Source organism: Mytilus galloprovincialis, chromosome 6 (assembly GCF_965363235.1).
Source record: "Mytilus galloprovincialis chromosome 6, xbMytGall1.hap1.1, whole genome shotgun sequence".
Classification (NCBI taxonomy): Eukaryota; Metazoa; Mollusca; class Bivalvia; order Mytilida; family Mytilidae; genus Mytilus; species Mytilus galloprovincialis.
Window position 1 is genome coordinate 92,774,875 of NC_134843.1, and position 72,089 is coordinate 92,846,963.

At 33.0% G+C, this 72,089-nt stretch overlaps 1 protein-coding gene and 1 long non-coding RNA gene across 2 annotated transcripts; one reads left to right on the forward strand and one right to left on the reverse strand.

Moving 5' to 3' along the window:
• Positions 1-32,992: 32,992 nt before the first annotated feature.
• On the reverse strand, positions 32,993-35,209 carry LOC143078419 (uncharacterized). Its single transcript, XR_012979214.1, has 2 exons — positions 34,891-35,209; positions 32,993-33,235 (listed from the first exon to the last, which is right to left on the reverse strand). It is a non-coding gene; the product is annotated as an uncharacterized LOC143078419 (long non-coding RNA).
• Positions 35,210-44,158: 8,949 nt separating this feature from the next.
• On the forward strand, positions 44,159-56,050 carry LOC143078420 (GLIPR1-like protein 1). Its single transcript, XM_076253291.1, has 6 exons — positions 44,159-44,512; positions 49,008-49,137; positions 49,562-49,677; positions 50,559-50,680; positions 52,134-52,231; positions 55,947-56,050. Exons 1-5 carry the CDS (start codon positions 44,189-44,191, stop codon positions 52,216-52,218), a joined length of 777 nt encoding a protein of 258 aa, XP_076109406.1. The 5' UTR covers positions 44,159-44,188; the 3' UTR covers positions 52,219-52,231; positions 55,947-56,050.
• The last annotated feature ends 16,039 nt before the right edge of the window (positions 56,051-72,089 follow it).

The window sequence follows — 72,089 nt, forward strand, 5'->3', positions numbered from 1 at the left end:
GTGACTGTCAAGCTCAAGAACTACCAGAAACTAATATTGTTCATGTCATTGACGGAGGATCTCTATTATATAGAATACCATGGATTAAAGGTCAGACATTTTCCCAAATTTGTATGAAGTATATAGACCATATCAGAAAACGATTTTCCAACCCAACGGTAGTCATGGATGGGTATATTTGTTCATGAACAAAAGACATCACTCACTTGAGAAGAAGCAAAGGAATACAATCAAACACAATCACATTCACAAGAGACATGTCACTACGAATTAAGAAAGAAACGTCTCTCTTAAACCAATCTAACAAACAAAGATTTGTTGAAATGCTGATTGATACATTTCAAGAACATAGCATTGAGGCAATACAAGCACAGGAAGATGCAGATTTACTTATAGTTAGGACAGCTGTAGAAAAATCAAACAGACAAGAAGTTGTGATATACGGAGAAGACACTGACTTGTTGATACTACTTTGTCATCTTGCAGAAAAGAATTCTCATTGCATATTCTTTACCACGGACAAGCAAAGTTCGATGAAAAATTCAAAGGTTTGGAATATACAAAAAACACAACAAGTTCTTGGTGAAGAGGTATGCCATCAACTTCCGATTGTTCATGCAATTACTGGTTGTGACACGACAAGCCGATTGCATGGAATAAGTAAACCTGCCGTATTGAAGAAAATAAAATCCGACCGTCATCTTCAGACTCAAGGAGAACTTTTTCTAATCGAGTCAATGGGAAAAGATGACGTTTGCAAAGCTGGTGAAGAAGCACTAGTAAACTTGTATGACTTGACATACTGCGTTGGAGAAAATTCACCACCAAAACGAGATCTATAGTGCAAGTTCAGACTCTCCCACCTACTTCTGATGCTGCAAAATTTCATTCGATGCGAGTTTATCTTCAATGTCAGTACTGGAGAGGAAAAACCAGAGGAAATAGACCCCCTGCAATGGTGTTGGACTTTGAAAAAATGAAAAACTCTTTCCGATTGAAATGACAAAGCAGCCAGCACCTGAATTCCTTTTGAAGATAATTCACTGTAATTGCAAGTCAGACTGATTGTGACAACCGTAGGTGTAGCTGCCGCAAGAATGGCATTTCTTGCTCCAGTGGTTGTGGAGACTGCAGGGGAATAAACTGTTCAAAATTCCAAACTCTAACTAGAGGAACTTGATGTTGAAGAAAATGAGGACACTTGACTATATAATTGTCTGTTGTTGCTAAATTTGATAAATAGTTGACCAATAATAAGGCAATCAATAAACTATTCTCGGTAAAATTAAAAAAAAAAACCAAAAACCCAATTTTTCAACAATTTTATTTTCAATTACCAAATTCATCAAATGCATTATATTGCAGTACACAACAAGCATACTTTGATAGTAGATAAAGAGATCTTATATAATAAGCTAAATATATTTTTAAAAGTTTTATCATGGTTAAATATGAAAAATAGTAGGATTCGGCTTTCAACCAAAAAAAAAAAAAAAAACAATCAAAATCTTAAAACTTTGATTTTTTTCCCGGTTTGAGCTGTATTTTATGATGTTTTTCAGTATAATAATGATAATATATAAACAAATTGATTGCAGATAAATGTTTTACTATCTTCAAATGAATCATTCATTAAGGTTCTGCATTCTAGAGAAAAAAAAAACAGCATCAGTTAAAAAAACACTGAATTTTAGAGTTTTCCCAATTTTCCGCAGTTTTACTTTCAAAATCTCATTTTTTACCCCAAAATGACCCTTTTCCGCAAAATATATTTTTGTATATTTTTACTATGTGATGTATGTGTATATAAAGTTTGGTTTTTACCATTAACATCTTTTGTTGCAATTAGTTTGAGGATTACCCTTATTTAGAACAGATTGACTAGACTAATATACCCCCATTGTGTTACGGTGCTATGGACATTTTGTACTCTTGCCTTTAAATTTGGCTTATCTTTTGACTTTATCTATAAAGGGTTTAAATGCCATTTTATGTTTCTCTGTTGAAAAAGTTTCAAATTTTGGTTTATAGTGTAGTGATTAAGATTTAAAATAATGTTGACTGTGATACATTGTAACCCCAATTTGGTTATTTTTACCTATCATGGCTGATTTTGCTTTTCTTAAAAATTGTTGTTAATAAAATGGAATTCTATGTGACTCTCATACAAGTGAGAGGCTAAGCTAGCCATTCAACCAGGTTTAATTTACCGTTTTCTACACAAGCAAAAGTTTGTACCAAATCACGAATATGACAGCTGTTGTAAGTTCGTTTCGTGTGTTTGAGATTAAGATTTTTTTCATTTGCCAAAGGACTGTCCGTTCTCAATTTTACATATATTTCATCTGTAATAAGCTACCAAATCTCCGTCCTCTAGCTCAATATGCATGCTGCTGACTATATATATAAATACAGAATTGGTAGCCTGATCAATATTTTCACCCTAATATCAATATTCTTTTAAGACTTCGAAGAACAATTCTGATTCATATTCATTACATTTTTAATAACTGGAGACATTTATTTAATTTCAAACCTGATTTAATTAAAAATTAAAATTAGTTACGGATACCAATATTATCAGTTACGTATATCATTGACAATTTATTTATTTCAGTTACTCATATCATCATGATATTTTAGATGGCTGTTTTCTCCATTTAGCGGTTGGTTGTATTATGAAAAAAATCTCAGTAATTCTGTTTCCAATTTAGTAATACGTTAAAAAAGACACCAAATACCGAAGAAAAATACATTATTATTACAAAATTGACAAAAGAAACATTAACCAGAAACATCGTCCGCCATATTTTGATATACGTAACTGCAGTTACGGATATCAGATTTACCCCTGTGTGTATTGGTGTAGTTTACGGATCTTTCATTTGCGTATTTAAGGCAATTTGGGCTTCAAAGTCTACATAATTATTGACCTTATAAGGAAAATTCGCACTTTAAAAAAAAATTAGTTTCACAACCAAAACGTAGGGGGGGGGGGGGGGGGGGGGGGGGGGCTGCTCACAATTCGTGTAAATAGTATATTGTACTGTAATCATGATTAACAGCCTTACGACATGAAATTAAAGGAAAAAAAACGGTCTTATACATATGATTTTTTTCTTACTGCAGCGGTAAAACTTATTGATTACTTGACGTATGTCTTAGATTTTATTTGGCGGGAAAATTCCATGTGGCTTCCTTTTTACCTTTGTGATTTGACAAAATGTCATATTCAAATTTAAGAAAACAACTTCAACGTTTTAAACCGAATTTAATTTGACTAACAGGAATATTTCTCGCAGAAAGGCTAATATGATGACGGACAGCAAATGAAAATATAATAGAAATATTGTTTAAGAAGGGGACAAAAAGCAATAATAAATCACTGCTTAGAAGAGCAAAGGATTCTGTTCGAGGGTTGGACTCGACGCTATTAATGGTTTGGACAGGGACCTGTGATTTTACCAACTTCTCGCAGGCGGATTCAGTTCGAGGGTGTGACTCGCCGCTATTAATGGTTTGGTCAGGGACCTCCGATTTTACCAACTTCTCGCAGGCGGATAGACATATTTCGATAAATGAAATATCTGTGGCAAATGTATAGACCAATTTGGTTGGTGTCAAGAAATAGTCCAACTACTGAAATTTTTTTTTACACTGAACACATTTTGCAATCAAATTGTAGAATGACAAACAAGGTCAGACAGATTCTGGCTCAAATGGAGGTGATCATTTAAAAGATGAAAAAATTATCAGTTGATAAAACAGACAAGACTAACAAATGCCAGGGTATGAAAAGAGTTGTGAATTCATTCTTTTCCATGTCTTGATATCAATAAAATATACAGGATAAATATCTGATAAAATGATCTGATAATCACTCTCTTTGCACAACAAAGAGATTTGATTTTGTATTTCAGTCCGAAATTAAGTTCCTGAAATCATTTGAACCGATGTCTGATTCAATTAACTGAAGGGATAATGAATTTGAAAAAAAAAGATAAACATTCCATATTATAATAAATTGTCATTATGTTGGCTGTCATAAACTGATTTTCAAAGCAGTTGAACCAAACTACACTTAACTGCTATAAAAATGACAAAGGTCAAATATCTCCAAAAAATTAATAAATATCCAAACCCTGAACACATATACTTCTTCCTTATATGTACAAACAGTCAGCAAAGTGAACAATGCCTAGCATTGCAACTGTATGAAGAGTTATTTGGTAGCTATGCACCTCTTATGCATACTCCAAAAATATCTCCCAAAAGAGCAAATATTAATAAAAATAAAAACCCTGCCACATGCACACTGTCAATATATGTAGATGATGCAACAAAAAAAATGAGAAAATAAAACACTAAGAAGAAAATGTGGTTGTGCATAGCGGAAGAACTACAATCTCGTGGATACAAGTTTACTTTGGAACAGGTGAAGGGGAAACTAAAAACATTGATAACAGCCCAGAAAAGAACAAGAAATCGTAACAATAGATCAGGTTCTGATAAGAAGGCATGTGCTTTCCAGCAAGAACTGAAGGAAATGCTCGGTGGAAATCCTTCACTAGAACAAACCACTACATCAGGTACAAAAATCTTTAAAAAAAACGAATAGTCTAATTGGCACTCATACCACATCTTATATCTAATAAAGCAAAGATTGCAGTTGACATGAAAAGAAGCGAAGATGTGGTCCTTCTCCTGACGTTGTGGATTTTTGGAAACAGTACAGGGAGGAACAAACAAAAAAAATGAAAAGAAAAGAGGAAAAAAGCGGAGAAAGAAAGAGAGCATAATGAGAAAATGAATACGTGTAGGGAACTATTAATTGAAAAAGTAAATAGATATGACAATTGTCATGGAGATAAACAAAAAGTGTGCACATTTACAATAACTGTACTGTTATAAATTTGTCTATATATATGCAGTTAAATTTCCCAATTTTTTTCTTCATATTTTTAATGTTAGGGCATTTATAGCTTACTATACGGTATGAGATTTTCTCACAGTTGAAGACCATCAATGTATTCTTGATCTAATTCTTTTCTTTATTTTTTTAGATCAAACTCAGTTTCCTGATGGTAGGTTACACCCATGAGGATGTCGACCAGTTTTTCTCCAGGATTTCCGTTAAATGCGACCAGCAAGTAGCTGTCACACTTCCTGACCTACACCAGCTTATATCAACGTAAGTGAAGCCTATGCCATATATTCAACATATCACCAGCCTTTGGGACTTCAGAAAATTGCCAACATCTGATTACTAACTATGTGATTTAAAATATATTCACCATTTTGTATTTCGCAAGGCTGATGACAAAGTGACTTTGAAATTTAAGAACTGACCTCTGCACTGTGAGCCATACAGAGAACTGGATGTTACAGATGCCATACCTGATCTGGAAGTCCCATCAATAGTGAAAGGCATACCCCCAAAGTTTAGCTCAATCGTGACAAACATGAGTGGAGATCTTGAGAAGTGGATGTCGACCTGAAGGTATGTAACATCAAATTTCAGAACAATTCTTTGTTCTGTTGATATTTTATAAATTAAAGGAATATTGACTATAACATAACATAACATCAATGGAATAAGAAACAAGCCTTTGACAAATATGATTATCATTTTAATTAAACAAGAAGTGTTGATATACCATCCAATTTTCCACACTACAAAATAATGGGGGTATATAGTATTTATCCAATTTGTTTGTAAGTCACTTTCGAGTCTGGATGCTTGCTGTAAATATTCCATATCTGATAACAACCATACTTGGATATATGCTCACAACTGATACAATGGAGGAATTTTATGTATTTTGAGGTTAGCACATTCTGTGTAGTGAGATATGAGAAATAAATATCTATTCAAATGCTTCCTCAGGCAAACCATATGAGAATTAAGAATATCAATGTTTTATATACATAGTCTACTTTTATTGTCTTTAGGCATACTAAATCATTTATTATCACTTTTATTCCTGTGCTTTGTCAAAGAAGTATAATTATCACTTGTTGAATATTTATCTAATTAAAGAAAAGCTGTAATGATGTCATATATCGCCAGTGAAATTAAAATATTTATTTAGGTCTTATTAATTGTGTGTGATCTGTCATTGACAATATTATTCATTATTTTAGAAATTGTTTTTGTTTTCGATGATACACTCACTCGAAAATACTTGTTTACCAAATCCCAGTTCTTAATTTCCTATTTCTCATTTAAGGTTTATGCAGGAACATCTCGATTGGTAGATAGAATATCTGGAAACATTCAGCTGAAGAAAAGAACGACCTAATGTGCCTCTTCCAACCAATTTCCAAAAGTTTAAAAATCCAAAGAAGCAGACATCAACTTTTAAATCCAATGTCACAGATGTCATTGACAAACATTTTAACAAGTTGCTTGTTTTAAAAAAAAGCAATGCGTAGGCCTTAATAAAGCTGCTTTATGAAGAAAACCAGGAGAGAGCTTGTGATTGCTCTTCAGTATTACCTTGTTATCAGTAATTCTGGATTTTAGAACAAAACAGAAAGATGAATCGTTTATATTCTTATCAAAATGTATTGCATTGTTTTGAATGTTCCTTCGGTAACTTAGTTTTGGGATTTGTTCTGTACTTTATGCTGTTTTTTAACACTTGTAAGGATAGTTGATCTTGGAGTTACAGCCATCTTTGATACTAACTATTGAAAACACATTATAAGAATTTTGGACACAAGAATCCACAACCACTTTGAATTTCAAGATTAAAGCTTGTTCAATATTATTTGAAATATAATGAAGTTTCAACCATACAATAAATGTCAAAGGGGCAATCATGATTCACGTGTCATGATTTATCAACTTATCTCAAGATATATGAACATGGCTAATTGGCAGTGAATAGTTGATGTATATTTAAGTATAAAGTATGACTTTTTGTTTATATGCCAACGAAGCAGGCACTTATGGTAGAGCCATCAAATTAAAGAACGATAACTCTCTCTACATGACCCATCTGAAAAGTTTCATCACTTTGGTATAATCTCATTTTATCTGGCACCTCATGGCCTACGCAAAAAAATGACAGAAGAAATCAGTGATTCGCCTTGTAAGGAAAAGACTTTGAGTAATGTCGCCCATTACTGAATATAATGTAGGGGATGTAGGTGAAATTAAAAAAAAGCAGAGTTTTAAATTGATACTAAAAGTTGAAAGAGCATTGCTTAGCAAGATAAGCTAAAAATATTGAAAGATTATTATGGTTATTGAGATACTTTTTGAGATATCTCATTTTTAAGAAATGGAGGGAAAATGCTGATTCTGACTTTTATCTTGTATTTGCATATATACACATATTATTGGGGTTTCAAATTGAAAGAAAAAATATACAATCTTCTAAAATTTTTATACATGAACTTTTATGATGTTTTAATATGATTTTATAGAATAAATTATTTGTCTTTTATTCATTTTCTTCATAAATAATCTTATTTCTTCATTTCAGTTATTATGTATAATCCCTAACTTTTTTTCTAGTGATTATACATAATCCCTGAAAATGTTAGTGATTATATATAATCCCTGAACTAGCCAGTGATTCTACATAATCCCTGATTATACAAATTCACTATAACATATACATAGTATTTGCTGCATTGTACCTTTAAAGTTATTAACTAGGTCAACTTTTAACCCTATATAACTATGTTTCTTGCCACTTATTGCCCCTTTTGTTTCCTTAATAGTTTTATTGTAATAATGTCTTACATTTGCTCCTTATCACGATTTCTCTATTCAAAATGTCATTAGGCACTACAGCATTATCTACATACAATGTACCATTATCATAATTTACATCAATTTAATACTCGTTTCTTTCTATAACTGCTGTGTTTGTGATCCAGGTTAAAAAAAATCTTAATTTTAGGAATATTTTTTGAATTTTTTATGCAGAGTTAACAGTTACATTCGTTGGTGTTTTTTTTATATTTCAAAATGTCACCTAAAATGTAAACACACATGTATATTGAGTCATGTACCCTAATAAGTCAGAATTAATTGATGGATATGATCTGCCATATATGGGAGGCGGATCACATATTTCAGTCTGTCTGGAATATTTCTCCGGGATTTTAATGTTGGGAAGTTTTATGGTAGCTATTGGCACAAATGTTTTGTTATTTAAACTAAATAAGAAGAAGTTTTTAAAGTGGAGACGTATAGAGCGTTTTATAGTGTACGAGGCTATCAACGACGTCCTGTACTATTTAATACAAGTCTGTTACGTTATTCATGTAACAGTTATTCAGGAACATTTTCCAAATCCTAAACTATGTACGGTATACGCATTTTTTTCTAATGTTTTCGGTATGTCACAGACCTGTTTTACCGCCGCCACATCAATTCTTGCGTTTATGTTGATTTTCCGCAACAAGGAACTGTCTCTAGGACCCAAGGATAGTATTTTACTAATTGTTACATTTGGTATTCCCGTTACTATTTTCACCATCGTTGCAGCATTTGGACAGTTTGGACCGAATGGTTTGTAGTAAGTCAATTATATTAATTGTTGCGTTTATTTTAAATTTCACTGTTTATGTTATCTATAGCTGTATTTTGAAAAGTATAAACACTTTTAGAGTTAACATAGCCCAGATCTTGCACATATTATCATGATTATATTGATAACAGATTGCTGCTTACAAAGAAGCTATTTAACCAAGATTTTCAAGTGGTGAAACTAAAATCATACCATTGAAAGTGTTACGGACGCCAGTAGTCACTAGTCATTTGACCTTTAGACCGTTAAGATGTTTCAAAGATCATGACGGATATATTTAGATTGTCATTACCAGAATTCCCGTTCAATTTTCTTTGATTGTAAACATAAAACAGGGTTTCAACTTGCATGAGCAAACCAATGGGTGTCACTTCATAAGCATGATCTGCTTAACCTTTCGGAGCATCTGATATCTGCCTGTTACCTCTTATGTTAGTTTTAATTAGGCTGAAGTTTTCAATGTTAAGTTAAGTTAACTGATTTTTGCCTTTGATTGTTTTTCGATTGTTGCTATTACATATTAAGTATGGAGTAGATATATGATCACATGTCCTCTTCAATTCATTAGCAGTTACACTTTGCCACAGTTCGGCGTCCATTTGGTTTGTGCGGGATGTACAAGTACACAGCCACGTCTGGTCAGAAAAGAGACGATAAATTCGAAGCTACTGATAGTGCCACGCTATATCTACGTTTTGAACCATTGCAACAACTCTTTGATTTGTCTGTTGCAAAGCCAAATGTCTTTCCCTATCCTTAATTCCTGAATTTTCTATTTGCATTCTAAAATTTCACCCGACATAGAGCATACGTTATAGCCTACCTACCTTTGGTATTTATTTTTAATTTATTTTCGTCTTGACATGTTTGCCACTGGACGTTGCGCACCCAGTAATAAATCATCTTGTGAATAAGTTTCATTAGAGGGGTTGAATCAGCAAGATCAATAAACAGATCGACAAATTGTGTGAATTTTATAAATTTGATCATTATACTATTGTGCTATGTAATTATGATTTTAATTCATTGGACCACTCATTTTAACTGTTGATGACCTACATTGTATTTATAAATGCAATATCGGTAAATGCATCCAAAACAAGCCACACCAGTCGATATTTTCACATTCTAAATACATTTGTATTCCCTATATACAAGTCCATTAGCATATATAGTTAGCTTTGTATTATTTGCTTAGATTGTAATTATTTTCTCCATCATATTGTGTATCATATATAATATGACATCCGGTATTAAGATCGGTAATGATTTTAATTTATCCCATAACTCGCCATTCCTATGGTCCCATCCATTTACAAGTATTCAAACGGGAGGGGGTGGTGGTGGTCACAAGGGTCTTTGCCTACATTTCATTTGATTTGTTTTATTATCCCCTACAATAACATATATGATTAAGGGTTGGGGATCTGGACTGTTTACAAGATAATAGCATATTCTCAAATTGAACGGGGTGGGGGTGACCCCAATGGACTCTCCCTATATTTTATTTTATGTGTTTTATTCTCTTATACAAGAATATATATTATTAAGGGTTGGGGATCTTGACCGTAAACAATATTCATACAAGAGGGGATAAGGTGACCCCCTAGGGACTTCCCTTTTATTTCATTTGATTGTCCCCTACAAAAATATCTGTGGTTTAGGGGTGGGGATCTGGACTGTTTACAAGTTAATAGCATATTCTCAAATTGAAGGGGTGGGGTGACCCCTAGGGACTTCCTTTTATTTCATTTTATTTGTATTATTGTCTCCTACAAAAATATATATGGTTTAGGGGTGGGGATCTGGACCGTTTACAAGATAATAGCACATTCTCAAATTGAATGCGGTGGCGATGACCCCCAGGGACTTCCTTTTTATTTCATTTGTTTTGTATTATTGTCCCCTACAAGAATATATATAGTTTAGGGTGGGGATCTAGACCGTTTACAACTTAATAGCACATTCTCAAATTTAAGGGGGTGGGGGTTACCCTAGTGAATTCTCTTTTATTTCATTTGTTTTGTATAATTGTCCCCTACAAGAATATGTATGGTTTAGGGGTGGGAATCTGGATCATTTACAAGATAATAGCACATTCTCAAATTGAAGGGGGTGGGGATGACCCCAGGGACCCCTTTTATTTCATTTGATTTGTTTTATTGTCCCATTTAAGAATATATGTGGTTTCGGGGTGGGGATCTGGGCCGTTTACAAGATATTAGCATATTCTCAAATTGAAGCGGTGGGGATGAACCCCCAGGGACTCACCCTGTAGTTCATGTGCTTTGTTTTATTGTCCTTTGATAATTTCTGAAGACTGCGTGTGTCTATCACTTACAATTTTAAAGTAATATTCATTTGAAAATTTTAGAAAATAAAATCCCATAGGATTCTATAGTTAACCCCTCCCTTCTTTCTGTCCCCCCCAAAAAAATACCCCTTAATAGACCCCAATGCACAAACAAAAGATTGAAGGCTCACCTACCATTCTATGAAACCCTAAGTAAGTCTGACAAGTGGTTTTAGAGAAACGCTGCGGACAAGTTCATTGTTAAAGTGGCGGAAGAGGAGGAAGAAGAAGAAGAATAAAAGAAATAATAAGAACTGAGCAAAAACAATAAGTCTCCAAACTTTGTTTGGGAAACTTAACAAGAAAGCTAAACTCGGAGATAGTTTTTTTTTTATTTTTAAATATATCATATTGTCCCATACAACATCATCTGATAGCTACATTCCTATATGATTGCCAAACTGGTGTAACAAAATTGAAAAAAAAACCTGTTTCTAATTTCAGCTGCAATTATGATGGTATTACAGGAAGTCTTTCCCACCTTATTATCACATCAATCATCGGAACAATGACCATACTTGTTACATCATTACTTTATATTTTGATATGCATCAAGATATACCAACAGTCCAAAATTTTGGAAGTATCTTTGGGAAGAAAAGCATTAGCCGAAACAAGAGCACTTGCAATGACAAAGAACTTTTCACTGTTAATACTTGCATTTTTAGTGCAATTCGGGGTGTTTATTCTGGATGGACTATGGTTTGCCTATGAAGTACCACCACCAGAAGTTCATTATTTCGTTGTATTTGTAAGTAGTTGTGGCGGCATTGTGAATGGAATCGTATCTTATATTATTCGCAAAAGAGAAAGAGTGATTTCGCCGACAAAATCCAGCTTTGAGAAATCAAAGAAGCAAAACAAGACTGAAACCGTTTCTGTCAACCGCATATGAGTAAAAGTTATCCAACAATTGAATTGGAAAAGGGCACATTTAAATAAAACAATACATCGGATAAGCATTGTCATTCATGCGCCTGTCCCAAGTCAGGAGCCTCTGGCCTTTGTTAGTCTTGTATTATTTTAATTTTAGTTTCTTGTGTACAATTTGGAAATTAGTATGGCGTTCATTATCACTGAACTAGTATATGTTTGTTTAGGGGCCAGCTGAAGGACGCCTCCGGGTGCGGGAATTTCTCGCTACATTGAAGACCTGTTGGTGACTTTCTGCTGTTGTTTTTTTCTATGGTCGGGTTGTTGTCTCTGTGGCACATTCCCCATTTCCATTCTCAATTTTATTTTTTATAGACAATAGAATTTTGAAAAAAATCAAAGCCGTCCTTATCCTCTAAGTACAGACTGACTGTTGATATAACTCTATTATTAATTACTCATATCAATATACTGAATATTCTTCCTCTTCCTCTTTTTTTTTTTTTTATAGATTTAGATATTTTGTTTTTTTATCCATTCGAAATATCTATTGTGTATTTCTATATAATATTTACGTTGGTTTCTGATTTGTGGACCACAGAAGAATCACGAGGACATAGAACAAGTTCCGATGGCACACATATCTTCATATCTTGTTTTTGTTGCAGTTCAGTGTTTCTGTTGTTCCGTTGTTTTCCTTTTATAATTGATGTGTTTCCCTCGGTTTTAGTTTGTAACCCGGATTTGTTTTCGCTTAATGATTTATGACTATTAAGACTATTAAACAGCGGTAGCTGGTATACTACTTATGCCTTTTTTCATGTATAACGGCAATAAATCATGGTGCATATTGACCATGTTTTGTTTTGAAATTAAAGTATCGAATAGGACAGGCAACTAAAATGAATATAGACAATGTGCAACACAATATAAAACCAACATTATTAGAGTATTACATGGCAATACATACATAGTTCACTACCGGTTAAAAATTCATTGTACTGGAACAAAATGCTAACATAAGCGTTTGTAATATTTTCTATATTAAAGAAACTAAGTCCAAATATCTCCTGGTGCAAATATTGAATACTAAATCTGTTTATTTAAGGAATGACTGTAATATTTTTTCTGTCTATGAAGAAATATATAAAAAAAATTTGGTGCACACTGAATAACGCGCGTAGCGGGTTATTTAACAGTGAGCACCACATTTTTTATGTTATTTCGAATAGACAGAAAAATATTACAGTCATTTCTTATAATTTAATTCTAAATTCCAATTGAAACCGTAGAAAACCATGAAAAAACGTTGATGACGTCACGGTCACATGACTAAATTATGTATATGGGCTGATAACAAAATAACGTCAGCCAATCAGAAGACGCGTTACATCCAAAATTAAATTAAATTCAAATATATGAAAATTTCTTTTGTGAATAAACTTCACTAAAAGAAATGTATCAAGAAGATTAATAGACAGACAGTTTGGTTTCTATTGTATTACAAGGTTTAGTATGCAAACATTACAACAGATAATTTTCTCGAGGGTCCATAGGTTCTGGATATGGAGAGCAATAGCATGATAATCTAACTGGAACATCGTTCACATTGATGTATGCCATATCAAGAATTGATCCTAGTTGATAAACTCATCATAGATACCAGAACTAACTTGAGTATATACGCCAAACGCGCATTTCGTCTTCAAAAGACTCATCAGTGACGCTCGAATCGAAAAAAGTTAAAAAGGCCAAATAAAGAACGAAGTTGAAGGGCATTGAGAACCAAAATTCCTAAAAGTTTTGCCAAATACAGCTAAAGTAATCTATGCCTGAGGTAGAAAAGCCTTAGTTTTTCAAATAATTCAAAAATTGTTAAACAGCAAATTTATAAATATAACCATATCAATGACAATTCATGTCAGCACAGAAAGTGCTGACTACTGGGCTTGTGATACCCTCGGGGAAATAAATCTCCACCAGCAGTGGCATCGAACCAGTGGTACTAAATAAACCCATCATAGATACCAGGACTAACTTTAGTATATACGCCAGACGCGCGTTTCGTCTACAAAAGACTCATCAGTGACGCTCAAATCCAATGATGGGTTGGTACGGACACACCTTGAGAAAATCCATATCTATTTATTAAAATATTAAAACATCACGTTATCAATTGTATGCGTCCGAAGCATTTTTTCCCCCATTGATTTACCTTAATCAGGAACGCTCAAAGCCGAATATTTGATAGCCAAGGATTGTATAAAAATTGAAACAGTTGAAGAGCTATAAGACCAAAAACAAGCTTATAAAATAGGCAAATTCAATTACAGGGATTTGGAAGGATTTTTTGACAAAGGGACTATGGGACAATTTTAATCAGTTTATGGAAATAAACATGGGCCAATTTACAAGCTCTAATGGGCCATTTCAGAAATAAATTTAGAAGTATTGAGGCCAATTGTTTTTTTGTAATTCTCATCTCATTTTTAAAATTCTATGTACTTAAGTACAGGGGCGTAGCAGCCGGTACGGCAGGTACAGCACTCGCCGTACCAATAATGTTCGTTGGTACGGCATGCCGTACCTAAAATTTATATAAAAAATATAAAAAAATAAGGGTTTTCAACGGAAATAAAGAAAATAAAGATTTTACAGAAAAAAATCATGATAGAAAGGTCCATGTAGAAGTCATAGCAATATACGGTATACATTCGTAAGCAAAGTTCGAAAACTCGTATACGATACGATAACGAATAATTGCCTTGTATTAATCAAAGTATGGATTTTTTTTACTTACAAAAGATTTTAATTGACCATGCATATGGTCATGAACAGTCATAGTACTATCAATAGCATGTTACTGCCTTCTACAATTGTTCTGGTTTAAACACAAATGGCATGGAAGAATCAAAGTTAGAACTCTCAAATGGAGAAACAAACGTTGTGCGGCAAACATGGAATTTTGTGCGACTGGCATACAAGATTAAAGTTTAGCAAGCTATAAAACCAGTTTTAGTCCAGTATTTTCTACTTTAGAAAATACCTGTACCAAGTCAGGAATATGAAAGTTGTTAATCATTCGTTTGATGTGTTTGAGCTTTTGACTTTACCATTTGATAACGGTATTTTCGTTTTGAATGTTCCTGGGCGGGGTTTGGTATTTTTGCTATTTTATTTTTTGCAACAAAAATATTGTCAGTTACTCTGTATGCATACACCATAAAGTTTAAGTAATCATGACTAAAATATAAACGAGTTGTCCCAATTTTATTGCGTGCTGATCTATCCGCTACAGAGACAAATAAACGATCTGCACATTGTTAAAATGCACATTCTGCTTCTAGGCACCAAGACGATCGGAATATAATCCAACTTCAACAACACCATATACAGTAACACATTTTTACTGTTTTATCAATAGTCATGTTTTGGTGATATCTATTTGACGTGGCTCGGTACTTATACATCACGCCATTGTGAATGTGTGATATCATTTGTGCTATGGTAAATTTTTGTGATCGCGTCTTTCATTTTTGCTAATGTGCGTTGTATATATGGCGTTTTGTTTTCCTTCAAGATTTTAAGAAGTGTTTGCAAAGAATGTTGAATTTTGAACAAAACATACGAAAAAAACTGAATGCGATTTTTACTTGTAATTTAACACATTTTTATTGGAAAATAACAATTTTTTTTCTTCATTTAACAGTTATAGTGTGAATTTTATATATAATAAACTAAATGTTCAAAAGTTCCGTGCGACACTTGGTTGTATATTATTTCTCGTAATTTTGGAGTTATACACTCTACAAATCTGCAATCTACTGTGTGATATCGAAAAAAAACTAAAAGTATTTAGCGTTCCGTGACGCTAAAATCTGAAAGCAAGTGTTACGAATATTCGCCGTGGATATAAATCTAGCATTCACATAGTAGACGTGCCAACCTTTGCATGATCCTTAGAAATAAAGTACATAATGATAGACCAGTCCTAGTCACAGTGATTTTTTTTAATTTTAGTTACTGAAGCCCCAAATCTGATCTTCGACGGTTTACAAACACGTTTAATGCTATTAGAAAATGCTATTCCATTATATTCCTTGGACTTTCTGCATCTAACTGTTATGTATTTTTTTTCCCGGTTACCAACCTTTCCCTCTTAAATACCTGTTTTTTTTCTTTAAAACATATCATATAAAAAAAACATGTACATGTATACATTTCATATGCATATAATCACAGAAATACATTACTTAGGGATTCGAATCAGTATTTCTCTTCATATATCAATCAGTCTCCCTGTAAACAAAAAGGCAAATAACTGCAAATAAAAGTTGATTTTTTTGTCTGATCTTTCCTATATGATATGTACCGGGTTGGTGTGTGTCCAGGACTTTGTCTCACCCAATTACGATCCTAACCATGAAATACTATATATTCCAAATGGCTTTGAATCTACTTAAAATTGTTAAACTTGTTTAAACACAAGTAGATTTTCCTCTTGACTGAGGTTATTTTGCCAAACAGGAGTGTTTTATATAGTTTAGCTAAGATGTTCAACGGCCTTCAACTTTTTTGATAAAGTTTAATTGCTGCCTTTTCGACACGATTCATGTTTCAAATTCTGTTTTCTATATTTTGAAATTGATTTTAACACAAAATAGTAATATAATTGCACATAAAACAATTTTTTTAGGAACTAAATTTATGTGTCAGGAGATTGTCAGAATGCAGGATTCAAGTTGCACTTTTTATCATAATTTTTTATATTTTGATTTTAAAAAAAAAGAGTCATATTTTAAATTGTTGCCCATAAAACTAGGGTTTTAGAGAACCAAATTTAAGTGTCTGGAGGTTGTCAGAATGCAGGATTTTGCTCTATTTATTAAAATTTTCTCGGGGGCCTTCAGCGGCCCCCGAACCCCTTGCCGCATAACCGCCTCTACGAGGCGGGATGCGTCGCTTCGCGACCCATCATGATTTTCTGCCGTACCAATATAAATTAGGATGCTACGCCTCTGAAGTACTAGTGATCATGTAAATTATGTTCATTATAATTTACTTATTTTCTATCCCTATCATGCAGTCTTCTACTGTTCAATTTCAGTATTGGAAGATGAGAATATATATATATATAAAAGAGAAAACAATACATTACATTGATGAAATTTCTAGTTTTATTAGACGGATTTTACAAAGGTTTTTCTTTTAATCAGTCTTTGCTCTGTCTGTTTCCACACTTTCAGGGTCTGTTGAAAATTATGTAGTGTGAGTTCCTTTCCCTCAATTCCGACTCTTAAAAGTCCGTCTGATATTAGTGGAGATAGTCTAGACCTGAACTTTGTGATAAATAAGTTTTGTTGACTGAAAACCCTTTCATAAATGCATGTATGCAGTGGTAATGTCATCAAATTCCGTTATATTTACAATGATGCGTGAACTAAACAGACATAATAAATAAAATAGTCAAAATATGGGTACAGCAGTCATCATCGTGTAACAATTTTAAAAGGAACAATTGAACAGAACACAAAAACATCTATCTACAAACACATTCATTGATTCGAGTGTCTGACGTCAGAAAATTTTATGCGTCACATATTTTTGTCGTTTAATGTTTATACAAACATTTTTAAAATTTCACATGGGCACTGTTATCATACAGGGTTAAAAAATCAAAGGTATGTAATGCTGAGTTCACCCGTAATTCGAATTCGATTCGCATTAACTAATTCGAATTAGTTTAATTCGCATTAGAAACGTTCTACGTCCTAACGTCAATTCTAATTCGAATTAGAATTCGCGTCAAAGTCGCTTTACTGTCCAAACGTCGTTATCTTTTAATTCTCATTATCAATTAAGTAATTGAATGATTTAAAAAGATTTAAAACAAACCAAAAAAATATATTTGGGTCAATTGTGTCTCCAACATTGCTCTTGTATGGGTTATTTCCCTTTTCAGTATTTAAACATTTCAAGATGTGTTTTATATGTTATCTAATATTTCGTACCTATTAGCTTTATTCTATTCAGTATTCATATATAGAGTAATATTGACATTTGAGTTCCTTTATTTGTTTTAATTTTACCACAATTTGCAATGTTATTCACTTTTGCTTACCATTTGAAGGAAGTTGTTTAAATAAAAGATAATAATAATGTTAAATGACGAACGGTCTATTCTTCACTCTGACAGAATGCATTTGCTGACTAGTGTGTAACCATAAGTTGAGACACGAAGCCAGTTTGAAATATAAAAAAAAGAGACACGAAGCTTTTCTGAGGCATATATGACCAGATATTGGATTTTAGTATAACACAATAGACACAGATCGACTAAATTATACCTCGCTACCATTGTTCAGAAATATAAAATAAAAAATAATGCATTCGAAGAAGTATGTATGTGTCTGTCCCAAGTTGGGAGCCTGTAATTAATTGTTAAATATTTGTTTTTTTGCTACTTTTTTAACATAATTTAGGCCGTTAGTTTTCTTTTCTAAATTGTTTTACATTTGTCAAGGCCTTTTATAACTGACTATGCGGTGTGGGCTTTGCTCACTGTTGAAGGCCAAATATTGACCTACAGTTAATTTCTATGTCATTTGGTCTCTTGTGGAGCTTTTTTTCATTGGCAATAATACCACATCTTCATTTTTATATGACGTTACTTATGACGTCACAAATGACGTACGTGTTCGGTATTCCTTGCAAGACACCAATATGGAGCACATAATTCGCAAAAAAATGTTTAGCTGTGTTCTTTTTATTATAATGAGACTAGTTTTTTCTGTAAGAATACAGAATAAAAGAATGAAGAGGAGAATGGTCCTGCAAAATCAAAGGCAGAGGAGAAAACGATTTTTTCCCTATCTTTGCAACGAAGGCGAAAAATGGCATGTATGTTGTTTATAGATCTTGCTAGCAACTAGCAAGCCATGCACAGAAAGAGCGCTCTGGGCAAAAGAGAGAACAAATGACATATACATTGATGCAATAAGTGTTTGGTCAACTTTGGATTGGAGGCACAATACTAGAATTTCAAAGGAAACTTTTAGTTTCTTGGAAGAAGAGCTTGGTCCACATATAAAAAAGAAAGATACAGTGACGCGGTCGGCTGTTCCTGTTGGCAAAATACTTCTAATGACTCTTTGGTATCTTGGTACACAGATGAACTTTCGATCTTTGTTCGCATTATAGCGTGTATTATTGTACACGAAGCTTGCATGAAAATATGACAAGTTCTAACTAAAACATTCATAAAATTCCCAAGAAACCAAGCGGCTGATGATGTAGTAAGCGGCTTCGCCAACTTAGGATTCCCACAAACCGTTTTTGCTATAGACGGCAAGCACATACCTATAATTGCACCTTCTGAGAACTCGAGTGACTTTTACAACCGGAAAGGTTATTACAGTATAACAATGCAGGCTGTGGTAGATCATTCTTATAAATTCATAGATATACATGTCGAGTGGCCTGGAAAAGTTCAGACATTCTTCCTTTTTTGAAATTGAAAACCAAGGATTTTTTCCAGAGGAAGTGTTAAATCTTAATAACAAACAGGTTCCTATTCACTTGATAGGGGATGCCGCCTACCCACTTCTACCATGGTTAATGACCCCGTTTAAAGGAAAACGAACGGAATTGCAAGAAAAATACAACTACAAAATATCTTTTTTTTGAAAATTTAAATCTAAGCATATGTACGATATTTTGCATTGAAATACATTAAATACTAGTATGTGTATATCTAATAACGCCAATTTTACACTTAAAAAAAGCCCTCAGTTTATCCATTTCGAAAAAGCATTTTTCATTTGTACTCATTTTTGTTGTCGGTCTGTACGAAGTCATGTTTATTATTTGTTGACAAATTATTTTCCATTTTTTATGTCGTAAATATTCATGTCCATAGTACACGGATGCCCCACTCGCACTGTCATATCCTATGTTTAGAGGACCGTGAAATTAGGGTAAAAACTCTAATTTGGCAGAAAAATTAGAAAGTTCATATCATATATGGAACATGTATACTAAGTTTTAAGTTGATTGGACTTCAACTTCTTTAAAAACTAACTCGACCAAAAACTTTTAACCTGAAGTGGGACAGACGGACAAACGGATGGAAGGGCAGACGAACGAACGGACCCACAGACCTGAAAACATAACCCTCTAATATCGTAGGTGGGGCATAAAAATATAACGGTATTTGAGATTTTAAAATTTCTATGGACAATGTATTTATGCTAAACAATTTTACCATTTGTGCAAACAAAAAGTATGTGTTCCGCTGCCTATTGGTATCTCCTACCCTGAAAGTTTTTTTTACAATTTTCCAATAATCCCTGGTAAAGCCACAATGCTTGAAAGAAAATATAGTGGGCATGCTTCGTGTACAATAATACACGCTATTATTTTTGTTTTGCCTTATTAAGAATTTGCTAAAAACATTATATTTTTGCAATCTGTCATTGAAAAAAACTGTTTGACCCTAAAGAAGCAGCTTTCATGTTTGCGAAAGACTGAAAATTATCTTGTCATGTTTTTTAGGATACCAGTAGAAACATTTATATGAAGTTTGGGTTCCAATATACTTTCTGATTTTTTGGAAGATTTTTTTCATGAAAACGTCAAAATACTCAAAAAGCTTCAATATATAGGTTATATTTGCATCTATTGATCCTCACGAAAAAAAGGCCAACGATCATATAATATACTAAACGTTAACCCTGTTAGAATTCTGCTCAATCTCAAGGCTTTTGATACATCTGCAAAATAAACATGTTGTCCTGTGAACCTTTTTAAGTTACACCAACAATGTTTGATGACGGATAAATGATTGACATGTATTGTTAAGTGAGTACATGATACCCTTAAAAAAATCACACAAATGTCTGTTCCATTCCGATTTTTCGTTTTAAAGGACATGATTATTGAGATGGTAACGACTACTAAAAAGAACGCCAAATCAATTAAGATTAGCTAAAAACAGTGTTTGGAAATGAACCGTTTTACAAGCTTAAAATCAAACTAGTACTACGCCTATAGCCTTAAACCACTTAATATGAAAAAGAAGAAGATATGGTATGGTTAACAATGAAACAATTCTTCAAAAGAGACCAAAATGACTATGCAATCAAAAACTATAGGTTAGTGTAAGGCCTTCAATAATGAGCAAAGCCCATACTGCATGCTCAGTTCAGTTCAATTCCATGAATAAAACATTAGACAGATCTAACAAACTTTATTATAACCTTTACTAGTTATCAACATGTATTTTTTTATACTAAATTCGAAACTGAAAATCGTTGTCATAATATTTACAAGTTTGTGTACGAGTATGTGTCAAGGCAATTGGGTTCTTGGCTTCTATATCCGGATGCGTCACCAGTACAGTCGGCAGCTGGTTTTTCAGATGTTGTTGGTTGTGACTCATAACTGGTAAACGCGGACGATATCTGTTGACCGAACATTGTGATCATCTGCATTTGCAGTTTCTGCTGCATGGCAAACATCTGCATTTGGAATTGCCGCTCTGATTGCACGCGTTTTTCTTCAATGATTTGTTCCTCTTTTCTAATTTTCTCTTCTTGCTCTAAAACAGTTTAGTGCTTGACAATTCCATTTGCTTTAACGTTTCAATAAACGGACCTGAAAAGAAATTTATAATTACTAGTCATTGTAATGTCCCTTTGGTACGCAATCACACTTTTATTAATCTTATACTTTGACAGCCAATAAAGTTAAAAAAAAAAAGTACCTCAACTCACTTTTAAAAACTTACAGGTGCATGCCCATCAAAAACAGATAAAGAGTGTCTGAAACCGTATAAGATTCTTCGAAATATAAATTTGAGCTCATTGTCCAGAAACAATAAGAATATTCAGCAGTACGTCAAACTCAAATGTCAGGCGTATTAACACCTTATATTTGTGGCATAACATCGTGGCCACAAGTTAATTGTTTTCTGTTTAGTATTAAATTTATATTAAGATCCATTTTGTTACATCTTGTGATCAATTTTATTTGGCAATCGCCAATGGCAGTCAGCCAGGTTAAAGAACATCAGTTGTTCGACCTGTTAGTCAAATGCGTTTTGTTTAATTATACTTCTTCACTTTTTTGGTCTTTTGGAAAATGTTGTTTGTGCTGTATTTAGACCCTTCTACAACAACATTTGTTTTACATACACACGTATAAAAATTGCGGTTTTTATCCAACGCAATCATAGGTTTGAACGTAGTTTTCAATTTAGACTCGTATATATATTTAACGCCTTGATGAATTCTTAAAGATGTACTAAATAGGAGAGGTTTGGGAATAATTGTCCGATTTCGGACTTTTTAGTTATTTTCCTTTAATAAAATAATTAGTTTGCCCCTTAACAAACATTTTTCTTATCATAAAATTGAGAAAGGATGTATTTTATTTTACATAAGCAAACAAATCAGTTCTCTATGCTTTAAATAAGACCAGTCTGAAAAACAAACAAACACTCGACCCTAATAAACAATTTTGAGATTAGGAAAATCTTTACTACAAGACTACCATACGTACTTCTTTTCATAGATTGCAAATATGAGTTGGTAAATCTAATATAATTTGCCGATTTTATATATAAAAAAATTGAGAATGGAAATGGGGAATGTGTCAAAGCGACAACAGCCGAAGGCCAACAATGGGTCTTCAATGTAGCGAGAAACTCCTGCAACCGTAGGCGTCCTTCAGCTGGCTGTTTAAAGACATGTATACCAGTACAGTGATAATGGACGTCATACTAAACTCTGAATTATACACAAGAAACTAAAATTAAAAATCATACAAAAGTAACAAAGGCCAGAGGCTCCTGGCTTGGGATATGCGCAAAATTGCGGCGGGGTTAAACATGAGTGAGACAAATAATATCAAAATTATAGAAATTTCTACCAGCTCTAACTCAAAATATTGACACTTCTGTGTTAAGGGGTGTAAAATTCAGTTTGACAGCTTCAGACGTGATAAAATTTGACCTTTTTGAACTGGACCAAATCACTACTCAACATTAAGATTCAGCACCCAAATTTTTTTAACATGTAATTACATCCCCTACTTAATATTTCATGCATTTAATATCAAGAATTAAATTGGGAAAGTGTATTTAATAAAACATGCAAGTTATACACTATTTACACTAGGGACTATATTCGTAGACAACGAAAACCAATGGACGATAACTGTGTATTTGGACCATGATTAAGACAAACAACACTTGTTTTCTCAAAGTGATTAACGGTATTAGTGTTGTAAATCGTTTAACGTAATAACTGTAATTATCGGTCAAAAGGACCGTATCGAATATCAAAAACACTTACCATCACCTTTTAAAGTTTTAAGATATTGTAATTCTAATATAAAAATAAAGGAGATGTGGTATGATTGCCAATGAGACCAATATCTACTAAAATTAACATAAAGATTAAAACAGATGTATAATTATAAGTAATTATGTACGGCCTTCACCAATGAAAAAAACAGACCGTATTGTAAATTACGAACTAAGAAAAATGGGGTTAAACATGTTTGCAGGCGCCAGGACTATGCAAAGCAAAACCTTATAATGCCTTAGCATAAACCTTCATCTTATCATAAAACACTGCAATTGTAGCAAAGAACTTTATATATAGAAATACCGAATAGTCGATTAATCGTGTGAAAGATGTACAAAACTGTTAATTTGACAAGAATAGTTTTCCAACATCACAAAACAATGTTTATTTCTTACCATTTGAGCTTTCTAAGTCGTCAATTGCAATATTCACATACTCAGCTCCAGCGTTCACCACCTACTCAGGCTCAACTATTGGTCTGGTGCCCATGAATTTGTCAATTTCATCAAAGTATGAAAATCTTGATCTGCCATACCCTGATGTGTTGTTATGTATTTTTGTCTTCATATATTGAACTCTGAGAGATTTGACTTTAGTTCTGCATGCCTCCAAGTTTCTTATATATCCGTGCTCCTTCATTTTGTATGAATTTTGTTCATACACATGCCGATTTCTATGCGTACCAGACAACTTGGCTTCAATTGCATCATTTGCCCAACATTGTATAAGGCAGAAAGTCTCCATTGAGGACCAAGTGTTCTCCCTTTGTAGCACATTTTCCGACATGTTGGACTTGTCCGCACATACACATATATTGACGTCAAGACCACCATGACGTCATTATTTCGCTAATTTTTTATTTCTAAGAATTTAAAAGAAGTAATGAAAATATATTTTTAATCTGGCCGTCCAAGCACTTGTTCGGGTGATTCGAATTACAATTTAGAATGCGTTCACACCACAATTTAATTCAAATTGATTCGAATTAACTAATTCGCATTAAAAAAAACGCATTCAATTCGAATTAAACGTACGTGTGAATGAGGCATAAGAATTATTTTCAGAAATAGACCGAGATTAAAAATAGTCCAAAAGTTATATAGAATTTATAAGAATCTACAAATATTTCATTCCACTACGCGATTGAATAATTTTGACGTTTTTGGTTCAACTTTTTTTTTAATTCATAATAGAAATATGTCATAATGACATATAATAGAACAATATCATACTGACGGGATATTTTAAAGTATAGAGTCACGTTATAAGAACCAAAGAAATACAAAAAGTCGCATATACAAAACACACCAGCAAAAAATGAAAGAAAATACAAAGACATTGACGGGATGTTTAAGTACCGAGCCACGTTAAATGGTTATCTCATAAAACAATCCAACAGTAAAAGTAATATTTATAATAGTAATGATAGAACAAAGACAATTGAAAGAATAATATAACACGTTGTTAAGCTGATAAACCACATCAGTACGCAGAATTTATACATCAAGACCATCATGTATCATTTGTGAAGTTGATACGGTATATTTATCAAGAAGGTCTTGGTACCTTCCGATGAACATGTTTTTTTTTTTAGAAAAAGGAGAACTTCGTTTTACGAATAATAGGGGAACGATGGCTCAAATCAAAGATAAATTATAATACGACTTAACTTAAGATGACCACACCTATTGAGTTTCTTTCTTTGGAAAACGAATAAACATATGTGATTGCACTCCCTTTTTTCTCTAAAATCACTGGAGTAACAAATAGCTTAAAAGGACAAAAAACACCCAACACTATGAAGTTATAAAATAAGAGCGACAGTTGTTTCCATATGATCAAATCAAATCGAATAACAAAACCTTCGGGAACCACACGAACTCCAAAATGAGCGAGATCGTGTTTGTCGACATGGTCAGTGTTTACTACTTTTCATAATAATAATATCTGTATTTTAAGAGCGTTACTCAATACATGACATATGTTCACGTGACATAAATTAAGTGTCTTGCGTGGAAATATGCACAAAATAATAATACTGATAAGATTTCTATTAATACAACAGTTTTCTATAGTTGTCAATGATATAGTAAATAGACTCTCCATCTGATTCATTTTAGGTGCCCACGTGGACCACAATGACATATACACAATCAGGTTTGCCTTCTGAGATGTCCTAAATGAGACAGTCTTCAACGTCCCTGATCCGTCCTTCGCGAATAGTCTTTACCTTAGTTTTGATTTGGACAGTTGACATATTACTTGAAGACATTTTTTGTGTGTTGAACTTTCTATAAGAAATAAGTTTTCTTGCTACTAGAACCGTGTAAACGCAGATCACTAGAGGTTACTTCACGCTACGTGTTTTCTGTGTTAAGTTGTGACCTTTGACTTTCCAAATAGATATGATTTTGAGTATTGTGGTGTTTTCCCTTTTTAGAGAATTTGGCTAATTTTATCTTTTTGATATTCCAATTTTAAAATGCGTAGCTGTATGTTCCAGGTGTACTTTTCTTGGTAGCAGAAATTCTTTTCACGTTTTTTTTTATTGGTGTTTCTATCACGGTTTTTGTTTTAACGTTGACTTGAAAGGATTGGAAACAGCATTTAATTTATCCCACAATATTTTGGATTGGTTTACAAATGCCTAGTTGTTTATTTCGATTTTCGATTTAATTTGCTGTGGTTGTATTTTGTGTTATAGTAATTCAAAGACGGAATACAAATACTTCAAGCTTTTTTAGCAAGGTCCGGACAGTACCAGACCTAAGATGAATTCAAAATGTCATGCAAAAGCATATATAAAAACAGTATATATAGAAAAAGATTAGTGTCCAACAAATTAACATGTCATCGTCACAGTGATATTAGTTACGACAAACATAATATTCAATTATTCAAATTAACACGAAGAAATATAAAAGGTTTTATAGACAGATTAACGAATTGTCACTTTAGCACTTAAAATATATTGTCTGAATTGGCTTTATTTTTACCTCGTATTTGTCCAAATCTTCCTAGTTATATTTGTGTAAATATTTCCTAAACTGAGGTAAAAGCTGAATCGGCTTGAGCTCTAACCGTGTTAACCTGCCATGCGAAATAACACTCAGTTAAGCGTCAACATCGGAATAAAATGCCACAGATGACAATAGCGCAATCGAGGTTTCCACAAATGCAATGCAGGCACAGTTTTTAGTTTAAGTAAATAATATACAATTAAGATGTTGTTTGGTAGCAAATGCCACAATTATCCCTCTGCAACACAAAGAAGTGGACGTAAAATATGTCTCCCTAAAGCTTTCATCAATGATCAAACCCCATACCGAATTTTGCATGCACAGACACAAGAACAGTCCAATATAACCCTTCTATGTCATTGTTAACTTGGGTTTTCATTAAACTTTGACAGCTATCTCAATTACATACAGATCTTACAAATATATATGTTAATTTTGTCAATTTAATGTTTTAATCAAAAGATAGAGATGCTTTTCCATATTGGATTAAATTCAGATGGTCGCCTTTAAAAATTTGTAAAATCAACTTTGATTTTCATTTAACTTTAAAGTTGTCTCAATTGTATACTATTCTTACAAATTACGAAGTTGTTGTAAATCTGTATTTAATAAATTATGTAAGGATGGAAAAGGACCATGGCAAAAAAGTACTTTATTCAATGTACTTATATGCCCAGTAGTTACCTGACCATGAAATAGCATATGCATTTGATTAACATTTTCTGTATTCTGTACATTTCAGTTTCAATTTTTAATATTTTTTCAGAGTATGATGTAAATCTTCAAGTAATTAAAAAGTTGCAGAAGTCTACATCTGCTAATTAAACTCATCATAGATACCAGGACCAAATTTAGTATATAAACCAGACGCGCGTTTCGTCTACAAAAGACTCATCAGTGACGCTCGAATCCAAACAAGTTAAAGAGGCCAAATTAAGTACGAAGTTGAAGATCATTGAGGACCAAAATTCCTAAAAGTTTTGCCAAATACAGCAAAGGCAATCTATGCCTAAGGCAGAAATGCCCCAGTCCGTCAAAAAATTCAAAACTTTGTTAACAGTAAATTAACAAATATAACCATATCAATGACAATTCATGCCAGCACAAAAAAGTGGTGACTACTGGGCTTGTGATATCCTCGGGGAAATAAATCTCCCCCAGCAGTGGCATCGACCCAGTGGTTGTAAATAAACTCATCATAGATACCAAGACTAAATTTAGTATATACGCCAGTAAGCTATACGTAAATGCAGCTAAAATTTAATGGGAGGAAAAAAATAAACATCAATATTTAAAGACCAAGTGTTTAAAAAAAATATACAAAGACAACAAACGAACAAAGAAAGCTTAGGATGTCCAGCATGAAACACACCTAAAACGAATCCCTGAAAAAAAACCAAAAGGTGCTATGGCAGAGTTAGCATTTCCATTTGTATACACCCCCTTTTTACAACAACAAAATAATTATCCTGCCAAAAAAAAAATATGTAAACTTTTTTTAAATAGTATAATCTATTATATATACAAAACTGTTTATTTTAGAAAGTAAAATTAAGCCTTGTATTACAAACTTTCCGTTTGTCATCAGACAATGATATTTTACCCAATTTTAAGGTATCAAAAAATATCTAAATGCCAGATGAAATAGTCCATTTTATGCCCATTTATGGGCATTATGTTTTTTGAGCTGTGTTTTTGATGAAGTTGAAGTCCAATCAACTTGAAACTTAGTTCCCAATGATCAATGCCAAATTAGAGATTTTCAACCCATTTTCACGGTCCACTGAACATAAAAAATGATAGTTCGGATTGGGCATCCGTGTCCTGGGGACACATTCTTGTTTATGAGTAATATAAAATTATATTCTTATATGTGCACTCTTATTTTTATTGTTCGAGATTGAGTTGATAAAAAAAAAGTTGGCATTATCCACATCAACACCCTGCATGGATATCACACTGTCACCCGATACATTCACACCTTCAACTTCAGCACCATTGCCTGTCATACAGGCTGATAGTGTCATATCTATTCAAAGGTTCCAACAATGGACAGAAAAAGAAGAACAGCTGTTAGTAGAAACAAGAGCAAGTATGGAAAAGAGTTTTCAGGGAAAAAAAAACCCACTCAACGTTGTAGGGTAAGGTGTTAGAGGAAATGGGGAGAAATATTCTAGAACTTACAGTAAAACAGGCAATGGGTAAATGGAAAAATATGAAAAAAAGTATAACGAAGTTGTAGATTAAAATAGAAAGACTGGAAATAGTAAAAACACATGTAGACACTTGGATACATTTAGTCGTCTATATGGTAATAAAGCTAGCACCAAACAAACCCCTCTTCACTATTGATTCTGATAACAAAGATACAACTGAACAGTTAGTAATTCTAGTTGTGCTGAAAATGAAAATGCAGAACTCCGAGGAAAATTCAATCGGAAAGTCCCTAATCATATTTACAACGATGCGTGCACAAAACAGATTAAAACAATTAAAAGGAAATAGATAAGAAAAACGAGGAGTTCAAGGAAATGTCTTCGAACAGGGAGAAAGAAAATTGCAAAAATTTGACAAATTTTTAGATATCTATGAAAAGAAAATGTTGCATACAATTTATTACACACTAAGAGCTTATTTCGTTATGCTTGTAGAGTAAAACTTTGGTTGGCTAAATGTTTACCTAAGCTTTGTTGTAAATACAAATTGTACAATATAAAAAGCAAGCAAGCTAACCAAAACCTTGCTCTACATGCATTAGGGAAGTAGCTCTAATTATTTGGATGTGACAGACCTCATGAATGTAAAACAATTCAGTTGGTTTCTCTACAAAATATTAAACAAAAAATCTATGGATGAGATTTCATAATATTAAAGTAAAAGGAGTGTTTATTTAGTCATAATCTGGAGAAAGAAATACCTTTGTTGGCAACCAATTTAACTAAATTATATGCAAGTGCAATAGCATGTTCAGATTTAGATTTCGTGAATAATCTTTGCAAACTTGAAATTTTGGTAATAAGAGATTAATACACGCATTATAATGCCACTTACCTATCAAAAAGTATTCATAAATTGCAGGTATTTGAAAGGGTTGAATATAAGTGGCTTCAGTAGACTGAATTGTATTTTTTTTAAGTTTAAGTAGATCACTTCCTTATCTAAGGAGTTTTAGAGCCATTGATACAATTGCTATTAGTTCGCATTAATGCAAGTTATGTTTATTATTGGATAAAGCTAACCAGTATTGAAGTTGATCCACACAGTTGCACTGAGTGGTCCAGCATCGTTTATAATCATTTCAGGGTTCACATTTTGTCATTCTTTTATTGACAGCGTAGCAAGTTATCAGTTGCAATATGACATTTTATTCATGGGCGTTATCTAGAGGGTTTGATTGTGAAACACTTGATTTGATGTTGTTATCAGTTGTGGCTTTATAGTATACCAGGACTATATTGTAGATAACCTTGTCATAGTTTCTCATATTTAAAAACTGCAAGAAGATTTATTTTAATGTCATGTATAGATGAATGCATGTCATCTAGAAAAAAATGTTTGTTTTTTAAAATTGTTTTTTTATTACATTTGGAGTGTTTTGATAGTATTATGAGTTAGTATACAATATGACAGGATGTCATTCTTTACAAGATTTATATTACTGTTATGTTCAGATACATATCTTATAGATAAGTATTATCTAGGAAAGATGTTCCTTTATTTTCAAGATTGTATTTTTTAATATTGCTGGTATTACGAGTAAGCAAACAATATGACAGAATGGCATACTACCAGATTTATGTCATAATCATTTTTCAAGATTTTTTTTTGAAAATTGTGGGCGTGTTTAAAAGTAAAGTTAGCATACAATATAAAATGAATATCAAAGTACTTAGCACAAGACAAAACAGAATGTCAGTGCATTTTGCACACAACATGACATTATATTTGTATACTTAGCACATAACATGACACTATAGTTAGCATACTAAGAAAACATGACAAAATGTCAGTATAGTTAGCACATCATAACATGACATAATATCAATATACTTAGCACAGATTAACATTACAGCATGTCACTATAGTTAGCACATGACATGACAGACATGACAGAAGATCAGCATACTAAGAAAGTAACAACATGACGAAATGTCAGTATAGTTAGCACATCATATGACATGACAGAAGATCGATATACTTCCCACATAACATGATAAGACTGTCAGTACAGTTACCACATGACATTACAGAAGATTAGTATTCTAAGCACACACCTTGTCAAATTTCAGTATAGTTCGCACACAACATGATTGGATATCAGAATAGTAAGCACAGTAACACGACAGCAGGTTCTATTGTTCTACAAAATGATAAGTAAACCAAAGAAGAAAACATCTCGTCTTGATTTTTGTCGGATTAAAGGACTGATAGGGCAAATATTTTTGCAAAAGTTGTTTGTAATATTTTTATTTGATGTCATTAGGTCTGAAAATAAGTATAGAATATTTACTGTTTTATTCTTGTTTTAAGCAATAATTGAGTTTCAATAACCAAGTAATCTGCATCCAAATGATTAACCGCTAAAAATTACGGCTCAGATTAAATTCTTTTTGACAGCAATGCTACTGCACATGTATTAAAGAATACTGGTGCTATTGAGTTAGGGTAGCATGTTCATAATTTGATCTCTTTTGACAACTCCAGCTAGAGCTTTCCCAAATATGTTTGGATAATGATTTTGGATTTATTTGCACATCAATATTTCCAATAAACTCATCAATGCTATCTAAATGCACAATGCATCAATTGTGCAATAAGCACCCTGACATTATTAAATAACAAATTTCTCTCGGTTCATGCAGCGGAAATTCCCTTAGTTTTCTGAAACGACTCTTCAGGTGGCCAAGTGATCTCTCAACAGTTTGACAACATGAAGAAACAACCCTATTATACATTTATCTTCTTTGTCTATCGTTTAAATGTCCATTGTCACGAAATGGGGTTAATAGCCAATTCTTTAAAAAATAAGCCGAATCCTAGAGTAAATCATTGTTCACGGTAGTCAGATTCCCAGATTCAGCTTTACTGAAGAGTTGTGTGTTCCTTAAAACCCGTGCGTCAGTAGCACATCCTGGCCATCCTGTTTGTGCACATTTAATAATGAGATTGTCATCAACTACAACCAGTATAAATAAAATTAGAATTACAAATAAATTTAAAAATTTCCACTTAAGGTCTATAATACAGACTTTTAAGGTAAATACAGTGTCTTTAGAAGTTGGTCTAGATGTTTCTACTGAGCGGCAAATTTTGAGAAAAGAAAGTTTGTTTTATTGGCAGAAATTTTGTCTGAATGAAGATATTATCTACACGTTTTATCTTATTTGAAGGATACTTTAACAAATACAGATTTTATAAACCAAGCAAACTAAGGTTGGATAACTTAAATAAATCTAATTTTTAGAAAGGAATCTGCAGCTTAATATGTTCATTTTATCTTATTTTGTCTGTTTTTCAGACATTGTAAGATATAGGTGAAATATATATGACTTATGAAATGATTGTAAGGTGAATATGTTTTGCGGATGCCACGACTTAATTTTTATGGTTTATTGGTTATTGTTGATTTTCTATGATTTGGTGTTTTTCAGATACTATATCGATAGGTGAACTGTATTTGGTATATATGGAATAATTGTTAGGTGTGCCTGGCATGTGTCATTTGACCATGGTCCTACTTATCATGGTTCAATGGCCTTTTAATTTTTCTTTAAAGTTTTATCAGTTTCTCTGACAAGTTAAGTGATAAGCCAAATATATCGTGTGTATTGAATACTTAGAAGGTCTAGCAAGTTTCATCTTACCATGACTTTATAAAAAATTTAGTTAAGACGAGGTTTGTTTCTGGATACTTTAACTTTATGGTTTTTAGTGTATGGAATGATGTAAATATTGCATGTACTTAGTATTTTTCCAACGTTTAATCCCACCTTTATCTCAAGTTCATTGTTCATAATGAAAATTTAATGAAATGTTAATCTACACTTTTTTTATTTCAACAATCAACAGTGAGCATTAGGACATGCGAGACATTTCAGTGTGTTCACTATTGTGATGATTTTAAATCTAATTTCATATTATTTTGTTTAAGGTCTGAAACGACCGAATTAACTGTTACTCCGATGTAGGTATGAAGGCAAATTGTTGACAAGGGTGTTATGTATATCAAATCAAATATATATGAAGCACTACTGAGGGATAACCTTTTCTCTTGATGTAATCTTGGTCCCATGCAATTGGTGCAGTAATTTGGATCTGAGTTCCATCTATTAGTCCTATCAAATTTGGAAATGCACAAAACAGCTGGAAAGAAGATGCTATTTCATTCTGCCTCCAGAAATCCGACCAATGAATTATCTGTAAATATTAATGTGTAACACTATCTGTCAAATTTTCAGAAACATAACAATTTGTGACAAAATGTAGTCAACCTTGATGATGATTTGCACCTCAACCTCTTGTACAGTAAATTTTCAAGTGTTCAAATTGTACTACCAAGGTTTATTATTAATCACACATTTGATAATATTTTAGCAAACATTGATGGGGATTTGCACCTCAATACAATCCCTTGTCAATTACTTATTAAATATTCGAAAGAAACCAACAGATATAAATTTAAGAATTCGATATACCAGATAAAAGATAACCCAAATTCATTGAAATCACTCGTAATATTTCCAATGACTCCAGATTACCTTCTTTATACAAATGAAGATAAATTATAAGACAAACTAAATAATAATCATAATAAAAAACAACAAATAGTAAGTTTGAATTTTGGCAATTTTTTGTCATGGATTTATTAGGACAGTTCAGCTATATATCAACCGGCCTATGAATTTGCATTCATCGACAATGTCTCATTAATGTCCAAGATAAAAACATTGAAGGGCAATCATCATATTTTTTCTGGGCTACCAGACGCCAACTGTAATAAATTCAGCCATTCAGTAAAACAATATATTCAGTTCATATTCTGTCCAATCCATGACGCTTCTTTAACGATATCTGAAAATATACAACAGAGAGCAGAAAATATTCTCAATGGTGGGTTTTGTGTTCCTTCAGTTCAAATCACGCAATGAACAATTCACGAAAAGCATGCAATTTTATACCAAATAAAAGCTGGAAAACCGCTTATGAAATTATGTGGGTAAATGAAAGACGCTCTAGTCCTTTAAAATTAAAGAAAAGATAACTCTAGTTTAGCAGACGATAATCTGAATTTATTAAATTGCTTTAATGCTTAATGATTTTAAAAATCTTATTAATATCCAAGACCACTTGCATTGTGTTACCAAGGTTTATTATGTTATAGTCATACGTTTAAACGAACATGTTTGATATTCAGATGATGTGCGGCAGGATTATTTATTTCCAGATTGACAACTTTCATCTAATGCTTCGCTTGCTTATTTTTATCCAGAACATTAATACTTTGCCAAAAAATACTTTCATTATTTGTTTCCTGCAATTTTTTTTTAAATGAAAGAAAAAAAGAATGCCAAGACCTTTATATAGTCCCAAAATTATGACGTCTTATAAGGTTATTTTATTTGTTTGCAATGACAGGACGACTTCATAACAAACAAATGTGATAGCCTTTCAAAGGACAAAGCTTCATGATTATTTAAACAACACAGACCTGTGCTCTTGAGCATTGATGTACAAAGATTAAGATAATAATGAGCTGACACCTGATAGGAGGGCCTTGTAATGGAGGAACAAGCACTTACATTTTATAAAAAATCATAGGATATTGTATTCACTCGAAGTATTGTTGAGTGAACTGTCGCCAGCGATATTCCAAAAATGTATGAATTTCTCTCATGCTTTCTTCGTTGGCCATGTACCATATGAATTGCATCAGTTGTTTCTCAACAGTCACTTGTTCTTTACTGTCAGTATGCGCAGAATTAAATCAGCGAAGGGCTAAACTCTGTAAAGTGATGTCAAATGTAGACCTATCAATACGGAAATGTTGGAGAAATCCCTTGGTGCAAATCCAGAAACCGTAATTTCTGCAAAGTTCTTAATCCTTGGTACCTCTTCTCTTGGTAATATTTAAGATATAAAGAATATCAAATCTTTAATCATATCACAAATTTGAACACAAACTTATTCATAATCATTGTCGTGAAAAAAAGCCAGCTGCTACATCAATATCGTCCATTTTGATAGTCAACTAAATTGAAGAGTTTTAACTTTAGATTCGAAAAGGTTGCGCACATGCGCAGTAGAACTGATCTTTTAACTCGAGTCAACCCAAGTTGGACGACCCGAAGTAGGCCATTATGACGGGATCTTTAAAAGTACAGAGTCACGTTATAAGAACCAAAGAAACACAAAAAGTCGCATATAAAAAATCACACCAGCAAAAATGAATGATAATACAAACATATTGACGGGATGTATAAGTACCGAGCCAAGTCAAATGGATATCACATAAAACAAACCAAACAATAAAAGTAATATTAATAATTGAACACAGACAAATAAAAGAAAAATATAACACCTAGATAAGATGATAAACAACGTCAGTACGCAGAATCTATACACCAAACCATCATGTTTTATTAGTGAAGTTGATACGGAACAGGTATCAACAAGGTCTTGGTACCTTTTTTTTTTTTAGAAAAAGGAAGAGACTTTCTATGACATACCCCTGGTTTATCAACTTTCTGCTCCAGTACGTTTTACAAAGTCTGAGTAGGAGCTGCATGCTCTCGAATTTCGTTCGAATAAGTTGGTAAATGTAAACCCAATCTGCAGGTGAAGTTGGTATATTGACTTGTCAAAATTTTCTAAAAAAATATTACAAAATTATCTAGAATACAGACAACAATGTATCAAAAAGAGGTGGTTTAAAATAATGATTGTGGGCAGTTGTTTAAAGGGGTACTACAACAGTCAAATTTAAATTAAATGTATTTTAATGGTTCGATGATTATTTGCAGTTATGTTTCAGATACTTATAAAGTAGATAGATAACATAAAACTTCGAATTTAATTGAAACAAAAAGCCTTATATTAGCGCTAACGCCAAGTCATGGTCTGGTCAGGTGCTTCTTGCTCAAAATACATTTTATAAATGGTGGGAAAATATATTAAACTTATATAAAAAAAACTATCTTTCGGTAAAATGTTAAAAAGATTTGCTAGAATAACAGACTGATATAACACTACAACTTGCTAGTTATAACAAATCACACTACGAATTTTTAATTTATATTTATTTCTGAAATTTTTTTTACCAATCAATAATTTTTGGTCGCGATATCTTTTATTTAAGACTAAAGATTTAAATCCAGAATAACATACTAACAAGTAAAAGATGTCAATGAACTAAAAAATTCCTGAGTTGTTATCAATCATGCTTATTTGCAAGTGAGGATATATAAAAAAAAACATATATACCCCTATGGAACTTCAAAGCTCGGCCGAAGTTAGTATGTGACCATACTATATTTACCAAGGGTTCAATTCTTTATTTATCTTATATGATGTTTATTTAGGCCTAATTTATCAACGAGATAACAAAAAAAAAAAAACAAAAAAAAAATTTACACCAGTTATTTTTTTAAGTTTTTTTTTTTTTTTGGGTGGTGGTGGTGGTGGTGGTGGTGGTGGTGGGGGGGGGGGGTACTTTGGGACAGGAATATTTTTTAACCCTCCTTTTTTCCCCAATTTTTTATTATTTTGTTTTCTATTAATTTCAAATATTTTCCAATTTGTCTGTATACTATAAATAAAGTGCATTTGATATCTTACTATCACGGCGTCACTGATTATATAGTATACAGAAAAATGCGAAAATCATTAAAATTAATAGAAAACAATGAAATAACGGATTTTGGAAAAAAGGGGAAGGTTAAAAAAATGTTCTGTCCCCCAAGTACCTATGTTATTTTCGTGTTTTTATGCCCCACCCACGATAGTAGAGGGGCATTATATTTTCTGGTCTGTGCCTCCGTTCGTCCGTCCGTCCGTCTGTACCTCCGTTCGTCCGTCCGCTTTAGGTTAAAGTTTTTGGTCAAGGTAGTTTTTGAAGAAGTTGAAGTCCAATCAACTTGAAACTTAGTACACTTGTTCCCCATGATATGATCTTTCTAATTTTAATGCCAAATTATAGTTTTGACCCCAATTTCATGGTCCACTGAACATAGAAAATGATAGTGCGAAGTTCAGGTTAAAGTTTTTGGTCAAGGTAGTTTTTGATGAAGTTAAAGTTACATCAACTTGAAACTTAGTACTGTAACAAAAATTGGTCATAGTTTATTTATTTCGATGTGAAATTCCAGTTGTCTTTCCTTATTAATTGTGTTTCTATATGTATACAAGTTTCACCATCTATTACTAAAAACACCCCTAAAATTGGTATAGTCTTGATTTTCACCCCTTCACGTATAATGGACCGTTCCATATGGTAGTATATAAACCAGCTCAAGACAGAGAAACTTTGTCAGTTATATGTGGACCGTTGAAGTGATAACATCAGGGATTATTTTCCAACTGGTAAGTAGAGTGAATTAAGTGATTCCAAAGGATATATAAATAGTGTTCGGATTTATATGTGGATATTGCAATAGTGATTGTGATACAATGTATAAAGTGAATCTGATATATATAAGTGGTTATTGTATTAATGAGAATACAAGGTGTATACTTGCTGGTGTTGCAAGTTGTACTATGTGGAAGTGTGAATACTTCATAGATTTGTATTAGTGAGAATACAAGGAGTTTACTTGCTGGTGTTGCAAGTTGTTATATTGTGGAAGTGTATTAGTGAAAGTGCACTGTGTTAAACTTTACCAGTTGGATAATATTCATTGTGTGGGAACTCAAAGGGATAGTTAGTGCGTGAGTTTAGCTGTGTTTTATATACATTCCTTGTGCATTGAAGCATTGTGCAAGTGTAATTGTGTCACTGTGTTATTGTGGTTTATTGAACATTCAAAAGGTGATATTACAAATTGGTGGATATTGTTAATAGATGTTGTATATATGTGGTAATGTGTTCATACGTTTTGTGTGATATGCATTGATGCATGTTGCATAGTAATCCATTAGTGACATTGTGTAATAAAGTGTCTGATGCATGTTGCATAGTGATATATTAGTGACATTGTGAATAATCAGGCTTAATATATGGAACGCCACGACTGCCTTATGTTAATAATCAGCATTATACGCAGTGTTCACAGCATTATATGAAGTGATCACAGCATTATATGCAGTGCTCACAGCATTATATGCAGTGTTCACAGCATTATATGCAGTGTTCACAACATTATATGAAGTGCTCACAACATTATATGAAGTGCTCACAACATTATATGAAGTGCTCACAACATTATATTAAGTGCTCACAACATTATATTAAGTGTTCACAACATTATACGTTTTTTGTTGTATGATGAGATTGATGTATGATGAGATTTATGAATGATGAGATCATTCGGTAAACTTCGTTTTTTAGCGGAAATTACCGAAAACATGATTGGTAAATTACGGTAAATTAATGCCCAGCAAACAAATTTAAACAGTTATTATTATATATGTGATCATTAAGGCAGTATACAATATTTAAAACGGATTGAAATAAGTAAATTAAGAAGTATGATCAATTTAACCCAAGTTTATTCCACACCATGCAGGGCATTTTAAACTTATTTTGAGGATTAGTTTCACCATATTCACAACTTAATATGTATATATATTTACTAGAACACATCCGTGATATCGCGGGTCTGTGACTGAATTAAAGAATATAACTATGCGTAAGCCTTATTTTAGTATTGGTATTGTCATCTGATAAAGTCATGCCGATTATAAGATGAAGTTTTCTCTGCTTTTAACATCTTTCTGTTTGAACCCGTCGACCTGGAACTTGTCAATTTAATATTGGTATTATTGATTTTGTTTGGAAAACAAAAGTCTCTGGAAAGGAGTATTTTTTAATCAACAGTTTTGTCCTTTATGAGTTATGAATAAAATTGAATCTTTGATTCGCTGTTTTACGTCTAACAAATTGAAAACTGTACATGCTGTACCTATACGCCTTATTTTAAGTCCAGATTTTTATTATTCGTATTGCCATCTTAGAAAGTCATACTGATTAAAGTACTACAATCGGGAACAATGTGACAATGATTGAATTAAGTAGTTTCAACCCTGTGATTACGACCCGTGTATATAGCAAAATCTTAAATACAGCGTTTCGTGGTACTCCTGTCAGATGCGGAACGTACAGATAATGTAATAGTTAACAGGTGAATATATTATTGGTATCGATTTGACCCGGAACTTCTTAATTATTGGCAATATTAATTATGTGGAAAACAAAAGGGTCTGGAGTGATGTTATTTTTAATCAACAGCATGGTACTATATTAGTTATATATACTCTCAGATCAGTACTTATAGTGTCTTTTTATTGTTGGGATATACAAGTACCCGCCCACATGCACGTTCACTCTATTTTCTTGTTAGATCATATGTATTTATATTTGTACCCATCTAATGAGTTAATATAAAAAAGAAGATGTGGTATGATTGCCAATGAGACAACTATCCACAAAATACCAAAATGACACAAACATTAACAACTATAGGTCACCGTACGGCCTTCAACAATGAGCAAAGCCCATACCGCATAGTCAGCTATAAAAGGCCCCGATACGACCATGTAAAACAATTCAAACGAAAAAACTAACAAGCCTTTTACAACTGATTTTCATAGTTCGTTCTTATGTTGTTCTGTTACGCCACTGTCCCAGGTTAGAGGGAGGATACCAACATCCCGCTAACATATTAAAAACCCGCCACATTTTGCATATATGTGGCCGTCCCAAGTCAGGAGGAGCCTTTATTTCAGTGGTTGTCGTTTGTTAATTAATGTGTTATATACATGTTAGTGTTTCGATCGTTTGTTTGTACATAAATTAGGAATATTTTTCGTTTATCATTTCGGGGCCCTCTATAGCTGACTATCCGGTATGGGCTTTCCTCATTGTTGAAGGTCATACTGTGGCCGTTTAGCTGTTTAAAATTTCTGTGATGTCATTTTGTCTCTTGTGGAAAGTTGTTTCATTGGCAAGCATACCACTTTTATATATATATATGTACCGTGCAAACTGACGAACAAACGTAGTAAACGTTTTATTCATCCCCACAAACTCAATTTTCATAAGAGATGATAACTTTAAATGAAAATGTTAAACAGGGTCTTGAAAGGGTAAATTTTTCTATGAAAGTTTAAATTTCTATATAAGACTGCTGATCATATTTAGAAGACAATCTTAGTACTTGCCGTGCTAAAAAGCTTGTATAAAAATGGAATAATTGATGTAAAGTTATGTTTAACACCTACAGTGAAATGCTTTAAACTGCATTTTCCATATCTGTTAGATACTTATTCATGTAAAAATGCCAAATCTGGAAATCGATGCCAAAAATGACTCTATCATGACATATATAAGCTAGCGTAATATGGCACCTATGTGTTATAGAAAGCTGACTGTTTTATTTAAAAGGTAATTAAGCTTTTTAAAACTGAGTACGGACTATAAAGTGGCACCTTGCTAAATTTCTTCAGTAGGAAATGAACTAGAGAATAAATCATACAAATTATCCTACGATATTTCATTAAATAAACTTTTTATTATTTAACTTACATTTTGCAATTCGTATTTCTTACGACGAACAGAACTACTTCAATCATTCACCTCTCAGTTTCATCTTTCCTTACTTATTTCAATCAGTTTTAAATATTGTATGCTACCTTATGATAACATGATTTTAATAACTTTTTAAATTTGTTTGCTGGGCATTACCGTAATTTACCAATTAAGGATTCGGTAATTTCCGCTAAAAAACGAAGTTTACCGAATGATCTCATCATTAATAAATCTCATCATACATCAATCTCATCATACAACAAAAAACGTATAATGTTGTGAACACTTAATATAATGTTGTGATCACTTAATATAATGTTGTGAGCACTTAATATAATGTTGTGAGCACTTAATATAATGTTGTGAGCACTTCATATAATGTTGTGAACACTGCATATAATGCTGTGAACACTGCATATAATGCTGTGAGCACTGCATATAATGCTGTGAGCACTGCATATAATGCTGTGATCACTTCATATAATGTTGTGAGCACTACATATAATGCTGTGATCACTTCATATAATGCTGTGAACACTGCGTATAATGCTGATTATTAACATAAGGCAGTCGTGGCGTTCCATATTAATACATGTTGCAAAGTGATTGCATAGTGACATTGTGTGTATATATTTTGTTATGATACAGTGTGTTTATATATTGTGAATGATAAACTTCGCCTTGAATTCTAATTTATGTGCATTGTGTAGCTTATATATTTGACATTGTGAATTCATATAAGGGTGTGTTAATTGTTTTAAATAGGACAACTTGTTTTGGTGCAAATTTAAGTTGAACACTTGAAATCCTGATTTATTCAGATACGGATCCATTGATCGCCCGGTTACACGTTACAGTACACATGTTCCCTATGATATGATCTTTCTAATTTTAATTCCAAATTAAAGTTTTGACCTCAATTTCACGGTCCACTGAACATAGAAAATGATAGTGCGAGTGGGGCATTCGTGTACTATGGGCACATTCTTGTTCTGTCTAATATACATATATACTATAATCTCTACATACTATATGACCGCCGTTGATAGTAAACTTGTTATTGATAGTAGATAGCAAATACAATGTATTACTTCATTTATTTCATTTGACTGGGCATGAACAAAATGTTCGTTTTATTCTCAAATATTCCTAACGAACTAATCATAATCGAGGATGACAAATGCGACTTTGCATGACAACTATAGGACACAAAGGCATGATGATTAATTTGTTTTGGAAGGAAGAGAAGCGGCACACAAAATTGGGTCTTCTCGTATAATAGTATAGATATTCATCCTTTTTTTAAATTTGAGGTTTCATATGACTTTAATAATTTAAACTATTCAGGTGGTAAATATCACATGACATTTCTTATTTACTTTTGATATGTTTCCACTACAAGCGTCTGGTGTATTAATTTGTAATACTGGTACCTTTGATAACTATTCACAGGCATTCATATTTTTTTATGTGAAACATGTACAAACAGGCAATAATATGTGTTTTCAACCGTTTACAAAGTACCTCAATACTGATCATATTCATTTTAATAGTTATCAAAGGTACCAGGATTATAATTTAGTACTGCAGACGCGCGTTTCGTCTACATAAGACTCTTCAGTGACGCTCATATCAAAATATTTATAAAGCCAAACAAGTATAAAGTTGAAGAGCATTGAAATGATAACTTAATATAAAATGCAACGGTGAATTTCAATATAACTAACGGCAGATGATGCATCACCCCACCCTTTCAAAAAAAAAAAAACAAATGAACGAATAAAAATTGATAATACCAAAGCCTACCTACCAGTTCAATTAGTCTTTTGTCAAACAGGTAAAGGAGTATATCATAATCAAATGAAAGATAAATACACCATTAACAAAATAAAAATTAAGCTGACGTTATTTAAAAATAATAATCTCGACCTATAGTTAAACACATGATTATACTATAATTGAAAAGAGTTGTATAGCAGTATTAGATTAAATTAAAATTTTGTTAAATAAATATTTAAAAGCATTACTATAGTTGACTAAAAACTAAATATTTGCAGCTCCTTCTAATAAAGAACAAATTCGGTTGACATTATTTGGATTTAATTTTAATGTTAGTATGCTGCTTTATACGAACAGTCGATCAGTACTGTTATAAGTGTGGGTCGCAATACGTTTACTGTCTACATTTTATAAAAAAATATCGAATGCTTTCAAAAACAAAACGTAAATGTAGAGACAAAAATCAATGTTAATCTTGTGGTTAAGGTCAGTCAACTCACAAATCAGACCTCAGATATTGCACAATGTGCACTTGTACTATCAAACGTCTGCTCTAAGTTGCTTTTTGTTTTGAATTTGTTCCGTTATAGGTTATTTCTAAGACACTAAGGTGGGAGCTTTAGCTTTAAATCACTTTTAGAATATAAAAATAAAAAAAAGATGCGATATCATTGCCAATGAGACTTAATCTTCACCAGAGATGAAATGACGTAGAAACTATGGGCCAAGCCCATACATAATAGTAAGTTCACAAAACCACAGAGATGGCAGGTATTAATTTGAACTTAAAAAATAAAGCTTAATTTAAAATAAATAAACCTGTTAGCAATTATGGTTACACGGATTTTGTAATAAATCCCGTCTGCTGTACATCTAAACGTAGTCTTCTTTAATCATTTATTTTAAATCATGACATAGTTTATCAAAGTACTGAAGTACTGAACATCGGATGACCGCAAGTTCTTGGGGATGGTCAAAAACCACTTGTCTCAGAAAAAAAATCACATCTCTTAACCTGATTGCAGGAACATTCATAATTATTAATACTGTTCCGAGCTGAAATTGAAATAAATGTACAGATTTTTGTTTCGTACAATTTCGTCCGTGGATGATGAATATATGACAGGGAATTCAACCTCATCGTAATAAGTATTACATTGTGGCAATACAAATCAGTATAAAATTGAGACTGGAAATGACGGATGTGTCAAAGAAACAACAATACGACCAAAGAGCATGCAACAACCGAAGGACACCAATGGGTCTTCAATGCAGCGAGAAACTCCCGCATCCGGATACGTGCTTCAGCTGGCCCTTAACAAAAATGTATACTCGTTCAGTGATAATGGACGTCACAACAAACTCCGAAATGAACACAAGAAACTAAAAAGTGTGTTATACATTATGTTATATTTATATTATTTGTATATAACAGTCACATGTATATATAATTTTTATCCATTTGTATATTATTCTATTCTTAAAATAATGTAGTGCACGTGCCTGGTAGTCACTTTTCTGTAATAGTTCGATTTTTTTAATAGATTGGATTGAGTATGCATTCATATTTTCCTGCAAAACGTTCGTGTGATATTCTTCCGCATGCGTTAACCCGATAAATGTGCATAGATATTTATGATTTTTACTTACATTTATATATATTTAGAACGACAAAATTTTTAATTAATGTATTAAATTTAAAATGAGTTCTTTGCAGTCTAAAATGTCGTACACCATTCATTCAGACCACTCCCGATCGCATGTTACACCATTAACCTTGCACCATAGAACTATACACCTTCTACCATTGCACCACCATATGCCATACAACATTACACCATACACTTTCTTTTGGAAGTTTACACCATCCAAGGGCAGTACCAGTCCAAAACGAGAGTTACATAAATAAAATAATCTCTGTGGCAATCATTGCGAGGTAGAACTAGAAAGCACCAATTAATTCGACACAATAAACTGGTGATCAACTCATTGCATGTTATAATTTCTTAAACATGGACTTCATGTTTATTTTTAAGAAAGACATTATGTAGACGTGGCCGGCTTCATTGTCTGCAAAATATTTAATTGTCAATTAAAATTGAAGAAAACCGTGAGAACTATCACGTTCTTTTAAAAATACCTGAAAGGTAAAAAAGTTTAGGGTGACGTTTGTAGCTGATGAGCGTCAATTTATATAGAATTTTATTCTTCTTTCTTCTAATGTATTAGTCAGTGCAACATCAGACAATCGTGACATCGTGTAAAAGAAAAATAAGATGTAATTTAACTTTTTTTAATTAATATTTGATTAAACGAAATCAAATATAAACTAACTATGTAATATTTAATGAGAGATAGTACTAGGCAAATACATGAAAACGTAAAAAACCGCAAATTGCGTAAAATGCCCACACAACCTATGGTATAAATATCACAGTATTGTTTAACTCATCTGTCAATAGATCATACACATAGCTAAGACAGTTGTTTTCCATATTCGTAAGATGAAGTTTTGTGCGTCTGCAGTTATCTTTTCCATGTGTCTAATGTCAGCGTTTGGTGCATCTGATAATCTGTTTCTTAGAAAATTAGAGAATCTTATTTCGCGATTAGAAAAAGAGGACAAACCCATGACAAATGGTGGAAGTTTCAAAAATGGAGAAGGAATGAAGCACACAGGCCCAGCTGTCAACGCACCACGTTCACTAAAGGTGCATCGTAGAGGTACCGGGAGTGATTTGTCTGTATCACAAAGCGACCATATCTTGACTCTTCACAATGTTGCTCGACAACAGGTCCAACCTCCAGCTTCAAATATGGGAAACATGGTAAGTAACTATATCATTTAGAAGGGAGTGACCCAATCCGTTCGATGACACCTGTAAGTACTTGAAACAAATTTAAATGAATACATACAATATCCAAAACTCAATATAGAAACTTAAGACTCAAAACAGTCTCCCTCCCCTTTTATATAAAATAATAAAACAACAACAAACAACGTTTTCTTTGTTTTTTTGCTGAAAATTCATGCCTCTGTACTATAATAGGTAATCTGCAACTAGTTATTTGCACTTCATATAGTAAGCTTACAAGAATCATAATAGATTGAAGAAAATACATTAACAAGCATATAGTGCCTCGGCTATTCATATCAGTATTATATATCCAGCTACATTATGAATATTAAAAGAGATGATAAGTCTCATACACGTGCGACAATGACATAGTTTTTTAAACATTTTTTTTTTGTTTTTTTTTTTTTATAAAAAATCGTTTTTTCATACTTTTAAACCAAATAAAAATTGTTAAAATCAAAAAGAATGAAAAGTTAAGCTATCCTTTGTCAAGGACTTTTTAATTTGGATTTCACAAATTATATGTTGTACTTAATCAAGGTTTGATTGCCATTAAACTTACAAAAATGGTAAACATTGGACGATTTCATTTAACAATGAGAACCTATATGTCATAAATTTTGATATCACATATGATATTTTGATTTTTACTAATTTAATTTTGTTGGGTTTTAGGGATAATAGATCTAAACATCTTACGAAATCAAAATATATATTTTTTTAATTTGAGAAAATTTGAAATCGGCCTGTTCATGTACATGTGTACAAAAGTATCCTTCGTTTTAAACTAACAGAAAATCAAATCAAATCCATTCAATTGATCAACACAAAACGGTGCCATTGTTTAAAGTATCGAGTAATATTGCGTGTTACATTTTCCCTAACTAGTCCGACATCTGCGCGAAGCAACTCCCGCGTTTTCACGGTGTAGAATGGTAACGGACATATCGGTTTTTTTCGGCGTTTCCGCACTAATCGGGTTCGCCAATGGACTTATCGCGTGGTACCAAACTCAGATCGTCGGTGCCTTTCCTGATCATATAAACAAAAACACTTACGACTTCTTTTCGTAAAAAGTCGTAGAATTCTACAAATAACGATTTCTGAATGAAACAATTATCGACTATTTCAATATAATTATGACTCCATGACCAGAAATTATTCCTTATAAGCAACCTACGGACCCTAAAAGAGTTGATGCACTACAACCGTTCTGATAGGACTTGGCTGTGTATCTATCCATCCCGCACATCAGTTAGTAGTTAACTTGTTTTTTAGAATTATACACACTGAAAAAAGTAACATACGATTACTTTGCTTTACTCTTGACATAAATGATGTATACAAGAATGTTCTCTGACACTGACAGGGAAAATGCAATATGTGATGTTAAATAGTTTGGCTGATTTTATCGAAAATCCCATTTATTCTCCAGCCAGGTAAACTGCCTATCTCCATAGCTCGTTGAATATTAATACTGGTCAAAATAGAAATTGAAATTGGGCTGATAATTTTGGCAAAAGTAATACTAATAACGTCTCCATACTTTAAAGGAAAATTGAGTAGACAAATTAGAGAAAGTAATACAACATATTTGTTATCAAGATTTTAATTGACAAGTGTATTAATAGCAAACAAAGTATACTATTGCAGGCTTTGTACATCTTAGAAAAGCAGTCTACTCTGTTATTCATAAAGGAATACAATTAAAAACTACTTCAACACAACATAGCAGGACAGTTTTATGCTATAGTTAAAATATATGTTTAGTAAAAGTAAGCTATGTGTCAAAATTGGCAACCAATCAACTCCATTATTTAGATAAGGTGATGTTTAAAACTCGAATTTCTTTAAAATTTTATTAATGATCTCCCTGATGTTTTCTCTTCTTGTGCTTCCTACTTTAATGTTAATAACAAAAGGATTGATTGTTTAGTGTGTGCTGATGACATTGTAATTCTCTCAGATTCATCAGAGGGATTGTAAGAGAGGTTAACGATGCTTTATAATTACTGTTCTAAAAGGTTGTTGCAATGAAAAGAGAAGACAATAGTTATGAGTTGTAATTAGTTATGGATTTTTAATAAAATATTGTATTAACCCCTTTTATTTAGATGAGAAAACTATTGGTTGAACATATAATTATAAATATTTGAGGATCACTTTTATAATCAGTGGATTTACTTTCAATGTGAATATGAACTGTACTAAAAGTATATGAAAGCATGTTTTGAATTACATCAATGTATGTCATCGTCAAACTCTCCTAGTACTCCAACTTTACCTAATTTATTTGACCATTCTGTAAAGCCAATTTTAATTTATCGATGTGAAGTCTGGGGTATGATTTTGGTTAACACAGCAGCGAGCTGCATGTAAGGAAAATGATCACTATATTTTAAAAACGGTGTTTCCAAATGATGCTGAAAAACTGCATCAAATTTATGAAAGAGAGGCGAATGTTACCAGAGCAAATGATGCTGAAAAACTACATCAAATTTATGAAAGAGAGGCGAATGTTACCAGAGGGACAGTCAAACTTATGGATTGATAGTAAACTGACAACGCCATGGCTAAAATGAAAAAGACAAACAGTACTCAAGACACAACATACAATACAGACATCTAAAGACTTTAGCAAAACAAACCTCACCAAATACTTGGGGTGATCTCAGATGCTCTGGAAGGGTAAGCAGATCTACTAGGTGTAACATAAATAAGAAATCTAGTAATCTTGCTGTGACTTCTGAACTAGGGAGATACTAAATGTATTTTAATATTATATTATAGCAATACTTAAATATTATCATCATTATTATAATTCTAAGAACATATTATGCATATTTATTCAGTAAAGAATTTCAAAATAATAAAGTGAATACTTGGTTCTTACGTATAGACTGTCTTTCAAAAAACCTGGGCATACAAACACATGAAATTTGAAAAATAAACAGTATCTACTCTTTCACTAAGTTTGTCAAAGATAAGCTATATAAAAAAAGTAATATGTAAGTACAGATCCACGTCATCTGTAACAAACACAAACATGCATATAAAAAGTAACTTAGCAAAAATGGAAAAGACACACAACAATACAAAAACTTACAACAGCACAACACAATGACGGTAATATTCGGGAAACATGAAATCGGGTAACTAGGGTTGTCATCTGCCATTGAATTTAACTGTATATATATATATATATATATATATATATATATATATATATATATATATGTGTGTTCTTCTCATATATTTTATGATTGTATAATACTCAACCCCTAACGGGTGGAATCGTGCTTGATATTCATATGATGAAGCCATAATCTTTCAATAATTTTAATTGGGAGAGATCTGTTTGCGCCACAACCCTTTTTCTCCAATGCTACATTTGTGCAACCTGTTTTAAGATTACAAATTTGGCGCGGAAATGATACCCTTGAAAAACAGTAATTGGTGCAAAAGCACTGCTGCCGTTTAATTGAGGTCTGGAGCTGGTATGTCAGTAATTGCTAGTAGTCCTTTGTCATTTTGTTTACTTTTTTTTCTTACCTACTCTGACATTGGACTCGGACTTCTCTTAAACTGAGTTTTACTATGCGTATGGTAGTGTGTTTGTTTTTTCTACATTGGCTAGAGGTATAAGGGGGGGGGGGGGGGGTTGAGATCTAAAAAAAAACATGTTTAACACCACCGCATTTTCGGAGTTTAATATGACGTCCATTAGTACTGAACTAGTAACATTTGTTAAGGGGCCAGCTGAAGGACTCCTCAAGGTGCGGGAGTTTCTCTGCATTGAAGACCCATTGGTGGTCTTCGGCTATTGTCAAACAAATGGAAGTTTTTAACGACCTTGACTGGCTATTGTCTGCTCTACAGTCGGGTTTTTGTCTCTGTGACACATTTCCCATTTCTATTCTCAATTTTATGTATTTCTTAATACGTATTTAACTTCAGTTATATTCGATATTCTCGGGCCTTTATTTCCTATCATGATTCCCTTGATAGCGGGTTGCTGGTCTGCAGAAGCTATTAAACAGAGAGTTCCAAGTGGTGAATTTGAAATTGTCCCTTCGTAGTTTTTACGAACTCCATCACGTAACTACAATCCCGTACTCTTTCACGAATTTGACCTAGCAAATAAGACTTTTACCGGGTTTGTAATAATATGAGCAACAAGACGGGTGGCACACGTGGAGAAGGATCTGCTTATCCTTCCGGAGCACCTGAGATCACCCTCAAATTTTTGGCGGGGTTGGTGTTGCTTATTCTTAAGTTTTTTATGTTGTGTCTTGTGTACTATTATTTGTCTGTTTGTCTTTTTCATTTTTAGCCATGACGTTGTCAGTTTATTTTCGATCTATGAGTTTGACTGTCACTGTGGTATCTTTCGCCGCTCTTATATAGCTTTGATAATAATAAATAATAAAAATGTCTGCCTTAACATGCCATAATTCTATTTCAGCACTGGGACAATGAGTTAGCAGCAACAGCACAAGAATACGCCAACAAATGTATCTGGGGACACAATTCGGCAAGATCAAACCCACCGACATCGTTCTCTTACGTCGGGGAGAACATTTACGTTCAAACTAGTATGTATAGGAAAGGGTTCACAAAGCATCGATAATATCTACATTTATATGTTCGTGTACTTTCGTCTGCCAATTGTCAATTTCAAAACGAGTTTTCTTTAAAGGAAACCTGTCATACCTAATATGTGCTCACATAAAATCTTTTAACCCAACCTAAATAATAAAAATAAAATAATGAAACATTCAGTTCTTATATTACATTGTTAAAAAAAAATAGCGAGCTAAATTAAGCCTTTCGTTTATGTTTCTATGCATTTTTTAATGTCGCCAAGGAGAGCAGATACTGTTAGAGAGGATATTTACGTCCACACAAGTTTGTAGGAAAAAGGGACAATACGTTTTTGAAATGATTCGGCCGAATCGTAAGAAACTTCGATAATATGTAATAATACACATTTATAACATTTCCGATTGTATATTTCAGACACGATGAACACGGATGTCCTAGAAAGTGGATTCACAGTTTGGGACGACGAAAAAAATGGGTTTCATTACGATAAAAATACTTGTTCTAATGCACCTTGTGGACATTACACACAAGTAAGTACTTTCAATACATCATGTATACATTCCAACCAAACATGTCCTGCAAATACACTGTGGACATCCCACATAGTTTACGTATGTTCTTTCAATACACCATGTGGACATTCTATACACTATGTAGACATTCCACTTACGCATGCCTATTAAATACACCATGGTAAATGGACAATATACACAAAAAGGTCCTTTTCAGAAATAATTCCAAATTGCCATTAGTAAACGAGTGATAAATGCATGTACTGTTCTGGACATTATGATACATTTCTTTAAGCGTGTAGTGAACTTAATGGTATTAGATATTCTCAATGATGAAGGCCATACGGTTACTGATAATTATACCCTCGCTTTAAAAAAAAGGGGGATACTATTTTACCGCTTTCTGTCCATCCATCCGTCCCATGAATATTTTCGTCACATTTTTCTCAGGAACTATATATTCGACAAGGATTTCTGAAATTTGGTTTCAGGTTTATTTAAGTCAGCTATATCGTGTGATGCGTTTTTACATTCATCAATAAACAATTTCCTGTTTACCGAACACTAACCTTTTTTTTCATTTTTAAAATTATCCAACTGCGGCGGGGGTATTGTCAGTGAGCAGTAGCTGACAGTTTCCCTTATTGGTTTTATATTTCCGGCATTCGAACTCTGCTGAATAGTTGTCTGATTAAAAAGCGTTCTTCTTATTTTTAATATCGTAGTTACTATTCAGTACATATTCAATGAGTACGGCGGATGTTACATGGAAGTCGTTTAAAAGAAGTATTTTATATGAATGCAGTCTGATCATAATAATCGAGATATGCTACAATGTAACTACATAAGCATCCACTAGTATATTCGTTTTATATGTAAGTATCATTTTGATGTTTCAGATAATTTGGGCAGAGAGTTCTGCATTAGGATGCGGAGTTTCTCATTGTCCCTCCATGACCAACCTACCGGACTACAGCTTCATAGATTATTGGGAATTTTTAGTGTGTAATTATGGACCAGGGTAAGTAAAATGCAAACATTGCTTCATTTTATACGGTGTTTATATGGCCAGAATACATTGAGCTTTATTGTATAAAGGATTCAACTAGTTCTTCAATGATATCTCCAACATTGTAGACTAAGCTATATATATTTTTTTAAATGATGAATTTGTCTTGGTAATATTTTTCAAATTTTCGTTTTTTTTCTAAATTTTGTCATAAAAACAAAAACGTATAAAACATAATTCCTTAAATTTAGAGTACTAATAAAGTATCTATCTATAATAGCTTTAAAAACAGTAGGCAAAACTTAGACATTTAAAGGGAGTTATTTCTTAATGACGTCGTCTGACAGTTTTGATAGAAACAACAGCCTTTCAGGTAGCTCTCAACATTTTGAACCTTTTTTTCCCCCGTCATTTTTGTTCTTTATTTAGCGTTATCCTAGATTATAGACAAAACTAGAATATACCCCCTTTGGTCTTATTTTAGCAATGTAAAATGCAATTGTAAAAAAAAAAACTACGGACTATAGGCGTCAAATGATAATATATAAAGCTCACTTGGCCCTGTGGGCTAAGATTGAGTAGGACCAAGAACGTGTTTTAGTGTCATAGAAAGTTTGTCATAAAGGTCTTCTGATCGGTACTAGATACCTTGCCAAAGTCGGATGCCCGTTTACCTGTGCGACATGTACAAGTACGGAGACACGTATGGTTAGAATGAGGCTTTTGAGCCAATGCCTTGTATAGAGTGCAAGACTCAAATTTTCCAGGGAGTCTATTCAATTATCCCACCTTCATCTCGTACGGCTTTAAACACAGAAAACAACCATTTTTTTCATTGTTGAATTGTTTTCGTCCTTAGCATGCATGAAATATTCATCGCTGGACGTTAAGAATCCAATTTTAAATCATAGCCAAAATAAGTGTACTTAAGGTTCTAACAATAGTATTGGCTTACTTAATACCAATATGTGATGAAAACAACAATTTTTACTAGATTTAAAATGTACTAAGTGAACTCATCATAGATACCAAGATTGAAATTTTAAATGTACGCCAGACGCGCGTTTCGTCTTCAAATGACTCATCAGTGATGCTCTAATAAAAAATGTTAAAAAGCCTAAGTATTTTTAAAATTCTAAGTCTTTCAACAGTTAATTTATAAATATGAACATATTAAAGATAACGCAAGTCAACACAGAAGTGCTTCGACCCGCAGGTTGTAAATAAACTCATCATATAGATACCAGGTTTGAAATTTTATATTTAAAATGCGGCCGTATCAAAGATGTTTTGTTATATTTCAACCCTCCTCTTCTTAAGCCAATGTAGAAATAACCAATACCCTACCCTTTATGCCGAAAAGTATCTGCCTATATTTTGAATATTTAGAATATTTTTTTACTCTAGCCAAAAAGTGCATATTAGTTCTAGTTATCATATAGCATTCCCCTATTATTGATTACAGAGGTAATATAAATGGGAGATTACCGTACGAGAGTAGCAGTGGAGCTGGCGGAGAACCTGCAACAAGTAATGGATGCCAGAAATGAAAATTTAAAACAAGTAAGTAACCCATCACGGTGTTAAATGTAAGAGTTTCTTTTATATTTGTATTAAATATTATTGATAGAAGTTATCATTTTGTCCGAAACAAGCTTGAAATTAGTACATTAGTCTCATATAACACACTAAACCAAATATATTATGTAGCTGTGTGTTTCTACTTCATCATTCATTGTATTTACCGCTGGGCTGGTTTGTCTTGTTTGATTCTCTGTGTGTTGTTTGTTATAACATAAGCTAGTGTGATGCATTCGGTTGCATTTACGACATGTATATTTCGACGTACATTGTGATATATTGGGACTGCCAAAGCAGTTAAAACAACCATTTTTCTGTTTGATAAAGGCATAGCGCTTTTCATTCGTTGCTACTTTTGTGCACTTTGATGCGAAATGTGGTTCGTGCCAATAAACGCATAATTTTACCTTATTTGTTTTATTCTCATTTCCTCTGTATTGTTGTATGCTAGTGCTGTAGCTTGTTCCAATATGGAATGATGCGGTAGGTGTCATGTAGTTTCCCAATAATTATAGGTACAAGAAGGGATCCATATGTAACTTGCGTCTGACCTAGAGATTAAAGTCCCTTAATGTTGGCTTATAATATGTCGTAAAATTACTTTATACTACTGAGGTTAAATGGCGGACTTAAATCCAGAAGAATTGGCATGTGTGCATTGATAACGGTTGCTGACCGTAAAGCTCCTTTAGTAAATTGATTGCCTGGTTATAGTTTGCGTTGGTGAGGGCTAAGCCTGTGCTGCTTCGTATTGGAGTTGTGAATTTAAATAACTGAATATTTATATGTTTGTAAGAGCAGGGTTGTGGTGTACGGTTGATTCAAACGAATGTCTGCAAATATAAAATATCTCCCGAAAATGAACGCAAACCTAACTTTGGTAGTCTGTGATGCGGAGAAGGGTTATAAGTAACGTCTGCCCCGTGATTTACAAAAGTGCTTTGAATAGCATCCTGTGTCCAATTAGTGTTGTGATTAATATTGCTAGTTGTTGAAGTGTTGAAATATGTGCTGCTGGACCTTGATTTAAAAAATAGCTCACTGTAGGTTGAAGAACTCTTATCCCCGGCTTAGTATATATCTAGGATTTTGATTGGTTAACGCACGTCGTTACAAAACCCATAGCCCCTGGGTGTTGCTAACCATATCCCCGGACGTTGCTAACCATTATCCCGGGGAACTTCACGCAAGTTTTCCTTAGTTCCATGATTGCTACGTGTGAAATATTGAATTCTGTAGATTATCCATGATGTTTGTAATTAAATATTTAATTCATTAACGATTTTGTCCTAATATGCCGATCATTTACACTCATTTCATTAAATGCACCACTTGACTGCCACGTTTTCAAGGAATGGGACTACTGACCTATAGCTATGCAAATTACCCACGTTGACGTCACACAATTTATGGCGTAACGCTCACAACATTGAGCGCCAAATTTAACTCAATCCAGTTTCTCTGTATCCGTATTAAAAACGTCTTATATTTGACTACCTGTAGGGTTCTACCAAAGGTAGTACCCTACACCCCGTAAAAAATATGTAAAATTTCCAAATTTCAATAAAAAATTTTTAGATAATGAAAAAAAAACTCGCCCGATTCCGACTAAGACCGGGGATAAATTCGTTATCTACGTTCATATCCATATATAAGGATATTTTAACACCCTTCAGTACCCTGTACACCCTTCGGCTACGCCTCATTGTGTACAGGGGTACTTCAGGGTGTTAAAATATCCATATCTACGTAACTTATATTAGCTCCTGAGTTTGATGTAATGTCCTTGAATTTATGAATAGATACAAATTTAAATTGAATTAATCACTGTCCAAAATTTCTGATTCCATGTCTCCGACTTCTGTTCTATCTAAAATCTGTGTATCCAAGATTTCAAGTAAGGTCCTCTTCTTCACCAGTGTTTCTGTGTCTGCCGATAGTTTTTGATGTTCAATGTCATTGTCTGCAAATTTCTTTTTGGTCCTGATGATAAGCCTTGTGACGGCGCTTCTGTGTCCACCACGAATTGCTCTCAGTTTACCCATAAGTCACGGCACCAATTGTGTGTTTCTTGTGGTTAGTACTTCGCTTTGTATTAAAGACGTATAATTAGACAATATACGTATAGTGTCTTGAAATATGAAATTTATTTGTATGAGGCTTAGAAACGGGAAAATGCGAGGTTCTACCGAGCATTTTCCCGTTTCGTGCCGAATACAAATAAATTTCATATTTCAAGACACTATACGTATATTGTTTTTATACTGAAATCGATAAAAAAATAAAAAAATAATAAAAATATGAAACAAATATTATTAAAAAAAGTGTTTGGAATTTCCCCCTTGGGGTACCATTTTGGGGTATTTCCCTATGAGCGTAGTCTAGGCGGTAAGCATTGACAATTTAAGGAATTAGAAAGGGAAAATGAATTTAATTAATAACATTTGATAAACATGGTATATAAATTACCAATTTGAAGACATAACAGGTTTAAATTCATAAAAGTTTGACCATTGTTAATACACGTTGTCATGGTTGTGACGTGACGTTGTAAGTAGGCGGGGCTTATAGGTGAATTGAGGTCATTGACGTTTAAAGCTAACGTTTATACGTATAGCTTTATCTGTATAGTAAAATAGCTGATTGCAGTATAAAGGTTGACTGTTTACTATTCTGCTTAAGACGTTATGTATACAAAGACGTAATAAATATGTGACGTTACAATACGTTACAATAACAGCAAGTAAGTGTCTCTGTATTGCAGTTTTAACATTCGTAACAAGGAGCACACTCCTGTATATGAAGTCCGTATAGTGTGAATATGCACGATCATAACGTATCAACTGAGATATGTAAACACCAAACAAAGGGGCAAAGGGTAGGCCATATTACTGCTGACAAATTGATAATTGGGAAGTTGAAATCGTCCCGTTTATCATAGATTTTGGTGTGAAGTCTTCAATATTAAGGAAAAGATCAAGGTATGAAGCAGTTCTTCTAATATCGGTAGTATTCTTAATTTCAAGTTCACTGGGATATATGAGATGTAAGTTTTGGCTGAAATATGGGTTATTCAATGATATGACATCATCAATATATCGGGGGAAAAAAGAATTTCGCAAGGTACTTTTTCTTTTATTGATTTAGAAGGTTATGAATGAATTTTGCTGCATACGAGTACAAAAACAAATCGGCCAGTAGGGCAGCACAGTAAGTACCCATTGGAATATCGACTGTCTGTTGACATATAAATCCTCCAAACTCAACAAATATATTGTCGTCAAAACGTCCAGCATTTTCATATCATCTTCAGTATATTTTCTGGTAGATTCAGTGTGGTTCTTCACAAAATATGAATTATTGTAACCAAAAACAAGAAATTTGTATCTATGATTCCCATTTTTGTAGAAAAAGCTCTTTTTAATGAGATGGTGAAGTCGATCTTTCAACTGAGCATGGGGAATAGTAGTGTAAAGGGTAGAAAAGTCAAAAGTCTTTACGTTGCTGCAAAATTGCAAAGATTGTGATCGAAGATTAAGCAGTAGATCTTTCGAATTTTTGAGAATCCACATCTGGTTAACACCACTGGTAGAAAATATCTCATCACAATAAAACCAGTCATAAATCAGTTATCATAATGCAATATTTTACAACTGTTGCATTCAATTGGTAAGTAATCTTTTCTAATTTGTTTCAGATCCTGACCTAACAAATGGACAAGCCTGAGAATTTGCCTTACTGTATTTCTTGTACTGAATCTCTGACTGCATGGCTTTGAGTGTAACCAGTTTTTAATGTTCTCTTGTGTATTTACCATTTACAACTCAACAATTCTGGCAATGATCAATGTCAGAAATTAGTCGTTTGCTTTGTATTCATAGAATATGATCTTTATAATGTTACAATGTTTTACTGCTCTTCTCTTTGATTAAATATTTAGCAATGGCGCATCTAGTTTTTGTCAGTAACATCTAGAATAAAAAAAAACTAAACGGTACAAGAATAATGATTTTGTAAAGAAATTATTGTTCAGAACTCTATCGAATTTGAAAACCGGAACAATATGGAGTAGGTTATCAGACACTTTATAACTATTCATTGTTATATTTGGTTGATACATTTAAAAATACTTGCCGTTATCTGAATGATATTTTTTCGTTAAATAATCCAGAGTTCTCTAAATATACTACTTAAATTTACCAAAAAGAACTAACTTTAACTAAATCTAACTAAAACAGCAGTAGTGATCCTTTTCTAGATTTAGACATTTTAATTTCCAAAGGGAAACTGCATACTAAAATTTACGACAAAAGAGATCGATTTTCCTTTTTTTAGACGGCGATGTTCCTTTGTCTCCATCATACGGTGTTTATATATCTCAGTAAACTGCTGTACCCCTATTTTTTTTTTTACCTTTTTACCTATTGTGTCCGTTTGTTTTGTTCACGCATCGGTGACAATATAATGAAATTTGATGTGACTGTCATAAAAGTGAGAGGTTTAGCTAGCTATAAAACCAGGTTCAATCCACCATTTTCTACATTTGAAAATGCCTGTACCAAGTCAAGAATATGACAGTTCTTGTCCATTCGTTTTTGATGCGTTTTATTATTTGATTTTGCCATATGATTATAGACTTTCCGAATTGATTTTTCTCTGAGTTCAGTATTTTTGTGATTTTACTTTTTCCCAACTCGTTCGTTGTGCCCGTGTGTGTAGTGTCATGGACTTTAACGAACACAATCAATGCATCACTGGTAAATTATAAAGTTAGGGATTTCGTTACCATAAATTACTTAAACTATTTACTGAATTCTTTCATAGATACAAAGACTCGATAAGTAAATTTGGCTGTACCTGTCGAAAACTTATTAAAAACTGTATTTCACATCCTAATTTTTACGGTCGTAATATTGTACAAAATGCGCGGAAATCACTATGCGATCAGTGTAAACCTATCATACCTTTAAACAAACTTATTAGTAAAGAATATCTTACCAAATTGGAATTAGATCTTTGCATATATTTTACAGTGCTATTAATATCGGTTTTGTCATCATCAAATTAAAACATAACTAAATTTGTATTCTTATCAAACGGGAACATTGTATAAAGACACAGACACGTTCATTGTTGTATATACAGAGGTTAACTCCTACTGCCTGTCAATTCATTTATTTTTTTTAATTTTAAAAGTCTTCTTTGACTGTTCATTACGTCTAAATACTGAATCCCTCGGAAGTGATTAAGTTGATTTAGTCTCTAATGTATGACTTTTTGTTATAATTTGTTTGACTTCTAACTAGCTGTCAGTACATGTAACTACACATACTCTCAAATGCTACTGTCTTGTTACGTTGATCTTATTTTTAATGCTTTTTTTTATTTACTTTAATATATCTGGTCTATATACTAAGTGTTTGGAAGCACTTATTTTTCACATCTTCGTACTATGAACATCACAACTATTTCCTTTCATCTTTTATACTGTATATACATCACACTTCCGGCACCTGTAGAAGAAGAATACGAAGTTTAACGAGCACCAATTTTATAGTTTCATTTATGATATTCACCCCACATGTACCCAGGTTTAGAATAGTTTTATTTCAAAGAAATGTCTTGGTGTTCCTAAACGGAAGGTTATACAGACAGAAGGTGTATACTTAACAACAAAAATATTTTCATTTACCTGTGTATAATTTTCATAATTCAACTGGCGTATTGTTTTTAAAAGTTTAAAAAAAAATTATTTAGCATTTCTTTTCATTGAGTTAAGCCATTCCAATTGATATTTTAAAGTGTGTCTTTCTATGTTGTGAAGTTACACTATTGATTCAGATAATGGTGAAGGTTTGGCACCATTGAAACCCGCTGAAATTATTTGAACCTGTCCTTAGTCAGGGATCTGATTTTCAGTAGTTGTTGTTTTTTGATGTGGTTCATAAGTGTTTCTCGATTGGTTATATAGATTAGACCGTTTGTTTTCACGTTTGAATGGTATTACGCTAGCTAGTACCTATAGTGGTTTACTTTTCTAAAGTGTGACTTTGATGGAGAGTTTTCTCATTGACACTCTTACCACATCTTCCTCATGCTGTTCCTGTACAAAGACGATTGTTGACATTAGATAATGTAGGTTAGCTTGATAATGTGTTGGCCTCATTAGGATTGAGACATTACCCGGTAAGCTCTGTCTAACTGTACAAGTTAGATTTCTAAAGTCGTCAATGATAGAGTGGGCAATATGAACAATCTTACTGTTCGTTCTGAGATGTACTTAACAGAGGTTTCCCGATTTGCTACGTATCAAGTATGGTTGGTACGTAACGCAACCGTTGGTGCTGATTTGGAGGTATCATTTAATGCATGAACTAATTTTCTTCATCATGATGAAATTACAAGAATTCAAATGCGTGTTAAAAAAAACTAGTTTTACGATTTATTTGATAACGATTTCAAAGTTTCTAGAACACATTGTTTATGATTCTTTATGGAATAACTAAGTTATGCACAAGTACATGAATCAAACAGACCCTAAACGAACACGGCGTTTAGATTGTAAATATAGATTTGCGTTTCTGATTATTATAGTTATTGTTTATGTTTCATATATCTATAGAAAAAAATATTGTTTTTACCAGTCTTTGGAATAATTAGAATAACAACTATAGACTATTTTAACAAATAAAAAAAACAAAAAAAAAAAAAAAACACATGATACTGGTGTTGTTTATATTTGTTAACGTGTCAAAAGTGCGTAGTTTTCGCATTATAATTAGTTCATACATGGTTTTGGAACTAGTTTTTATTGTTCAAGTAATCTATTTCGATCATTGCTTCTAATAAATAAGTAAACACAAGTTAGCTGATTATCAATCTTCTATTCAATTATTATTAAGCTCGGTTTATAAGAACAGGTTTTGTGTTAACCTTTAACATTATACATTTTCAATGGTGTAAAATGTATATGTTAATATAGCTCTTATTCTCTTATGTTTGCTAAAAGCCTACCCTCAAAAATGCCAACTTATCTATTCTGTACTATTAAATCAATATAACAGGCACACATAAGATGAACTATGAATGTGCTTTATGTTAAGCCTTTTCTTTTGCCGGTGAAATTTCAGGGGAAATAAATCTTAATTACAAATCGTTCGTTGCTACGGTTACTTACAACGGTTTGTTGAAAGCATAGTCGAGTACACACACTATCGTTTGTTATGAATATATATCATATCTACATGAAAGTTATACCAAGTTGTAAAAATCATCCAAATACTTTAAACATAGATTCATAAAACATTCATTGACATTTAGGGCATATTTGAATTAATTTCAAAAGTTCAATGACGGCTCCAAGTTCATACTACGGTTGGTACGGTACCAAGTCGTGAAACCTCTAATAAGACAGTCTTTTAAAAGTCTCTGATTCGTTCTCCACGCATAGTCTTTAACTTAGTGTTAATTTAGTCAGTTGACATTTCCCTTGGAGACATTTTTTTTGTTTTTTTTTGAATGAGTGTTAATTTAGTCAGTTGACATTTCCCTTGGAGACATTTTTTGAACTTCCAACACAATTGACAAACATAATTAGATAACATTAATTTTAAGAAGTCGATATTTTAATGTGAAACCACTTGATTTTTATTCCTTCAAAAGTGTACTTATTCAAACTCATAATGATTTCGCGATCTGCTACAAATTTATCTAAATTCTAAAACCAATTTTTATCGAGATTTAGAACTTCTTTACAAACTAAACAATTTGAAAACGGTTCAGTAATTTTATTTAAAACTGCAATTTAATCCACGGACATTTAACTCTGTTACTTTATCCATGTAGATTTATTCCTCATTGAATCATCTATCAATGATGGCTACCTCTAACTTCCTCTTTGCAACGTTAAGAGCTTTCTGTCAGTTTAATCTTCTCATCTCTGACATCCAATTTCCACCTCACACTGCTTGGTTCTTTTACTGGTACTGTTTTCTTCTCGTACCTGGGATTATATACCCGGCTAAGGAATAATCCATGGACATATTAGCGATGTACGTCGGCCATCGTCAAACCTAAAACATCAACCTTCTTAAATTTCTATCTATTAACTCTAGTAATAATTCTAACGTAATGACTAGACAAAACATTCTCTTGATATTGGGGTTTTCCTGCTACATCAAAAGTTCTGTAATTTGTGAATTTGTTTTTGTCATACAATGTAGTTATCTGACCTGGTGTTGCACATCTTATAACATACATAACATATTCGAATGTACATTTAATTACATGTATAATAACGTTATACACAGAATGATATCGAACTGGTTATAAATTGTTTAAATGAATTGTTGGTTATAAATTGTACAAATGAATTGTTGGTTATAAATTGTTCAAATGAATTGTAACAGCGAAAAGTCCATTGAAAAGGTGAATTAATTTCTACATGTATAGACACGAATAGGGTGATCACATATTGTAAAAGTTTCTTATATATTTTCATTCGGTGACATGACCGAGGAAGTGGTTGTAACTAACAACATGAGGCTCCCAGTAGCCTGAATGGCTCACCAGACATTTTTATGCCCCATTTATGGGCATTATGTTTTCTGGTCTGTGCGTCCGTTCGTTCGTTCGTCCGTCCGTCTGTTCGTTCGTCCGTCTGTCCCGCTTCAGGTTAAAGTTTTTGGTCGAGGTAGTTTTTGATGAAGTTGAAGTCTAATCAACTTGAAACTTAGTACATATGTTCTGTATGATATGATCTTTCTAATTTTAATTCCAAATTAGAGATTTAACCCCATTTTCACGGTCCACTGAACATAGAAAATGACAGTGCGGATGGGGCATCCGTGTACTGGGGACACATTCTTGTTTTAAAATAAATTGGTACAAAGAACAAACAGAATATGTGTGGTAAATAAAGGCAACTCTTAGACTAGTATATCGCTTTTCAAAAGTCATTAATCGATTGAGAGAAAAAAATCTGGGTTACTAAAACTAAAACCGATGGACAGTAAGATAGGCTATTAATATGTAATTAAGACGAAAGACGGTTCTACAAAAAATCACAGAGAATCTGACAAGGAAATCGTTCCTAGGTAGCAAAAGGTGAGTTGTCAATTAAAAAAATGGAAATGGGGGATTTTTTTTTTGGGGGGGGGGGGGGGGTAAAATATTAAAGGAGTTATACATGAATCACAAATGACTTGTCAATTATAAAATGGGGGGTTTAAAATATTGCTGACCCTGTACTAAATATCTTGAACACACGATGTATAAAATCTTACTGGCCGTGCAATAAACATCAGGCTAACATCATGTATACAATCTTACTGCCTATGTATAAAAAATCTGGACATGGAATGCAAAGTCTGGTATTCTTATATGCCAGTTGGAGAAAAGAAACTTGGCGGGTTTATTTCAGACATTAGTAAGAAGTGTAAGTTATCATGACGTATAAACATCGCTCAATACGAGCAACTGAGTTGACGGAAAGTAGGTACGGATCTGCACAAATTATGACTGTGTTTAACAGGACACAAATCAGAAAAATCTCCTACAACATATCAGATAGTTGATAAAGATGACAAAATAAGGATGGGTTAAACGATTTCAGAAAGTCTTGTAAAAGATCCTGTTTTAGATTCAAATTTGTGACCACTTCCTTCCTTAAACAAACGACATGACTCCTATCATGTGGACTGGTGGGATTAAAATAAGAACTAGAATATCCTTAACTACAGAATCATGAAAACATTTCTGCTGTGTTTAAGAAAGTTCTCTTAATGTTTATTTGAAAAGGGCCGAAGGAATCCAAAGGCATATACAAACTCGTTTAAACAAATGAAAAATGCCGTGGCAAAAATGAATAGTAATGAAACGAAAAACAACATAGAAAACTAAGGAACCCCACCAAAACCCTGGAAGTTATCTTGGATGCTCCGGAAAGGTAAAAAGATACGGTTCCACATGTTTAACTAGATTAATTAGTTTCTGTTTATCAATTTTGATTCTTTTGGCTTTGGTGTCGTAGGCAGTCGTCTGTTTTCATATGACTGTTTCACTGCCGCTTTTTATATTACCATGACTTGTTTTTCATTTTACTAATGAGTTCGAAAGTCCCGTTTTGTATCGTTTGCATTTCTTTTACTGGAACGATAAATTATTGAACAGATGAATTTTTCAGCTTTTTCTTATATTATTGCGTCGATTAGTACGGTTAAAAAACTGTTTCATCACAAATGCTGTTCATATAGCATCCGGATATCTGCACTAGTTTTGAAGCAGTGTAAATTGCTCTAGTGATCTTTCCTTTATAGATATTTAAGAACATAACACTTATTTCTTTTTAGATTATAGTTGTCTCTCTTTGAACTTAACTTCATATAACAATGTTTTGCTACTGTATATATTCTAGATTTTCTAATGGAAGTTATATTTACATTTATATCAATGTATTGGTGCTTAGTGTGAAGTTCGGTATTTTTCAATTGCGTATGCAATACGTAGATCACCTCCAGTTATTGGTGTGGTCTGTATTGCTTCTAGTCCATCAGCTGGTAAGGTAAAATTTCAGTTCTGTGTTTCACCTCAGGGTACCGCAATTTTTTTGTATAAATCTAAAAAGTAATGTCTGAAGAATATTTAAAGAGGTGTTAGACTTTTGAAAAAGTGTCCAAAAGGGGTTAAAGGGGGCTTATTCAAGAGTATATCAAAATTTTTGTTTAACCCATATATACAGAAAAAAGAAAATGTAACCAAGTATTCGGTACTATTTCTCTTATCAATTTGAACAAATCATATCTTATTAATACGGAGGCTAATTTTTATTTAATTTCTAAATCGTATAGGACCAAGAAAAAAGGGGGAGGGTAATATCCAAAATTCATGATTTTGAATGAAACAAAGCATACATACGAGTTTTCTTGATAAAAAAGGTACATTTTTTACGGTGATACATAGATCATCAAGTAACTAAAGGCAGTTGAACAAAATTCAAAGGTAAGAAAGGGAATCAATGACAAACACAAATATAAGCAATGTACATCACAGTCATTAAAAAACACACATAGTACTAATAAAATAAAAGAACTGTCAGGGTTTGAAGATCTATATTAAAGTTCTTTTAACAACAGAATCACCACATTTTAAGGTCATAAAGAAGGTCAATCCATAAAATCATCTTCGTCGTCATCGTCAGCTATATCAACGATTTGATTAATCTTGTTGCTACAAGCATTCGTACATTTGCAGCCATCTGTACAGGTTAAACCTTGTCGAACACATGAACATCTTTTGGTGGCACAACCAGCTTTACATGAACAGCTTATCAATAAAGCATCTAACACTGGCGGTTGGTCTAGCCAATTGATGCTGATCAAATCGTTCTTAAATATCTAGCCATGGTTGTTTGGCGATGGAACAGTGTTGTGTTGAAGAGCAGATTTCCAAATCTTTGCCCCTGAAAGTTGGCTCGTTTGATGTGCTTTAACATTGCATCTTTTTTGGGGGACAGTAGATGATAATTGCACATTTATTAATCTGCATTTAGAATAATAATATTAGAACTGATATAATTCTGAAAAAAGCAGGTCAATACTTCCACATAAGTGTCAGACTATTTTATACCAATGGTATCGTTACCTTTGTCAGCTACGTGTTTTGCATGAAGGAACATCTTTGTGTCGGCTTATTTCTGTATGCTTAGAAGCTCAATGCATTCTATACTTGTCACTATTTCATTTGCAACATATATTTTGTGGCACATACTTCCCTATGATACAAATAAACTGGGATTATTATACTAAAAGTATTAGTCTTAGTCTACCAACTGACAAAAATTTCTTCAATTGCCGTGGACAAGATTGTTTTGATCTAGAAATTGTTGTAATGATTTGACCTCCCAAGGACCTGCGATCCCGTTCTAAAATTTTTATTGATATTGTGGGATACTGATCAGTGACAAAATCAATGCGGGGAGCTCTTTCTTAAACTAAAAGGGTGTTTTATTAAACAACAATTGCTAAATCAGAAAAAGCACTTGGTATCCTAGTAAAGGATTGAATAACTGCCGTACCATCAAATATCCACATGCATTCCTCAGGAATGGATTGCATTTGTTCAACGTCCTTTTCTTGAAGACCACGTAGGACAGATTTATTTGTCCTTACAGGTGTATCATCAACGTTTTCAAGAGACGACGGAAGAGGACATAATTCAAACTGGAGTTCCTCTCGTATATCAAACTGTCTAGTCTGGGCTATGACATACAGGTTACCAGAAAGATTTTTTTTCTGCTTTCAATATGATACTGTTCTTATCACCCATTAACTGTAAACCTTTTATTTCCTTTGTTGAAAATGTAAGCAATGATTGTCTTTTGATTAGCTTGAAGATATTGGTTGACTTTTGAATAAGCTGTTCATTAATGACATTTTCTGATGCCGACTTTCCCTTTTCATACGCGTTTTGACATTCGCACCTTAATTCCTTAATTAAGAAGCAACAGTACCCGAGGAAAAGCCAGATTACTGCTTAGATGTTTCAAATGGATTTGTCTACCTTTGCAGTGTCTGAACTAATTTTAATAGTCAGTTTCTTCTCGCTTCATTTGAGTTTTTCAAGTTGTTGTGTGGATGTTTCGGGGTTAATAATTCCTTCCAAATCTCGACATTTTAATGATATTGAAGCTCTTTCATGTACATTTAACAACCTACATTTAGTAAAACTTTGATTTCAACTGAAACCAACAATGGCACCTCTTGTTTTTTTTTTTTTCTCTGTTCAATGTTTGCTCTATTGTTTGGTCAACTGGAGATCTCGAAAATCCATGAGAGCTTCTCTGAACACAAAAACAACCAGACGAAAGATATTCATGCGCATCAGGATGGATATTTTGCATATGAAGCAAATAGACTGACATGTATCGGGAATAGTTTTGACGGTCATATGCAAAAAACTAAATGCAAACAAAGTAACAAAATCATTTGACAATATGTACAAAATTTAAAAAAAACAAGACTAAATTCGTTGAACAGTGAAGCAATCTATCCAAGCAAGAAGGAAAGAAAATGGGAAAAACACATCAAATGAAGAACAATGTATACATTACGAAAAGCAAATCAATAGTAACCAGACGGTATGTCAAATCGACATAGTTTTGTGCCAAAGAAAGAAAAAGTCTTAACAAATTCCCCAACTGACTATTTGACCTTCTTTCAAAGCAATTTTTGTCGATTGAATGACTCAATAATCTTAACTCAATCACGGAATAGCTAAAACACAAAATGTAAACAAGCACACCTTTATTGAGTTCGATAGAGTGCACCCTTTCAGAACGCAAAATAATAACTTTAATTTGTCATTTTTTCATAAAATAATATTTTTTTTACACATTTACTTTATAAAATAATTTGTCTCACAAACCCAACATACTCGTCAATTTAATATTTGTTTTCACTTGCAAATTAATAAGCTTAAAGTGCTTATGTGTGCACTTAGGTATGAATATATTATAGACTGAATCGAAAACGGTAATGTGATGATTTCCGGTATTTCACGAGTATTTGCACGTACATATGTTTTATTGAATAATTCATTTTTAGACGATATATAAATACTGCAAATAGTTTAAACATTGCATACTGGTCAATTTAAATTTTAATTCACAAAAACGGATAATTAGGCAGCAACCATTTGATTTTCTGGGGGGGGGGCTATGGTTTTTATTGGAAAAAAAAGTTTGTTTCCAGGTTTTGGTGAAAAAAAATAATTTGTTTTGGACTCTGAGTAAAAAAAATTGTTTGTTTCACCCTCAGCTGCCACTATGTGTAATGCTAAAATTGAAAGAAAAAAATTGTCTTCGGTTTGTCGCTAAAAAAATAGATTGTTCTTCGCCGAAGGCGAAAAAAAAAGTTTGCACAGAAAAAAAAACCATAGCCCCCCCCAGAAAATCAAATGGTTGCTGCCTTACATTACGAATTTCTTTATGAAATGAGAAAATATGCCTTAATTTAAACCCAAAAAATCGGATTGTTTGTAATGTAAATAAACATTTTTTTTAAAAACAAAAAATCTTCAGAGTTACATTAGATATGATAGTTTTATATCTGTTTTAGTTGTTTAAACCTATACTTTAATTTATTTTAATCGCTTTATATTGAAAATTTTGATTAAAAATTACTTAGTCGTGATAGCTAAATGAGGGGACAATTGAAAGGGACGTTTTAAACCTCTTTTGGACACTTTTTTTTAGTCTAACACCTTGTATTTTAAGATAATAGTTGAATTCTATCAAAAAAAATCGCGGTACCCTGGGGTGTAACACAAACTCCTTAACTAGAGTGCTTTTGAAAACTAGCTGATGGACTATTAGTCTTCAGTTGTCTATGTTTTGTCTTCTGTACTATTTCTGACAAGCAAAGAACATTTGCAGTGTGTTTATGGACAGAGACAATTTGTAAGAGTATTTAGACTATGCTGATATTGTTCATAAATATAGACCAATATTGATGTCAGAACTATCCATATTTCTTTCAAAATGTGCTCGCTATGCCGACTAACATAATACATGCAATTTCTTGCAAAAGCTTTAAGGTTGTATGCGACCGGGAGCTTTCAATCGGTTAATGCGGATGTCCATCATATATCAAGAGTAACTGTTTAGAATATGAACGTGACGTCACACAATGTTTAAAAAATATATGCAATCAAAACATTTCGATGCCCACATATCAAGCATATCTTCATGCTTTAAAGTAGTTTTTATGACATCGCAAATTTTTCATGTCATCGTGTGCGTATCAAAAGGCCAGCGGATGATGTGCACTGATACGTGAACAGAAAAAAAATCCATTCGCCTAGTGAAATGAAGTTTTTAAACATAGTTGCAAAGTGGCCTGGAAGTACACATGAGTCATTTGCGTTGCGCAATTCAAGACTATGTAAATTGTTTGAAGACTGAGTTCCAATATGAGCACAAGATGTGTGGTTAAGACTAAGAGGTGTTAGAAGTTTTGAAATCACGTTTCCGAGTCATCGATTCAAGTGCAAGAACATTGTCGTACAGCCCTGGGGCCGTGTTAACGAAGCTGTCCTAGGACTAAGACATGTCTTAGGATGGTCTTAGGACACGTCTTAGTCCTAAATCGGGTTAACGAAAGTCTCCTAAAATAAGATATGTCCTAAATTTGGTCCTAAAGTTAGGATATACAATTAGGTGTCTTAGGATAGTCCTAAAGGTTACATCGTCCTAAAACGTAATAAAAACAACAAATATGGCATAAACTCAATACTAAAAATACTAATACAATATTAAACTATCATTAGATAAAATTAATAAAAAAAATATTGTTTAATGTTTGTTAAAGATTTAATTGTATTATATTAAATTATTTCGTGATGCCTTTTTTGAAGCCTAAACAATACTATCATCATAAGCAACATATTTTCAAATATGGGAAAAAGTTTGCTTCTTTTTTTACTTAATCCTTGATACATGTAATGAAATCGAGTGGACCTAAGGACAAAAATAGTTTATGTACTAAAATTGCAGCACGAATATCACAAAGTTTTGTGACCATTTACTTTTGTTTTCGTATTCAATTCATTTATATCTTTTATCATATTTAATAACGTATGTATTAGTATTCCGTAAAAACTTTAACTTTTATTTTGCGTTAATTGTTTTCTATATAAGAGTCATCCTCCCTCTCTTTACATGTATGTTCTAAAATACAATTCAATCTATGTCATACAAATCTCTACATATATTTTCAATTAAATAAATGTGTTGGGATGGTCCTAGGATCATCGTAGTTAGGACTGTCCTAAGATAGCTTTGTTTTACATCCTAAGACATGTCTCAGACACGTCCTAAGACCATCATAAATAATGTCATAAGACCTATCTTAGGACATGTCCTAGGATACTTTCATTGACACGGCCCCTGTATTAGATGGCATGAAATTGTTGTAGCTTGTTGTTCTAGATAATGTGTGTATTCCCAATAGAATTACATTGACCCCAGGAAACATTAATCCTAAATATCATGGAAAGATTTGTGGGCAGCAATATGCCGGAAATCAAAACGACGGTGCAGTTATGCGTAAAAGATCATTGATTAATAACAGATTCAACAAATAATAAAAAAAACTATTTCTTATCGTTCTTTTTTTAAATTCACTTGTGTTTTGTTATTGTTAACTTTTCATGCAGTCTGGAACTTGAATGACCGTCTCATAAACATATAACCAATAACATTTCCTTTTATAGTACAAATGAATTTACTTATTTATTGGCTTGAAAGAACGACAAAAAATTCTGGAGGGACACTCATGCCATGCCAGATTTTTTTTGTTAGAAAAACAACAAAACCACCAAACAGTTATCAAAACACAACATAGAAAACCAAAGACCGAAACGAACCTCTCCACAAACTGGTTACGATTACCATTGTACATTTGTAGTTTTTAAAGGACCTATGGTAAACTGTTTAGTGAAATGATAACTATTTAAGTAATACTATTCTAAATTTGAATAGGACACACAGTATTTTAAATCAATATGTTAGAAATTAGTAATCATCTCTAGTGACCACTGTCTCGTTCTCAGTTTTCTTGTATCTGCAAACTTAAATCTAGTTCGACCATATGCAAATGCTCGTTGGCCTGTTCGAGTTGACGGCATTGGCGGTCAACAGATATATATATATCGTCGCTGGGCTTCTAAAATGTTGTAAATTACAAATGTTTCATTAAAAAAAATATCTCACAAACAGGCTTTGAAAATTATGGCAAAATGCATGCTTCCAAAATGTCGTATGTGAACTTGAACATTTTTGTAAATAGCAGTGAAATAAAAACTTTGACATTTCTGGATTATTCAAGAACTTAAACTATTTTCACAGAAATAAAGAATTGTACAATTATTTTTTCCCAAAGCCATTCTACAGCGATTTTCAAATTTTCATACAATATTTTGGAAGCAAACTTTGCAAACAACTGACATTGGCAATTTTGTAATATGTCTTATTTCACACAGTTTGATTTGTCTAATTGTATGTTATTTTGTAATACCAAAGATTTCCTCCCGCCCAGACCATTGGTGTAAAAAAGTATTTTCAGCCAAAAAAGTCATATACGACATTTTAGAAGCCCAGCGACGATATATAGTTTATATTTTTCTAATGTAAGTGTATTCTTCTTAACGTCGTCTTTCCTTTTCAGTGCTAAACGTTGCTTTCGCAAACTGAATCAGCTGCTTTGAGTCGTCATTTTCCATAAATGAACCAACTGGGGTAAAATTTCTAGTAGTCGAGTTCTATTTCTAGCACCGATAATTGATGCTTCTGAAATGGTAGGTTAAATTTCAGTAAATTCATAATGACAATCATTTGAATAGACATGCATGAAAAGAACAACTTTCTATTGACACCTATATTTTGGTGATAAATGTATCAATGAGTTGAAACGAAAACATGACTTTTAGATCTGTTTTAAATATTTGGAAAGGACAACCATATACAACGGGAAGTGGTTACCTCCTCCTCACAATTTGAACAAAAACATAGTCTTAGATGCATGATTGTTTATTTTTTATTAGTTGTCAGTGGCAATGAACTATCTGTCAGTACCTACGAGTACTCGCAGATCAGTACTAAGTATCTATTTGTTGTTGGGATATACAAGTACCCGGCCATGTCTGTCAATTGTGTTCCATAGTTATGTACTAAACATCATGTATGAGAGTTACTCCCCTTGAGTCACGAAAGCATTTGTTAGTCAGACATTGTTGTATTCTTGACGTACCCAATCTGGTGTCAGATTTAATACTTGTAAAAGCTAAAGCTTAAGTCTCCAGGAACACTGAATTTGGAAGGGAATTAAGCTGAAAACTACAGAGAATGAATTCAGTCATTCGAACTTTATCTTACCACAACGGAAATTGAAGAAAAGTCAGGGAAGGTACAAGTGGCTACTTTTCTGCATGTCGCAGGCTCTGAAGCACAACGTGTTTATAATACTTTTGACATTGTGGCGGATGATAAAGAGAAAATTGATGTACTTAAAGATAGTTTCAAGGGTTACTGTGAGCCGAGAAAGAATCTCAAGTACATTGGTCACTTTTTCTTTACCCAAAATCAAGGACCACATGAAAACATAGATAGTTACGTCACGGATCTAAAAAATAAAGCTAAACTATGCAAGTTTGAACATTTATCTGATAGCTTAATTAGAGATCGTATCGTTTGTGGCATACAAAACGAAGGTTGTCGAGCCCGGCTTCTACGCGAAGCGGATTTAACATTGGTAAAAGCAATAGACACATGTCGTGCACAGGAAATAAGCTCATAGCAGCTAAAATCATTAAAATCTACTGAGGAACATTCTGTGAACGCCGTAAAACAGGTCATTAAATCTAGATTTAGACAAAATGACAAAGATCGCAAAGATCCGTGCATGTGGAAAGACAGACTCTATGTAAAAATTGTGGCAGAACACATGGTAAACGGAATTGCCCAGCGTTCGGTAAGGAATGTCATTCATGCAATAAGAAAAACCACTTTGCTAAATATTGGATGTCAAAACAGAAGAAAAAAGTAGATGCAATTCAGGATGATTATTACGACAGCGAAGATGAACTTTTTATTGGAACTGTAAGCGAAGACAGTATTCAACAGTGTGAGGAATGGAAGGAATCTATGTCTATAAACAAACAAGTCTTTTAAACTTGATACAGGATCTCAGGCAAATATTTTTTGCCGGAAAAAAGGACAGAGAAGACCAATATTAAACTCGTAGCATACGATGGACACAAAATTTCGCCGATTGTACATTCAAAGATAGAAAATACAATCTGAAATTTTTCATACTACCGATTCACAGCCAATATTGAGCGCCGACACATGTAGCGAAACAGGAGCGATTGTAAGAGTGCGCGCCGTAGAGAAACCACTGACAAAAGAAGAAGTAATAAGTGATTATGGTGAAACATTTAAAGGACTAGGTACATTGCCTAAAACATCATATTGAAGTAGATCCTCTTATTCCATCCGTAGTTCACCCGCCGCTTAAAATTCCAGCAGCACTTCGTGATCAAGTCCGAACAGAATTAGACCGTATGGAGAGCCTCGGTGTCATCGCAAAACAGGACGAGCAGACCGATTGGGTCCATAGTATGGTAGTCTTTAGGAAACCTAGAAAACTACGCGTGTGTATAGATACGAAGGATTTGAATCGTGCGATCAAGCCTGAAAATTATCACTTAGAAACAATTGATGAGATTGTTGAAAGATTACCTAAAGCAAGCGTTTTTTCACGATTTGGTTCAAAACTATTAAATTTCAATATGCCATTGGGACGTTATCGATACCGTAGATTACCGTTTGGTATAAGTTCCGCACCGGAAGTCTTCTCGAAAGCTATCCGAGAGATGTTTGTAGACCTTCCGGGGATCGAATGTATCGTTGATGATATTCCTTTTTTGGGAGAGAAGTTAATCCGGAAAAAGTGCGTGCCATACAGGAAATGCCAGCACCGACCGATGTGGCAGGAGTTAAAAGGTTCATTGGTATAGTACAGTATTTGGCCAAGTTCTTATCTTATCTATCAGATGTTTCTGATCCGCTCCGTAAATTGCTAAAAGGTGACATACAGTGGCATTGGGATCAAGAGCAACACCAAAGTTTCGAAGATCTTAAGCAGTTAGTATCGTCAGCTCCCGTTTTACGATTCTATAATGTGAATAAACCTGTTACGATATCAGTTGATGCAAGCTCTAAAGGTCTTGGAGTTGTATTTTACAAAATAAACAGCCTGTGGCATACGGATCCAGAGCTCTCACC

What these genes read in the sequence shown, in the direction of transcription:
- LOC143078420 (XM_076253291.1), top strand. Translation starts at nt 44,189, where the DNA reads ATGAAGTTTTGTGCGTCTGCAGTTATCTTTTCCATGTGTCTAATGTCA. An exon ending in GAACATTTACGTTCAAACTA is followed by an intron (nt 49,138 to 49,561) that starts GTATGTATAGGA and finishes TGTATATTTCAG; the next exon opens with ACACGATGAACACGGATGTC. An exon ending in CTTGTGGACATTACACACAA is followed by an intron (nt 49,678 to 50,558) that starts GTAAGTACTTTC and finishes TTGATGTTTCAG; the next exon opens with ATAATTTGGGCAGAGAGTTC.